Source organism: Notolepis coatsorum, assembly GCF_963971535.1.
Source record: "Notolepis coatsorum genome assembly, chromosome: 9".
NCBI classification, from domain to species: domain Eukaryota; kingdom Metazoa; phylum Chordata; class Actinopteri; order Aulopiformes; family Paralepididae; genus Notolepis; species Notolepis coatsorum.
In genome coordinates this window covers 90,355,467-90,427,555 of record NC_140173.1, presented here as the reverse complement: position 1 = coordinate 90,427,555, position 72,089 = coordinate 90,355,467, and positions in this window count along the sequence as shown.

Below are 72,089 nucleotides of genomic sequence, written 5' to 3'. Positions count from 1 at the left end.
TATTATTATTATTATTATTATTATTATTATTATTATTATTATTATTATTATTATTATTATTATTATTATTATTATTATTATTATTATTATTTAATATTTTTTTTTATATATATATTATTTTATTCCTTCCTGAGCGTTATACCGTCTCCTTGCATTTCCACCTCGTTCTATTCAGCCTATGGCCTTTGCAGACACAACCTTTTTTCACACTCCCTTTGAAAATGTCCCAACATTCCGCATGCCAGCATGTCTGTCTTCTGATGGACTCTTCCTGTCTGATGGACTCTTCCTGAGCCCGCCACCCTTTGCCACATGATCGGGCCAGGTGTCCCAGTTCACCACAACTTCAGCAGTCTTTCGGCTGGTATCCCACAGTCCTCGACAGGTCCACCCCTCTCCGGTCCCCTCCTGGCAGGTCCTGTTTTATGGAGGAGAGAGGCACATACCTGTTCTTTTCAGTCGCTGCCCGTCGGGCTTGTTGTTGGGAGGGGCCTGGAAACTTACCCCTCCTGCGGCTTTCATCACCATGCCCTCGCTGCTCAGCTCCCCGTTCAGGTAACGGAGCAAGTGACATCTCCTGTTCACTGAGCCCTTGTTCTGCAGTACGAAACATAACTTCCAAAATTACATCACTCATGATCTCAGTCTGCTCCGCCAGTTCTCGTTCTAGCATTTCCCTCTCGTGCGTGACTCGGTCAACCGCCAGCTGCTTCTCTACCAGTTTTCTACGGACTGTCTCATGTCTTTCGGACGCTTCCGTGAATGCTCTCTGTCTTTCTGGAGAGAGGCACGTCATCCTCTCTTCCTCCACCCTGGCCCTCGCTGGCTGGCTCCTTGTCACCGGCCCACGCCTCTCCTTCTGGCTCTGGTGTTGGGGGACGTCTGGACAAGGGAAACTGGTGGGCTGTGGAAACTGTTCACGTATATTCCCATACCTGCTGTTGGTCCCATCTACTGGCCACTCCGTCGCTGTGCCCAACCCCTGTCCAGCCTCTGTTCCAGCCGTACGGCCAGAGTGGACTTCCTGGGACCGCTGTAACCACGCTGCTCTCCTCCGTCGCTTTCTCTGTCCCTTGGTTAAATTGCAGTCACCTGCAATGAACACTCCAGCGTGGATCGGCTCTGGTTGGAGTAAAACAGTTGTCTCTGGTTCTCTCTCCTGAACGACTTCCTGTATTGGAATCAAAATCATTATTTCCAGTCCCTCTATCATACTGGTCACCTGAGGGAATTCCATCACATCCAACTCAATCAGATTAACTTCAGGTATCAATCTTTTACAGGGAGTGTCTGCAAAGGTTGTCAGCACGCTGCCACTACCGGCCTTATTTCTTTTCATCGCCCTTCGTGCTTTCTTTTTCTGTTTTTTGATTTGGCTATGCAGTCTATAACGACCTCCTTTTCTATACTTAAATACAAGGTTTTGTAAAGGCCTGAATATCTTTGGCCATCGCTTTTTCACTTTTATGGTGACATCTCCAGTTATTGAAATAGACAGATTGTCTACTTTTGCTATTGTTATTGCATCTAAACCTTCAGTTGTTTCTATCAATGTTTCACCAAGGTGAACCTGCTGTGTATTCGACATTCTCTCCACTTTCAAAACACTCCTGCAATTACCGTTTGGAAAAACAAGTTTCTCTGTGTCTAAAACTATTTTTATCAACTTGAGTTAAAAATCACTCACACTATCAGATTTTACCGGTGCAGACAGGGATTGATAAATCGCTTATCATTCATACTTATACCCAGTTCGTATTAAAATCGTCAGAGCCCCATCTGTCCTCACCGAGCCTGTGCAGAAAGAAAGAAAAAAATCACACACACTTAACCTCAGTGGCATTTTCCTTTTTCATTCCAACAATATTTTACCCATTGGAAATGTCGGGCGTCTCTATGCTAATATTTCTAGAGAGATTTGGTGTGGTTTATTTGAACATAACGACACAGCCTTAGCTTTGTCTTTGTCCGTCCGTCCAATTGGAAAACTGGATTTTCCAATCACTTGTGTGTTCCTCTCACACGATTCTCTGGGGAATACAAACATTAGTCCCACACAGCCTATCAATTGTCTAACAATTCTGGTAAACATGGTCATTCATCTGTTCCAAATTTCTTTTTGCCTTGATGACTTTGTCATTTTGATCTCATAATACTTTAAATGACAAACTCAGCGTAATGACTCTGTGTAAATGTAATATTACCCTCTCCTTCTTGCTTTCTCTGTTTGCTTCTCAAACTCTACTATGGAAATCAAAAATTACTTCTTCCTACATTATAATCAACATTTTCATCTTCACATTTCATCACATACTTCATACAACATCATTTTCATTATTCATTAACACATTTCCCCCTACAACACCAAACATCTTGGTGTTGACCTCTTCCTCCAGCTGCTACCAAGGGATACAATAAATTTTTAGTGATTTAGATCACCAAATCCTTGATCGTTGCACAGCGCAGCTGTCCATGTCATAAACTCATGGACACCCGTACCATACTACCGTAATATTCCCACAGACCCTTGATTACTCAACGACCTGCCATTTCTCAGCCCAAAGCATTTTCCCTTCAGTCGCGAACCCGAACGAAAACACCCCAGGCTCCTTATACAAAGAATATTACAACTCGTCCCACCATTACCGTACCTAGACAGGCCAGCGCCCATCCGGCACCTACTCCACATACATAATAACAACGCAGTTCAAACAAACATCCAACTAATAACACACACCGCCTGACGTAAAGCCAACCCTGTTCCCAAAGACTCTACCAGGCGGGGGAAATAGGGGACTAACACCTTGTCTAAATGAAAAAATACATACCCCATTCCTACTCCTTAACTAATCCCAAACAAAACCCCAACTTTTTGTAAAACCATTCCCTTCATAACGAACCCTTCCGGACTCCTTACCCCCAGCGAAACATACACGCCACACCCAAGGCCGGATATTACCCTCAGGGCCAGTCAGGGAGACGGAGGGACTTCTAAATGGAAGAAAACATCCTAAACCCAACTTAGCAGTCCACCACCTGAACTGGAAATAGTTAGCCGCGTACCCATAATCATTCGAAAAGCAAGCATTGGAGGGGGGGGACACACAGGGAGGGGGGGAGGAGGAGAGGGAGGGAGAGACACAGGGAGATACAGAGGGAGGGGGAGAGGGGGGGGAGAGACAGAGGGAGGGGGAGAGAGAGAGGGATAAGGAGAGATGGAGAGAGACACACGGGGAGGGGGGGGGGAGAGGGAGGAGGGGGGCCTCCCAAATGAACATTAATATTAACTTAACCCTATGCAATCTCAATTTAGAATTAACTAGCAGACCTTACCGTATCACCTGGTCCAGCCTACTAACAGGGCCCTAAACTACTAACAGCATTTGCTGCATAACTGTAACTTAAAGTAAACACTACATTAATATAACTCATGGTTTGCGCATGGGGTTTCTAAAATCTACCACTATACCCTAGAGACGGAGGGAGGGAGAGAGAGGAAGGGAGGGAGGGAGAGAGAGGAAGGGAAGCAGGGAGAGAGGGAGAGAGGGAGGGAGGCAGGGAGCGAGGGAGAGGGGGAGGGAGGCAGGGAGAGAGGGAATGGAAGGGAGGGAGGGAGGGAGGGAGGGAGGGAGGGAGGGAGGGAGGGAGGGAGGGAGGGAGGGAGGGAGGGAGGGAGGGAGGGAGGGAGGGACACGCAGGGAGGAAGGGAGGGGAAGGGACGCAGGGAGAGAGAGAGAGAGAGAGAGGAGAGAATGGAAGGGAGGGAGGGAGGGAGGAAGAGGGAATGGGGGAGGGAGGGATGGAGGGAGACACGCAGGGAGAGAAGGATATAGGGGGGGGGGGGTTCACGCAGCTTTCCTCCACAGCACGCGTCGCTGTCCAATCCACTCGCCCTGATCAACACCGCCCCCTATCATTCCTACTGGTCCTTAACAAAAGCCCAACTACCAATCTCATCAACCATCTCCCTTGTACTGACGGCCCTGTGGCGCGCATGCCTCTACACGTTCTAACCATACCCACCTCCTTCTTATTACTGCTTATCATTGGATTAAAACATCTAGTAAAGTCACAAACAAACCCACACATCCGTCTCGTTCCTACCCCACTATTGCCATCATACTGGGCCCACAACAGATATAGATTGATAACTAAATAAGTATATACATTCGTTCAACCGCCATCATTCAAAACGGAAAAAAAACGATAAAAAAAAACTACAATTATTTTTTAAATGGTCGCCACACAAAAACGAAAAAACTTTAAAAACTACACATTTTCTAAAATGGTCGCCACGGTGCCCTGACCAAAATGGACGCCACGGCGCCCTGACCAAGATGGATGCCACGGCGCCCTGACCAGTTCCACCATGCTACTTCGTTAGCACCGGTAGCTTAGCATATTAGCTTCGTTAGCTTAGCATCACTTAGCTCCGTTAGCTAAGCATCGCTAGCTCAATTAGCTTAGCCCAACCATGTTATTGTCCGCTAGCCTAGCGCGGCTAGTTAGCTTAGCTTAGCATCAACCATATCACCCTTATAACATCCCCTAAACGGCCTATCGCCCCTTTGTTTTGAGTGGCACAACACCCCGCGACGTTAGCGTAACACAGTTCTACCCCACAACAGAACTTTAATCTCATTAAGCGCTAGTTTACAGATCATATATAATTATCTTTACATTAGCCCGCTCGTCCGTTTGGCCCCGCCTGGCCGAAATACACAGTATTTTAAACCCAACGCTCCCAAAGTCCCCTCGACCAGACGTTTCCAGTGACGTCATCAGTTCCTAAAAGATCGCTTCATTTGATTCATATTTCATTTCACAACGACCTTAATACCACCGAATTAAAAAATTCAAACGTACACTACACATAATTTTTGCCCCATCACACTCGCCATTCACTCAATATACTTGATATCGCAATGCAGCGTCCACATTTAACCCCGCTCGTCCTTGCGGCTAACTAGCAAGCTAACCTTGCTGCGTTCCAACGGCCCTTGAAAAAACGAACAGTCTTTATACAACGGACACTCCTATATTGTTTCTCCGCGGCCGTTTTGGTCACTAGAGTTTCATAACGATACAAACATTTAACTACACACATTGGCATTCACTCATAACCCCTAGCAGATATTCATCAATCATATATATTTAGCAAAACACATTGTCCTAGTTATAACCATACCATTCACTTGGCCACAATCGTTCTCAGTGCATTTCCTAACCTAAACATCGCCCGTTTCACACAATTCTTCCCTATGTCCTAATCATAAGCACTGCTGATCAGTTAATTAAGTACTTATTATTATCCCTATACTAAACAGGCGTTTGAAAGTATCGCCCCGCCCTTGCGGGTATTTCACTCCGATTCAGCAGCATAATCGTACGGAGACTTGAGAGGAGAGGATTTCTAAAATCGGCGCTTGTAGTCTCTCTGTGCTCACAGCGAGGCTTCAATTCTCCCGATAGTCTCAGCCCATTCCCCCATCTACGATCATCCCCTCCCGTGATTTGATCATAACTCGCAAATTGCGGTCGAAACGTTTCGATGCTTTTGTATATATCTGAAGTAATTGCGTCGTCACACAAAACCCAAATGTCACGTTTCATCGATTTAAAGCTCCATCACTCCGTTTGGCGGACTGGCACGATCTAACCTCACGCCTGCGGCGCACGATCCCACCTAGAATAGCCTCATCTATACCGTCCTTACCGACTAGTCATCATATTGTTTAATAGAGGGTTTGCAATTCATCACACTGTTATGACCCTCTTCCCACCCCACTGGACGTACTCAGAGCGCGGGCCCGTTTGCCGTGGAGTAAGCCGAGTTTGTCATACTAGCACCCTACTTTCAAACAACACCATCTCTATCAGTCACGTTACCATTATCCTGACTGGCTTCCCTACCCACATGCTAGCTGCCCTGTTCCACGCAGAACGACCAGCAAATGTAGATTAACATCATCCCATTGCACTATCCTAGGTATTCTGACCGAACACACCTTAATATCCTAATCTATATCTGTGCCCCACAGTGATTGCGCGGCCGAGACCAGAGCCAAGGATGTGAATATTGGTCTCTGGCGTCTGCCGACACAAACACTTTTTTGGTCTAGCACGGCATTATTCATAGCAAACCCCATTCGGTGACTGCTCGTCCTCCACCGACATAGACGCTCCATCTCCCCAACTCACCCTTAACACTGCTGTCCTGGCTGATGAGATGGTGAAAACAGTCGTCGAGGCATCGAAGAGAGGGAGAGGACCTCTCGGTCCTTTTGCGAAGTAGCTTTCGTCGTCTTCAATCGGCTTCGTTCGAATCCAGCACGGGGCACGGCGCCATTTGACGTAATAATCATTAAATGTCTATCGTATCTCTTTGCATTTCAATTGAGTTCGGTTGCAGGAAGGAAGCAGGACGAGATGTTTTGAATGAAACAGAACTGTGTTTATTCCATTTCCAATAAACACAAACTAGGTGAATCAAACAGGCACTGAATTTTCTTTCTATCTCTAAAATCATCGTCTTTGGTCTGGCTGTTGGTCCATTTCGCCTGATCGGCTGCTGCCGAGCTCAGAGCGTCTTCTCCGGTGTTTGGTTGTCCCAGCAACACGAGGGCCTCTCTTTGTTTGTGCTGGTTGCCAAGGAAACTCTGGTCTTCCGTGATCTCAGCGCTCAGAGCCGGGAGCGCTCGTTTCGTCTTTCTCTCTGGATCCCCGCTGCGAGTCGCCTCTGTCTCCGTCTGTGTCTGTGGCTGTGTGTCTCCATCGGCTTCCACCTGCAGTTAAGAAGAGACAACTCCTCCCACTTTTCCTGCCCCGTTCTGTGACGTCAAACCAGGGACCTCGCTTCTCCTAGTTCCTCTATAAGATTACAATGGTACTTTTAACTTTTGTTTTATCACTGTTTTACTACTCATGTTTTATTAACCAATAGTCTAATGTGATTCTGTTTGACAGCTTACTTTTAACTCTGAATCGATCCATATCTTTTTATTTTAGTTCTAAACTAAAATGGTTTAGTCTTTAGTTTATTGGTTCTATTGGGCAGCATATTTCCTGATCATTCTGTCTTTATTATTTGTATTTAGATTTGTTATAACACTATTTTACCTCTGTTTTCAGCAGACAGAGTCTCTCCTGAGTTTTACTGTTGATCCAACTTTAGGCACTTCCTTAATGGAGAGAAGAGGATACAGTATGTGAATGAATGAATGAATGAATGAATGAATGAATGAATGAATGAATGAATGAATGAATGAATGAATGAATGAATGAATGAATGAATGAATGAATGAATGGATGAATGCATGAATGAATGAATGAATGAATGAATGAATGAATGAATGAATGAATGAATGAATGAATAATAATAATAATATTAATAATAATAATAATAATAATAATAATAATAATAATAATAATAATAATAATAATAATAATAATAATAATAATAATAATAATAACTTTATTTGTATAGCACTTTTCATACAGAGGTTGCAGTTCAAAGTGCTTCACAACAGTAAAAATACAGGCATGGGTGAGCATAGCAGGGTATGGTAAATCACAGTGTTTCACATTAGGATCTAGCATCCTAATAGGCTCTCTATTCAGTAATACAAATAATAAAGTAGTTTAAAATGATTAAGTTTAAAAATAGTCTAAAAATTATAAAATAGAACGGACATACAACAACAGTAAAAAATTTAAATAGCAAGGTTACAGTAAAAAGTGTGAGAAATAGTTTAAAATGATTCAGTTTAAAAATAGTCATATAACCGACACATGAATTTGATAGGCAGTGTAAAATAAGATAAAATTAGCATAGAAAAGTAGGCAGGGTAAGAATAGTGCAGGTAAGTCATTGAAATGCCTGAGCAAAGAGATAGGTTTTAAGCTGTCTTTTGAAGATGTCTAGCGAGTTGGCTTCCCTGATGTTTTGGGGTAGTTTGTTCCACAGTTTTGGGGCATAGTTGATAAAGGCTGCATTACCGATCCTCTTTTGACTGTTTCTGGGAGCCTCTAGTAGTCCAGCAGCTGATGATCGCAGTGTTCTTGCTGGCGTGTAATTTATTAGAGTGTTGGTGATGTAGCTAGGTCCCTGTGCATTTAGAGCTTTGTATGTAAGGAGAAGGACCTTAAAGTCAATTATAAATGTTACAGGAAGCCAGTGTAAAGCAGCTAAGACTGGACTAATGTGCTCTCTCCTTTTGGTTCTAGTTAGCAGTCGGGCTGCAGAGTTTTGGATTAGCTGAAGCCTCTCTGTGGTTTTCTTAGGGAGACCTGTGAAAAGTGCATTACAGTAGTCTAACTGGCTAGATATGAATGCATGAATTAGCTTCTCAGCATCGTTCTGATTAATAAATGGTCGTACTTTTGCTAAATTTCTGAGATGGAAGAACGATGTTTTCGTTACTTTGCTAATATGAGAATTGAAGTTCAGTTCTGAATCTATGATAACCCAGAGACTAGTGACCTCAGATTTGATCCAAGGGGTTAGTCCTCCTAGGTTCTTTATTAACGTTTCTTTTTTAGTTTTGGGGCCGATAATTAGAATTTCAGTTTTGTTCTCATTTAGTTTCAGGAAGTTCTTACTCATCCATTTATTTATTGCCAGTAAGCAGTCTGTAATGGAGCTAATCGCTGTATCATTTGGTTCAGCAGATATGTACAGTTGTGTATCATCCGCATAGCTATGGAAATCTACATTATGTTCTCTGATGATATCACCCAGCGGTAACATGTAAAGGGAGAAGAGTAAAGGACCTAAGCAACTCCCTTGTGCAACTCCATAGTTGTTGTCGTATATATCAGACATGTGCTCTCCTAGTCTAACATAGAATTTCCTCCCTCTGATGTATGTTTTGAACCAGCTTAGCACATGTTCTGAGAAACCGACAAGGTTTTCAAGACGATCGATTAGAATATTGTGATCGATTGTATCAAATGCTGCACTGAGATGTAGCAGGATAAGGATGGAGATCTTATTCTCATCAGAGTTTAGCCTGAGGTCACTGATTATTTTGGTGAGGGCAGTTTCAGTGCTATGATATTTTCTGAACCCCGACTGAAATTCCTCTAAGATGTTGTTTTCTTCAAGAAAGGAATTTATTTGAACTGAAACTATCTTTTCAAGTACTTTGCTAATGAATGGTAGGTTGGATATTGGACGATAATTTGCCATTTCATTACTATCCAAATTAGGTTTTTTTAGTAATGGCTTTACAACTGCTGTTTTAAAGGCATCTGGGAAAATACCAGTTCTAAGGGAAGTGTTTATGATATCTAGCACAGGGCTTGAAACACTATTAATGTGTTAACACTATAAATGAATGTTCGTTTGAAGAAAGCTGTAGGTATAGGCTCAATGTCTGAGGTGGAGGCGTTACATTCTGAGACAGTTTTGCAGAGTACATCTAATGTGATGCATGTGAAACTTCTCATGGTTACATTGCACGGTTTGCTGCAATCAGCTTTATTTCCATCATGAGTAATGCTGGCCCTGATCAAGGTTATTTTGTTGTTAAAGAATAGTGCAAGTTCTTCACACTTAACCGTTGATGACTGAGGAGGTGTAGGGGCAGTGTTGAGTAGTAGATTAATAGTGGAAAAAAGGATTCTGGAGTTTCCAGCATTTTCTGTAATGATTTTAGAGAAGTAGTCTTTCCTTGCTAAGCGGATGGTTTTATTATAAGCAGTTAAAGCATCTTTGTATATATCACAGCATAAATTATGGTGGTTTTTGTTTTTCTCCATTTTCGCTCTGCTGCACGACATTTATTTTTTTCTTTGTTGACAGCACTATAGTTCAGCCAGGGCGAGGCTCTGGTTTTTTTCTTTTTCATTTTTAGTGGGGCGACAGAATCTAATACAGATGATAGTGCATCATTGAGATTTTCTACCATTTCATTTAGAGAGCTGTCATGATTGTGTGGTTCATGTAATCTGATAAGATTAATGAACTTTGATTCAGCCTTGTCGTATAGGAGCCTCTTTTTAACTATGATTTCTTTTTTTGTTTTAGTAAGGGTTATTTGAGTATAAAAAAATATACAGTGATGGTCGGAGACAGGTAATTCAGTTATTGAGACTGTTACATTCAAGCCTAAAGTATGGCTCGTGTAGGCCTTGAATGCAAAGTGGTGGACACAGGACAAGACAGGAGTTTATCAAAAATAACACTATTTATTGGAACAGCTATTTACATGGACAAAAAGGGTGAGAGCTGGGTGCTCCAGACTCAAAAGGTCAATAACAAAACAAAGGCACATAGGCCAAAATAGAACAATAGCAAAAATAGCAGCAGTGAGAGCAGATGAGACTCTAGTGAGCTGACATCTCTTGTGAAGTGGGAGACACTGCAGCCTGCACTCTGCTCTCCTTTGTAGGGCGTGATGCCTCATCACCACACCTGTGTCAATTACAAAGGCGGCCATTTTAATAACAAAAACAGGAAGAAACAGTGTGTCAATCAAACCACCAATTAGTGACAACACACTACAACCACAATGTGAATATGCACCACAGACAGTAAGTATCCCTCCACCATGTGAAAGTAATACGTAACAGAGACATTTGTTATGCTTAGCCCAGTTCTGTATCGTAACGGCTCTCGCTCTGCGTCACTTCCGCACTGTACCTCGCTTGTGCACGCGCACTGAATAAAATTCCACAATGTACCTTCATATCCCAGTATTCGTCTGACCACACCCCCATCAGCTTACCTTCATAAGCAGGTGTGTGGCCACCTACTCGCCTCCTTCTTCGCTTTCACCACAAGGAAGTGCTTTTGGTAGATCCCCACTTGATGAGGTTGCTAAGTTGAAGACAGTTGAGACGTGTTTACATTGTGCTTATTTTTTTCTTCTCTCATAAATATTCAAAAAGAAAAATCTAAGTCATAATGTCTACCTCTGAGAGTAGACCCACTCTTCACCAGCGGTTCTCCATTCCCGCCTCCGTCGTGCATTCTGGTGCGGGGCTGTTGCCACTTTCGTGGTTGCCAGCCAAGCCCGGGAGACAGCCGATGGGTAGTTTGCCTCTCCGAGGAGCCGGTGCATCGGTGCCGTTGCTCCGGCGGTGGCCTGATCCCGACTCTGGTTCCTCTGGTTCCAGGGAATCGTCCGGTTCCTTGAGCGGCCGGTTCCTTTGGTTCCGGAGGATTTGCGACGAAAACTTTTCGCGTCTGCCCGTTCACGTCGCAAGATGGTGTCCTGCAGACGCGAACGGCCTGGGTTTGGGGAATTGCTGGAGACCAGCGAGGATGCGTCGGTCTCTGCATGCCCTATGGAAACTGAGGATTACATGGTATAGGCGGACGGATTATTGTTTGAAGGCCCAGTGGAGGCGAGTATCCCACCCGTCCAGGTAGCACTGGAGGGGGGTGAAATGTCTCCTTGGGGCGCCTTGTTCGAGGATGTCGGGGAACCACCTCGGCCTCATCAGCAGGATGCCCTGCTATCAGCCACATCAGACTGTGGCTCCTCAACCGGTCGAAGCCTGCTGCATGTGAGGGATGCGGGTTCGGTGGAGGGAAGTCAGCAGGGGGAACTGCAGGCTTTGTTCCCCCGAGCTCATGGCAGTAGCGACCACTGCAAACAGCGTGCCGCTGCCGCAGCCATTGCCTGCTCCTGCCCCCGATGATCTCATAGGTCATCTCTGGCAGCGTCGCCCGGTGAGAGGGGTGGACGTTGTCTACCCATTTTTCCCCTCAATGGGGGCCTATGTTCGTCGGGCCAGGTGGTGTCTCACATCATGGGCCTTACTCCCGCCTACGTACCAGTTACGCGGGTGGCGGGGTTGGTCGAAGGTATGAGAGAGGGTGTGCCATGGCTTGATAGGCCGATGGCCGCTCTCCTCTGTCCGGATATGGTGTGGGAACCATTATGCAAGCCGGTTCTCCAGGAAAATCGGCTAGGGCTAGGCGATTGGCATATTGGGGTGACCAGTCATTTGTCGCTGGTACACAGTCGCTGGCTGCTGCTTCTAACATCGCACAGCTGGCTAGATTTGTATCAGGGATAATGACGGGCGGCACGGAACTGACCGAGGTACAACACGATCAGATCACCCAGGCGGCAGGAGCTGTCCTGCATCTTACCCAGGTACAGGCCATAGCCGCTGGGAAAGTGCACGCCCTGGCTACCCTGAACCAGCATCACCTTTGGCTGGAACAGGCCCGTGTGCCAGAGAAGAAGAGAGCCCCTCTTCTGACGGCCAACCTCTCCGATGCTGGACTATTCGGGAAGGCCCTGCAGCTGATGGCCTCAACGTGCAGAGAGATGGCAGAGGAGAGATCCGTTCTCCAACCCCATTTTCCGCCTCCCGTCCTCGCCGGTGGAGTCAGAAGGCTTCCACGACGTCGAGCTACCTCCGCCGTGCCTACCACTGCCTCCGCCGTCACTGCTGGCCCATCCAAGAAGGCCAGGAGGAGAGACGGTGCTTCTGCTGCCGCCGGCCCATCTACGACCGGAGGAGATGGTAGAGATCGACGAGACCAGCAGCCGATTGTCTACCGTCCCTCCGGGGCTTCCCGGGGTGGCAAAACCCGAGCGGCTCAAGGCAGCAGACGCCGCTGAATTAGTGACTTTTTCCCCCTGTGGTCCCCTCTATACCCCTCCCCGGCCCTCTCATATTTTGTGCCTAAATAAAAAGTCCCCTTAAAGGGGGACTGTATTTTTTGGCCAAACAAACTGTGTGTTTCTTCACCAATACATATGATGAGGCTGCGAAATGTGAATCTGCATTGTTTACATTGAGGGATGAGTTACGTTCGTGTTATGAGATTAAGCAAGGTCTGCAAGCATACACTCAGTCATAGAAAGGTTCTATCTTAGCCTGACGCTCCACATGCAGGTAGAAGCTGGTTGTATGATCTGTTGCTTACACAAAGTAATGTTGATCCACAACACTGTTGTGTTAGTTGCAGTAATACTCGTATACACACGTTCCACGGCCTAGCCGTTATACTCTCTGTCAGTGTTTTTTCTATGTACAACATAGAATGCGGGTGTAGGATTCACACACACACACGACTTGGTTTTGTTATAAATCCTGTTCACAGTCTGTGGGTAGCGTGCATTGTATTAGCTTACGCTATGCATTAGCGTTCTACCAAAGGTCTCAAATGCTACAGTTGTTATTGTGTGTAGGGGTAAAGGGTTTTTTGTGAGGGGGTGCCAAATAAACCCCTCCTTCCCACTTGATTGGTCGAGGGGATTTTTTCTCATCTCCTGTTGAGCCAGTCAGGGCCAAGCCGTTCAGCGACTTGGCGGGGGAGGGGGGGGGAAGGGTTGTCCTGACGCGGCTCCTGTTACAAACAGGAGTTGTGTGCGGGGTTTCCCCCCGTCATAGCATATACGTTGCTATGATGACGGCTTCCGTGAGTTAGATCTTTACGTAAGGTCTGTGGTGTCAAAGTGTCGGGTTAGAGCGTAGGGCTTACGGGTCTGCTACGCTCGATTTTATGTGTAAACTTGAGTCAGTTGGTCACGTGACTCACAGTTGCCATGTCTTTTTCATACTACGACTCATGTGGGAAGGCTTTCTGGGGATTTTCGGTCTAAACCCTCTAAATAAGACTGGATGTAAAAATATAAACAGTTTTTACTCTCGGCTGTGCAGATTGGGTTTTATGCTGTTGATGCTTCCTTCTTTTTTATTAAAAGGAGTTGGGGTTAGGGAGCATCACACCCCTCTTGTCGTTCCCCTCGGCGCATTGGGGATTCAATGAAAGGTCTAAATAGCCTGTTTATTGATGTGGATATGCCCGATGCACACATAGTGCTAGCTCGGGGTGTTCTGTTGAACATCAGGCGACTGACTGGCGCGCCTTGGTTGCTTGGGGTTAAAACAGCGTTTTTATAAAGCAACTGGGATGGGTTTTTTTTTCCTCTTCCGACGACCTATGTTGGTTGTCGACGGATTCTCGTTCATATCTGGGGGATGATGACGGAATGGATCTGAACATATGTAGAGGGGTCTCACGCCCTGGGGGTGGGCCACCGGGCGCGGTTCGCACCGAACGGCTGGGTGGCGCCTTCTTTTCATGTTTTAAGGTCAAACACGCATATCTGCCCCTTCTCTTGGAGTAGGCATGTCGGCGTGGTTAGGGCACGTGACTGGTTCTGGTCACGCTGGTCCGGATCAGTTAAACCCGTTGTCCGCCAGGGATGCAGATCTGCTGTTCTGGTACCCTGAGGGACTTGGGCTTTTTCCAGGGGGAGAAATGCCAGGTCGGTCCGGGTGTCACAGGGTTAGGCGCTATGGAGACCCTTGTTGGGTACGTTGTACTCTGCACTGTCGTAATGGCTTACGGCCGTGCCAACCTGTACACGCCCGATCTCGTCAGATCTCGGCCGCTACGCAGGTTGGTCTTGGTTAGTACTTGGTTGGGAGACCTCCTGGGAATACCAAGTACGGGGTGCTTGGGGCTGGTTCTCCATTCTTTTCGCTCTTCTCTTACGCATGGCGAAGAGGGGCCTGTTGGGGTGGTCTTTGACCTCCTCGGGGGACCCTGTGCTCCCCGTATCGCCGGGCCCGGTCCGAAGTAATGTTTTGTCGACCCGTAGGCCTGGGATAACCCTGTTGGAAACTGAAACACTTGTACTGCAGTAGTTCCCGCAGGTACGTTTTGGAGTTTTTTCTTGAGGGGTTATGGGACCAACCACCGCATAGGGTAATGACTGGGTGGTTGGTTCTCTGGTGTGTTGGAGCAGAGTCAACTCCCGGGTTGCCCGGTTGAGTGTGCCCCTGCACGTTCATGACGTCTGCCAATCGTGTCAGCCTTCGCTGCCTCATTAAGGGAGGCTTTGTCATGGTGATCAACAACGCCAGCATACGCCCCTTCCGCCGGGGCGGCTGTTTTCAGCTGACATCTCTGGCGCCTGTCTCGTCCGCAGTGCTCCAGGCTCGGGTTACAGCCTGTTGCCTGGTTTCCCCGGTGCGCTGCCTGCTTCCGTGGTAAGCCTTTTTTGGTGCTTACGGCCATGCTGACTACCTGTGCTGCAGGGTCAGTGTGTCAGGCGGTGTGCTATTGGGGGGACAGGGCCCGCTCTTGTGAGGGGCCTTGTCCAAATACGCTGGCGATGTGGGGGGCGGTGTCACTAAGTGACCACCTGGTGGGGTCTTGATGCTGTGCATCATGGACCTCTCCGGGCCCCCGTTTTCCAGGGGATCCAGTCCCTTTGGTGGGTCTGGGTCTTCCTTTGCGCTCCGCTGCTACGGCCTTGCCACAGGGTTGGGTTTGCTCTTGACCCCGTGATTTCTGGGGGCAGTAACAAGGTTGTTCCTTCCGTTCCTTCCCGGGTGGCATGCGGGTTGTGCGTGTGTGTAGTCGTGGGGTCAGGCCACGGTCTGGGGGATGGAAATATATAAGCTTTGCTTCTTCCATCTCCTTTTCAAACAGTGTATAGTTTTTGGCTGTTTTATTTTTAAACCTTTGGGGGGGGGGTTCCTCTTTTCCCATTTCATTTATTTTCAAATGTTGTTTTGCCGGACACTGGTAAATGTAGCCAAACTAACACTGTGGTTTGAAATAAAACGATTGAATCTTGAATCTTGAATCATGTGCGTTGAGTTGCTTGAGTGCCTCTTCGCACGGTCGGGTCCGTTGCCCTCCCGTGATCCTCCAATAGGGGGGGTACCCTCCATTAGGGGGGGTCGGGGGGGCTCGGCCCTCCCTGATCTGATGGTTGTGGGGGGCCTCAGCGGGGTGTATTTGTCGGCCGATGGCTCTCGCTCTGCCTCCCTTTGTGCGGACGTGACGCCGAGCGAGAGCCGTTACGATACAGAACGATAGGTTATAACTATAACCAAGTTCTGTTAGTAATGGTGACGCTCGGCGTCCGACGCCGCTGCAGCCCTTGATCTCACCTTGTGGTGAAAGCTTGGGAAGGAGGCGAGTAGGTGGCCACACACCTGCTTATGAAGGTAAGCTGATGGGGGTGTGGTCAAACGAATACTGGGATATAAAGGTACACAGTGGAATTGTATTCAGTGCGCGTGCACAAGCGAGGTACAGTGCGGAAGTGACGCCGAGCGTCACCATTACTAACAGAACTTGGTTATAGTTATAACCTATCGTTGTTGTTATAACTAAGTCTAATGTATTTCCAAGCTTGTGAGTTGCATTTGTTATATGTTGTGTTAGGTCAAAGCTATCCAGTAGATTTTCTAGTTCTATAGTTTTGGAGTCTGTTTTCTTATTAAAATGGATGTTCAAGTCTCCATTTAGGATCACCTTATCATATCCGGTAACACATAATGAGATCAGTTCAGAGAGCTCCTGTATAAATATTGGTGAGTGTCTGGGCGGTCGGTATATTGTGACAATAATGGTTGATTCTGTTTTGAGCTCAATGGCAAGATATTCCATCGACATGAACTCGCCTAGTTCCGTGATTCTAAACAAGAGTTTTGAGGAAAAAATGCTGCAACTCCGCCACCCCTTCTATTTTTTCTGGGTATTTGATAAAAATTATAGTCTGGTGGAGAAGCCTCTATCATTATTGATGTAGCTGTGTCATTATTTAGCCATGTCTCTACTAGGCAAATGCAATCTAAGTTATTTTCTTTAATCAGATCATTTACTAATTTTTTTTTGTTATTCAGTGATCTGACATTTAGGAGGGCTAATTTTATTAGTTGTACTTCTTTAGAGGAGGTCTGCTTTGGCTTGACCTTGATGGCTTTGAGGTTAATAGCAGGTGAACGCATTGATGGTGTATGTCTGTTATAGCTTTTACCATGCCATTGGCTGGTTAAGATTACCGGTATGTTTTGAAAGATGGCATGGTGTTTGTACTATTCATTTAATACCCTTTTTGGTGCTAGCAGACTGTCCATCTCCTCTAGTGCATGATGAGCTGATTTGATTAGCTCTCTCTGGGACATTTGATCAAGCGGGTTGCTGGTGGCCATGATCGCCTTGTGCTTGTGCTTGTATCATGAGTTTGATGCCCTTGGAAGTCACTAAGGCATGACGTAGGTTTGCTGCTAGAAGCCTCGAACCAAGGCGGTTTGGGAAGAATCCATTCCTCTGAAAGCGTTCAGGATTATTCCAGAACACATTAAAATTGTCAATGAAATTCAGTCTGTGTGTAAGACAGGCAGATTCTAACCATGAATACAAATTTAGGAGTCGACTAAAGGCTTCTTGTCCTCTGCGATAGCATGCAATTGGTCCACTGATGGATACATCCTGATATTTGTCTAGTGTGTTCATTAAACAAGTGAAATCCTCTTTCAATGTCTCTGTGCCCGTTTTCATTTGCAGGATGTCAAACGATCCAGAGTGAATGACAATTTTTGTTATGTCTGGCCCGATGAGTGTTGGAAGTATTTTGGTCAGCTCCTTCACAGATGTGTTTTCTAGACATCGATTTTCTGTGTTTGCCATTTCCACGTACCTTGTTGTGGAATCTCCAATCAATATGCAGTCTGTTTTCTGTGTGAAGTTAGTATTTTTCTTTCCAACAGTTCTGGGGCTGTTTGTTTTTGGATTAGGCCGAGTCTGCCGGTTCTCACCACAGTCTTGTGGCCTTGGTGAAATAGCCTCGCTAGCTGTACCACTAGCCTTCTCAGTAGCCGTCATGTTAATGTTCGTCTCGTACCTTCGGCGTCGGCTACTGCGACGCTCTTGTGGCTCTGTTTTCCTCGTCGTCTCATCGTTAGCGTGTGCTCCGATGTGCCCGGCTGTTAGCTTCGCCAGCATTAGCGTGAGCTCCGGCATGCCAGCTGTTTGCTTCGCTAGTGTTAGCGTGAGCTCCGGTATTCCTGCTATTAGTGTCGTTAGCGTGAGCTCCGTTATGCTCGCTGTTTGCTTCGTTAGCGTCGTTAGCCACTGTTACATTCAAGCCTAACATATGGCTCGTCGAGGCTTGAATGCGACGTGGTGGACACAGGACACTGGACAAAAGTGTATCAAAAATAACTATTTATTCACAACTAACTAAATGGACAGAAATAGTGGGAGCTGGGTGTTCCAGACTCCAAAGTTAAATAACAAAACTATATGCAAAAAGAAGAACAAGCCGAATGTACAACAAAACAAAGAGAGAGCAGGTGAGACGCTGGAGAGCTGTGACATCTCCTGTGAAGTGGGGGAGACTTGACTGCTGCCTGCACTCTGCATTTGTAGGGCGTGGTGCCTCATCACCACACCTGTGATCAATTAAAAAGCGGCCATTTTAAACACAAGCAAAACAGGAAGAAACAGTGTGTCAATTAAACCACCAATTAGTGACAGCACACTTAACCACAATGTGAATATGCACCACAGACAGTAAGTATCCCTCCACCATGTGAAAGTAATACGTAACAGCCACGCTTCTAAGTCTCTTTGCTTTGGGTGTTGATATGCGTGTTTCCGAGAGTAGGTTGAAACTATTTCCTGGCGGTACGGGGGTTGAGGTCCTGGTTCGTTTATTTCTCCTTTTATCCTTGGCGGTGGTCCACTGAATGAATGAATGAATGAATGAATGAATGAATGAATGAATGAATGATTGTTTTTATTCCGGTCTTCTTTTACAAAGCATAGTAGTAGAACATAAAAATAAAACATAAACAAATTAAACGACAGAAAAGGTGTAGGCTGAAGCCGAGGCTTATAATTGCCTACCCTTTTTACATTACATTATTTACACACACACACAAAATACAAAAGATAAACATAATCCAGTACATCATTTAGCAAAGGTTACAACCGTTTCATAGTTTTATGTACAAAACGTATACACATTTATTCATGCTTAAAAAAAAGAATTCTATATATATGTGTTTTTTTCTTTAACTTTTTTCTTTTTCCCTTTGTCACTATTTGAATAGTTATGTTGTAGATAAAATCTAATTAGGATAATAATGAGGTTTTATATTTATGTATTACCTTTTATTTGAGTAATTTCTTAAAAGTATGTAGCGAACTACACATTTGTACTTCTTTGTCAAAGTTATTCCATAGTTTTGCCCCTTTAACAGATATACATTGACTTTTTATATTTGTCCTTGCCTTTGCTATATTGAATACACAAGTTCCCCTAAGTCTATCCTGGGTCTCTATAGTCTGGAACAACTCCTGAGTGCAACTTGGAAGTGAGTGCTTATGTGCTTTGTACATTATTATTGCAGTGCTAAGATCGACAAGATCTTCAAATTTTAAGGTATTTGATTTAAAGGGGACCTGCATTGCTATTCCTAGCACTATTTGGGCAACTTTACACAATTCCTGTGAGTCTATGGAAGACACCTGTAAGGTGTATTTAAAAAAAATCATTGTTTTATATTTCTAATGGAGTACTCAAAAGCATCATTTTCCAGCCTCAAGATTTCAGCCTGATATTGGCTGGGCTCCGCCCATAAGCACTTTCAGTGGCAGTCATCCACAGAGTCTGCGACTGGTAAACAGAGATAGAGAGAGAGAGAGAGAGAGAGAGAGAGAGAGAGAGAGAGAGAGAGAGAGAGGGGTGGGATAGAGAGAGAGCGGGGGGAGAGGGAAAGAGAGAGAGAGAGAGAGAGAGAGAGGGAGAGAGAGAGAGCGAGAGAGAGAGAGAGAGTGGGTGGGATAGAGAGAGAGAGGGGGGAGAGGGAAAGAGAGCGAGAGAGAGCAAGAGAGAGATAGAGAGGGAGAGAGAGAGAGGGAGAGAGAGAGAGAGAGAGAGAGAGAGCCCCGGACTCAGCAGGACTGAGAATGAAACGCTGTGTAAACAAGCACACGCAGACGCGGGCTCTCTCCTCTCTCTCTCTCTCTCCCTCCCTCCCTCTCTCTCTCTCCCTCTCTCTCTCTGTCTCTCCCTCTCTCTCCCTCTCTATCTCTCTCTCTCTCCCTCGCAGAGTGCAGTCTAGGTGTCGGGTTTCACTATCTGCCTCGCAGTTTGAGGAAGTGGTTTCCACTCGCTCTGCTATCGCTGTGTGGGCTGTCCGCTTACCCAGCGCCCACTGACGTCAGCATGCGCCTCAAATCAGAACGACCTAATTAAATCGAGCAGGAAATGGTCTGAGCTGAATGAGAGCAATCCGCCAATATGGTATTTAGACACAAAAAAACATTGATACTAACTCTTATTACTATAATACAATGCTAGAGACTGAAAAATTACATTTATAATACATGTCACCTTTAATAAAGAGTGCGTTTGTCGGTTCATAGTGTAGACATGTGAATGTGTCTAACTATAATTAATTTTGCTCTAACTGTATTCCTTGCGACCTAACTGTATTTATGATAACTGCTGTGTAATCTCTTGACCCGTTTTGCCCTGGGACTCAGTGGGACAGTGTGGATGACTATCGCCAGGGGGAGCTGGTGGGCGTTGGGCTGGCAATGGGCACAGGTGAAGGAGAGGCTCGTATGAAGGAGGAGCTGGATACACAGGACTCTCTCTTTGTCGTAGTCCTCAGCAGCAACCAGACGTGCCGACGGAGAGCTATCCACAACAAAGACACGCGGCATAAAGCTCCTGCGCGCGTGCTAACAAGTAATGTCGCTGACCCTAGTTTAGCATCCCAGTATAGGAACTAGGGCACGTTAATCCCAAGAAGAAGACGTTCAACCGCCGGACTGCACCGTTTACCCGCCACGGGCAGCGTTTTAGAACGTATAGTCGGGAGAATAGTTTGGTCACACTGACCAGAGCTTAGCTTTCAGTATAGGCCTGTTAGCCCAGTTAGCTCACACGCCGCTCCGCCGTCTTCCAGCCCTCGGAGCAGACACCGCAGCCAGACGTCTCCGGACATCACCTGCCTCTAGCATTCTCCTAGCCGACCGCCAGTCCAGCGAGTCGCCTGCCTAACGTCAGCCCAGCTAGCCCCTTGCTATCACAGGTGACAACCACGGGACCGCTCGACGGCCAACTCGCGTCACAGACATTCGTTACGAGAGCGGGCAGCACCGGGTTGGTACACTCACACTGTACTGTTAGTGCTCCTAGCGTTCTGGAACATTACCGGCGAACATTCTCTTTTTCGGTATCTTGCTTTCTAAGGGCGAAGAGGATACGGTACTCTGAGCTTGCACGTGCACCAGTAATTAACACTTTCAGAGCCCAAGCTTAATCTTGATTTACCTGTTGAATGCCCACCATCCACTTCAATGTTAGCGTTAATAACGCCTAATCTATGTTTTAAATTATGGCTATGTGTCTAATCTGCCCGTCGCTTATCAATGACTCGTTTTCCAGTCAACATTGTCGAAGCGGATTGTTTTTTTATCGGTTCATTTTTGTTTTATAGCATTTTGAAAAGCCCTCGTTTTCAAGGAAAATATAAATGTTCCATGATAAAAGACGTTTACTGGAATATTCTAGAATACACAAAAATGTTGTCATTTTTCGGCCTATTTATTAATCGTTTTCAAATAAACACTTGATTATCGATAGTATATGTGTACATATGCACGCTGGGGCCGCAAGCTGAAAATCGGTTCTCTGATTTCCTTAAAGCGATCGCGCGCGCACACACACACACACATAGGGCAAACACTGAGATCTCAGCGAATACAACTCTGATTATCCCAAGACTGGTAAAATACATTCCTTACCTCAGATCAGATGTTCTCCAAAAAGATCATTCCAATTCCTGATTGCCATTCCAAATATCGATCACTACTGTCTACTATCGATTGGCTACTGTGAATATATATTCCAGGCTGATTTCCGTCCCGTGATCACTTCCATGTTGAGCAGACGGCTTGCCAGCTCAGGGAGCCAGCTGGCCCCGCCTCTACATATCACTGATCCCAGGTCAGTCTAAGCGACTGACGTGCAGTTTTCAGGGATAGACGATAGGGGGGCGCTTTTTTCCATTCTGAGCTGCTGATGGGGCTGGTGTACCGGGAGACTCGGTTGATGAAATATGAATTCAGATTGCTAATAAAAAAATAAAACGATAATTGTCGTCGTGGGCATTCAGGGGGGGGGCTGATAAAACGTCATATCACGTCGTGGGCACTGAAAGTGTTAAGGGCGCCCCAACTTTCTTATTTTGGTAATGCCGGCATTTATAATGTATTTTGTTTCAAGTGTGGGCCCACCTAATTTCATGGTTAAGTGTTGTGTGGTTAAGTTGTGCAGACAGCACTAAGGTATATTGATAATTTTTCCCATTGAATAGTTCGCAGAGCTCGCCGCTACCCTCTCTCCCTACGGGTGAATGAAAAGAATATTAACCCTTACCGGGACCTGTTTCATTACCGTGGAGTGTAAGATCCAAGTGCCATGCATTGTGCCGTGTATTGAATGCATGCCTACTTTATATAAAAGGAGAGGCATAGAAATGGGATCCCTGTGTGCGTGTCAATTACTGTGAATGTGTATTACTGCTTAACCCTTTCCTATCCGGCCTATGTATAATTGGGGCAGGTGTTCTGGACAGGTCTCCGCTCGTCAACAAGGAAAGGTAGGCCTACTGCTTTGGGGAGAAATTATATCATCTATCACTACTGCCACCGGGTGTGAGAGGGTGTGGGACGTATTAGGGGAAGTGTGGGTGTTTGGGGAATTACTGCAGTCGCCCTGGAGGGCAAGAAGGACCAGTGTAGAACCCCTAGGTTAGTAAATCCTAGGCCCCATCCGCTCCCTCTGCTAAATCCCAATTCTAGTACCCCTACACTACAGTCAGGGACTCAGCCGGACCCAGATCTGCTGTGCTCCCACTACCTGGTGACAGTTCATATCCACTCTCATAAAGTAGGGATAATCCACCCTTCTACAATAGTAATCTGCTTGATTCACAATTCTTATGGCTTTCTTCTGCATTAGGAACATTTGGTTAGTGTTTGTTTTATATGTGTTTCCCCATACGTATGTATGGAACTATGAGGGAACAGTACAACAAATGGAGTGAGTTTAACCTCTTTAGCCCGCCGGCAGACCGCAAATGACATCACGTCATAAATCAAGCTCTACAGACTGTCTGACTTATCATTCATTTTTTTCAAACGTATTCAAGTATAAACATGATAACCATGTCACAACAGCAGTTATAATGTATATTATCATCAATACATTAGTTTATCAATAGGTTAAAGTGTTATTAGTTCGATTTTAGTTTTAGTTTTTCTGTTGTTGTGATCGCGAAAGTCGGCCATTTTGAAAAAGTGACCGTCGGTAATTGTAGTTATTTTGACTAGGACACCAAGTCTTTCAATGAGTGTTGGAATTTTTCAAAAATACACTTCCCGGGGGGGCAGGTGGCGCACGGAGATTACGTTCGTCACCAACACCGGGAGACACTAGGATTCGCCTGTTCGAATCCAGCTCCCGGCGTTGCTATCAGCTTGGCTGTCCTCTCACGCTGATACAATTGGCTGTATCAGGGGGTGGGAAGCTGAAGGGTGGGTCCTGGGCATTGTGGACAGTGACCCCTACAGTTCGGTCGGGGCGCCTGCTCAGCGAGGGTTGGATCTGAGGAGAGATAGTGTGGCCTCCCACACGCTACACTCTCCCCGGTGAGAACCTGCGCGGCCAGGTTGGCCTGCCCCAGGCTGCACATGCGTCGGAGGAAAGCATGTGACAGTCTCCGGTCTCCCGGACCAACAGTAGGGGAATGTACGCAACAACCAAATCGGGAAAAAGGGGAAGAAAGATATAAAAAAAATAAAAATAAAAAAAAATACACTTCCCAGAGGCCTCTAGGTCAAAAAAAGCAAATGACTTCTGTATGAATTTTTGTAATATCTCTTATTACTCAGGATAATAAACCACAAAACTTAACGTTATTGGTATATATTGAAGTGCAGTTAATTTCTCTTCCCTATTTTTAGCATGTAGCAACAACTCGATTTGAAATTTGTTTAAAAATGGTGCCACCCTGGCAAAAATAAAAGCTACTGTACATACAGTAGATTTCATTATCTGTTCTTTACTTCTTATGCACGCCTGGTGATACTAAATCCAAATTGAACTCTGGCATGAAATATAAGATTTGGCACAATCCATAAATGTGCGAATTGGCTATAATAAGGTAATTTATAAGCCTGCTATTCTATATTCTATAATAATATTTCAAATTGCATTGGTTCGGATGGGAGAATTCAGTACTTATACAGAACCTTTTCTTTAATCATCTCCCCTTTATTCATTTCCTTCGATTTTTTGTACACATGATCTCAAGAAGGGACTGAACGAGATCAGTGGCAGTTTTTCATGTCTGGTCATTTTTAGCATGGTGTTATTCACTGTCAAATATGCAAAGAAAAAATCATAATTCATATTCTCCTTTGTTTCATCACAATTTAAGCAAGCCTACACTCTTAAAAAAAAATTATTTTTACGGGACTTTCAATGTATTATTTTACAGATTACTTTTGTTTTTCTACTTTAAGTGTAAATCCCATAAAAATACAGGAAATTCCATAAAAATACAGTAAATAACCTTTAATACAAATATTAACCATTAAATAAAGGTTGTAATCTGTAGATTGATTTAATAAGAAATTATCTTTTTTTTTACAGGATTATTCCATTGCTTAATTGTCTTGAATGTTAAATTACATGTAAAACACCTAGAATATACATCATTTTACTGTATGTGAAAATAAGGCAACTTTCTGTTTTTTTGCTGTTAAACTTTAAATGTAATGTTAAATAATGTTAAAAAAGAGAATAATATAATAAAAAAACAGTAAAAACCTTCAGTTATTCTACAGGTAATTCTTTTTAAATACATGTATTTGCTTAATTGTGTTGAATGTTAAATTACATTGAATTGTATGTAAAAACACATAAGATACTCATCATTTTACTGAATGTGAAAATAAGGCAACTTTCAGTATTTAAAAAAAATACGATCAAACTCCTTCAATAAAGTGACAGAACTTAAAGTTCAGCAGTGAAACACTGTTATTTCACAGATTTTTCCTACATTTATGATGAAACACCTTCAATTAAGTGACATAACTAAAAGTTCAGCAGTGAAATACTGTCATTTGACAGTATTTTCCTAAATTATTACGATCAAACTCCTTCAATTAAGTGACAGAACTTAAAGTTCAGCAGTGTTATTTCACAGGTTTTTCCTACATTTACGATGAAACACCTTCAATTAAGTGACATAACTTAAGTTCAGCAGTGAAACACTGTTATTTTACAGGTTTCCCCATAATTATTACAATCAAACTCCTTCAATTAAGTGACAGAACTTCGTTCAGCAGTGAAACGCTGTTATTTGGCAGGTTTTTCCTACATTTATGATGAAACACCTTCAATTAAGTGACAGAACTTAAAGTTCAGCAGTGAAATACTGTCATTTGACAGTATTTTCCTAAATTATTACGATCAAACTCCTTCAATTAAGTGACAGAACTTAAAGTTCAGCAGTGAAACACTGTTATTTCACAGGTTTTTCCTACATTTACGATGAAACACCTTCAATTAAGTGACATAACTTAAGTTCAGCAGTGAAACACTGTTATTTTACAGGTTTCCCCATAATTATTACAATCAAACTCATTCAATTAAGTGACAGAACTTCGTTCAGCAGTGAAACGCTGTTATTTGGCAGGTTTTTCCTACATTTATGATGAAACACCTTCAATTAAGTGACAGAACTTAAAGTTCAGCAGTGAAATACTGTCATTTGACAGTATTTTCCTAAATTATTACGATCAAACTCCTTCAATTAAGTGACAGAACTTAAAGTTCAGCAGTGAAACACTGTTATTTCACAGGTTTTTCCTACATTTACGATGAAACACCTTCAATTAAGTGACATAACTTAAGTTCAGCAGTGAAACACTGTTATTTTACAGGTTTCCCCATAATTATTACAATCAAACTCATTCAATTAAGTGACAGAACTTCGTTCAGCAGTGAAACACTGTTATTCTACAGGTTTTTCCAAAATGATTACAATCAAACTCTGCAGTGAATTTTTTTTTACAGATATTTGCTATATATTCTCTGTATTTTTACAGCCCAACTGCTGTATACAAATTCAAAATTACATTCAAATTACCTATTATTTGAAATCCCTTTAAAAGTATCTGGACAAGACATTTTTCTTTTTTAAATGTCAATGCACATTAGGGAAAATGAATGATGTTCAAATAAAAGCCCAAGTTCTAATCTATCGGTTTTCATTTCATGTTTCAATCTGCTCCAGAGGCTGATATAAAAGGTTTTATTAACTGACAATTCTGAAAATCTTTCCAAAAAACCCTAATTGCATAGGTTTTAATAGGAGTTTTTAGCAGGCGTTTTATGTCTAAATGGGTTAAGTATTCATTTTGCATGGTCTCAGCTGCACTCCAGTTCAACAACCCACAAGCAAGCACTCTTCTCAGTATATTTGGAGTACATACAGTTGATATATACAGTTGATATACCTTGTAAAAGTCAGTACAGTTAATGTGTCAAAAGTAGAAATAAGCATTTAAAAGCTCTATTCTCCAATGTGGATGATAATCTGCCAATGGTGAAAAGGAAACGACTATATCTAGCATAATATTGTATAGTGCTGAGAGATGAGTCGGTGGTGGTGTCTCGAAGGAGAGCGGTATTTATTAGCACAACATTTTATATGGAAATCACAACATTTATATGGAATGTCACTGTAAACCAGTGTTCATTTTGGCAGCTATTTTCATTTTAGTTTTAGTCTTAGTAATGTGTCAAGTGCTCCTTTTTCATTTAACATATTTAGTCATTTTCATTTATTTTTTTCGTTTAGTCAGTTTTAGTCAACTAAAATGTCTGAGCATTTTAGTAAACGGATGACATTTTTGTCTATTTTTAGTCAATGGAAAAAAACTTGGCAGAAGTCAGAAATAGTCAACATGGAACATATTCTGATTAAAATTGCGTATTTATTTTTTAACCTAGGGGAATCTGAGTCGGCGGCACAAGTAATAAACAGGAAGGGTGCAGCACTCACTGTCGATCTGTGAATGGAGAAATAACTTAATAAGACAGTCACATTATGTCTGGCCTTGCTCACCTGGCAGCGATTTATTTGAAAATATTAAATAACAGTAACAGCAGCCAGTGTAACAGTGTCAACAACACTAACAGGATACTGTGTTTTGTAAACAAACAAACACAGTAGTAGTTGAACTTGAGTAGATAATAGTACAGTACAATAGTGTATAGTACACACAGTAGCAATCTGATTGCAATCTGCTTGCATAAACATAAAATGATAAATCACATTTTGAGGTTGTTGTGTAAAGTGCCACATGGTGATGGAAGGTCTGGTTAGGGGTTAGATTTAGAGGTGGTCTAGGTTTGGTTAGGGGTTAGAGTTAGAGATGGTCTAGAGGTCTGGTTATGGCCTCTATTAACCAGACCTAGACCACCTCTGACTCTAACCCCTAACCAGACCAAGACCACCTCTCTGACTCGAACCCCTAACCAGACCTAGACCACCTAGGCTCTTACTCTAACCCCTAAGTTAAGTTTGGTGATGGTCATTGGTCAGTGCTGGGCTGCTGCTGGCAGCGGTTTATTCTATAACAACATGATACTGTAAACTAAACACAGTAGTACACACTGATTGTAATCTGCTTGCATAAAAACATACATTCTGAGGTCAGTGTACTGTTAAAGTGCCACATGGAAGAGGTCTGGTTAGTGGTTAGAGTTAGATGTGGTCTAGGTCTGGTTAGGGGTTAGAGTTAGAGGTGGTCTAGGTCTGGTTATGGCCTCTATTAACCAGACCTAGACCACCTCTGACTCTAACCCCTAACCAGACCTAGACCACCTAGGCTCTGACTCTAACACCTAAGTTAAGTTTGGTGATGGTCATTGGTCAGTGCTGGGCTGTTGCTGGCAGCGGTTTATTCTATAACAACATGATACTGTAAACTAAATACAGTAGTACTAGTAGTACACACTGATTGCAATCTGCTTGCATAAAAATATACATTCTGAGGTCAGTGTACTGTTAAAGTGCCACATGGAAGAGGTCTGGTTAGTGGTTAGAGTTAGAGGTGGTCTAGGTCTGGTTAGGGGTTAGAGTTAGAGGTGGTCTAGGTCTGGTTATGGCCTCTATTAACCAGACCTAGACCACCTCTGACTCTAACCCCTAACCAGACCTAGACCACCTAGGCTCTGACTCTAACACCTAAGTTAAGTTTGGTGATGGTCATTGGTCAGTGCTGGGCTGCTGCTGGCAGCGGTTTATTCTATAACAACATGATACTGTAAACTAAATACAGTAGTACTAGTTATTGCAATCTGCTTGCATAAAAATATACATTCTGAGGTCAGTGTACTGTTAAAGTGCCACATGGAAGAGGTCTGGTTAGGGGTTAGAGTTAGAGGTGGTCTAGGTCTGGTTATGGCCTCTATTAACCAGACCTAGACCACCTCTGACTCTAACCCCTAACCAGACCTAGACCACCTCTAACTCTAACCCCTAAGTTACGGTTGGTGATGGTCAGTGCTGTATTCTATAACAGTGTAAACGTCCGTGCGGAACCAAAGTGCTCAACCATAATATACTATAATGTGTATATGTACTGTATATCACTTTATATACATGCCAACACTAATTTATTAATCATATTGTAAATAAGCTGTGTATACCAACTATGGGGTGCTCTTTGCCATGTGTGTATGGATATATATATATATATATATATATATATATATATATATATATATATATATATATATATATATATATATATATATATATATATATATATATACATACACACACATACATATCCATGGCAAAGAGCACCCCAGTTGGTGTACAGCTTATTATTTATAATATGATACAGTATTTATGGGATAAATATATATGCGTGTGTGTATATGTGTATGTATACAGTATATACAGAACAATGCTATAAACATCATGTATGAATATGTATCATGTATGAATATGTGCAGGTATATATGTGTATAAAAAATGGGAGTCTTCAGGCGTAGGCCCGGCAAGCTATATAGTGCTTCTCCCTAGCCCTTTTCGGACAATGCTGCAACAGCAGCTGGTAAAACTTGCGATTTATGACCATTGTCATGTGTCCAATATAAAAATTAACTGAACTGAAAACAAGAATGTTATTCATCCTCTTTCTTCCAGTGCTGCTGTATCTTGTTTCGCTTCATTTTAGTCCTGATGGCTCTGGATTCTCTGTAATACACACAAACAGAAATACTATTTCAATCAACCTCATGGAGAAATAAAGAAGAAATTGCATCAGATTGATGTCCAAATCTTCAGAATTTGGACATGAGACCATTCTGATCTTGTGAGCTCACGTTTCACTGCCCACATCATTCTGGCAAATCTCCATAGAGAGAAGTTTGTAATCTACGAGAAGAGGTGGTTTAGGTGTGACAACAGTGAGAAGCAACTGTTCATTTCAAAACACCAATGGCGGAGGTTAGCGTAGATGCTGCTATTAACATTAGTTATATCTGAAATGAAATGAGTTTCTTAATTGGAAGAGCAAAGAACAGCACTGAAGGTTTTTTTTCCTGTGGAAACTGTATTCGCTTTACTCCCGACCTTGTGGTGGAAAGAATTAGATTTACCTGAATAGAGGTTGATCCGATCACCTGCCAAATAGTTTTGAAAAAAGGGACATGAAATAAATCACAAGTAATCAAATTAATTAACAGCAAACTCACCAGTCATTACAGCCAGTCATGCTCTGATATCTTCGATATGAGTGACAGGACCTTGGGATTGACTGCGAGACACTTCTTATTGCCTTGTTTGTGGACTTTTGATCCCTTGTCCGGATTTATCTTGAACATGCATCTGTAGAGGAGTGGTACATAAAAGGATTGACATCGTTATCAAATGGTGTACATTTACACAATTCCGTTCATTCTCACATTGGTGGGCCTTGGCTGCATACCGTGATACTGCTATAGCCTATGTGTGTGCTGCTCTCAATGAATGTTTGAAAGAATGGGCTCTGTCACTCATGCCCTGCCTTCTGCACTGCATTGATTCACTCTCAAACTGCTACAAGGACTTTATGATTAAAAGTTCATTATGCTGCGGTTAGGTGGCCGAGCGGAGATTGCGTTCGTCACCAACCCCGGAGCTGTGAGCTGGATTCGCCTGTTCGAATCCAGCTCACAGCTCCGGGGTTGTCACCAGCTTGGCTGGCCATCTGCACTAATACAATTGGCTGTATTAGAGGGTGGGAGAAGCTGGCGGGGTGGGTCCGGGTCGTTGTAAACAGCGACTCCTACAGTTCGGTCGGGGCGCCTGCTAAGCGCGGATAGGACTTGAGGGGGATAGTGTGATCCTCCCACACGCTACGCCCTCTCGATGAGAATCCGCGCTGCCAGGTGAAAAGAAGCGGTGATTGGCTGGACGTGTGTCGGAGGAAGCACGTGGTAGCCTCCACTCTCCCAGATGATCTGACTGTGGGGGGTAAGTGCGCAGCGACCAGGAAGGGACTGGGAATTGGCATACGACTAACATTGGGATGGGAGAAAATCGGAGGAAAATGGAGGGGGAAAAAGATCAAAAAAAAAAAAAAAAAAAAAGTTCAGTATGCTGGTAAATGAATAAAAAGATGAAAAAAGATATACAATTACCTTTGAAGAAACTCCATTGTTGCACCCAGCTCTACAGGATGGTCGATGTTGAGGGCATAATAGATCATGAACATGGCATTGACTGCTTCAGTGAACGTTGAGACTCCATCATTGACCACCACCTGGTCCACTGCTACCATGAAGACAGATGCAGTCAGTGGGCTTTGTCCTGTGAAGGTATGACAGACACACGCGCACACACACACACACACAGAAAAATAGACAAAACTGAGCTGACAAGTTTTAACATTAGCCAAAATGCGGGCGGCTAGGTGGCGCAGTGGGCAAGGCGTTCGCCACCAATGCAGGAGATGCTGGGTTCGAGCCCAGCTCTCGGCGTTGCTACCAGCTTGGCTGGTTGTTCATACTAATACAATTGGCAGTATTAGGGGGTGGGAAGCTGGTGGGTGGGGATTGGACGTTGTGGACAGCGACTCCTACAGGTCGGTTGGTGCGCCTGCGCAGTAGAATCAGGAAGCAACGAGGGCGGCGTGTCTCTCCCACGCAGACCCTCGCCGCTGAGAGATCACGCTGTGCAGGTGAAAAGATGCGACGGCTGCCTCCTTGAGTACCGGAGGGGACACATTGCAGCCGGCTTGTGGGAGGCATGGCCTAACAGCGTTCGAGACAGGGGAGGGTAGGGGGAAGGGTAGGGTAATTGGACAATATGAAATTGGGGACAGGAGAAAAATAGAAAAATGGGGAGAAAAAGTAGATAAAAAAAAACATTTATTTTTCGATAATTCACCGCTGTCATGGGCAACGCGCAATAATGACCGCTGTCAGGGGCAACAGAGCGCTATTGACCAATCACAATCAAGCATTTTGATCGCAGTCACGAAAGCTAAGCATTACCATTATGCACAACTGCACTACATCAGTGCAATCAAGTCCACACAGATGCCGGGTGCCGGCGATGACAGAGGAGCCACAGAACAACTGAGTCTGCATTTGATCTCATCTTGTCGATGGTGTAAAATGAATTAGGTATATTGTTAGTAAGTTAGCCATGTAATAAGCGGGATAATGTATAGCTATACTCTGTCAATGTCGCAAAATAATTGACCTTCACTGGGTTTAGAACACCTCGGCTGTGCCTCGGTGTTCCAGAACGCAGTGTCTGTCAATTATTTTGCGACAATGACAGAGTATAGCTATACATTATCCTTTACTTAACTTACCACACAGCAATATGCATGGGGTTGTGGGAAGATCCTGAGAGTTCACATCTGCTGCAAGACAGGTATCGTCAACATTTATGAGCATCTTGTTTTGGTCTTCTTTGAAGTGAGCTAAAAGCAGTAACACAGTCCCAACGGAGTCATCACAACCCGCAGCCTGGATTTGAGGTTGGAGTTTTCCTGCAACACTATCTCTTTCTGGGCGCAGACACTTGAAAAATCCCAGGACTCTTTTGTATTTTACATTCATGGCCTCTTGGAATTCTTCATTTATCTGGACCCCAGTCAGTTCATTGAAATGAGCCTTCAAGCCAGTTGTGTTGAAAAGATAGGGCCATTCTTTTTTCAAAGTCCGTGTGTCTTTCTCATCTAGGACATCTCTTCTCTGGGAGGCAAACGTGTTAGTCATCAATGCTTCTATTTTCTTCTCATCTTTCTCATTTTCCTCAAACATTTTTTGTAGGTCCTCTTTCATCTTCCTCTGTGATTTGTCATTTGCAGCACGCAGTTGAGGTTCTGGGTTCACACATCCATAAGACATTTTCCTTCGTGTCTTTCCCTTGTCAACACTGCTGGGCTGAGTCATCGTTGGTGGACCTATCCTTTTGTGGTTGTCCACTCTGCATTGTAGTTGTTTTGCTAGATAATCGTAGCCACTACCTATGACTTGATCCTCAATCACATCCTTGAATGACTTAGGATAATCTTGTACCATCTTGCAGGCAATTTCATTCAAATGTTTCTTTTGAGGATGTTTGCAGACAACCAGGATTTCTGCGGAAATCAACCTGACTATTTCTCTTCTATCCCTCGCCGTTGGCCGCTCTTTATTCTCCAATATTTTTTGTATATTCGACGGCATGATGTTCCACTGTATCTTGAAACTGAAGTGCCAGTTATTGTCCAGTGCTGCTGTTCCCTTCTCACGGCTGATGGAGCACTCATTGGTGGAGGACAATGAGGACATCGGCAGACCTGGAATACAGTAAGCCATAATTAGCACAGATATGAGAGATTGGTTGTTTTGCCTCTGAGACAATATCATTTATATTTTAAATGAAACAATGAACTATGAGGTAAAAGTTCAGAATGTCTGCTTTCAATTCATGTGTTATTTTTTAACATACATTGAACCATTTTAGAATAGTGCCATTCTGTATGACAGGTGTTTATTTTTTTTTAAACACATTTACATAGTCAGTAAGAACAGTTTTGGGCCGACCATTTACCAATTGAATTCAACATCCCCAACAGTATACATGGTAAATGTACGCACGTTTATTTGTGATGGGGCATAGTCTTGGCGTGAACGGAGGTGACAAGGAGCTTGTAGGCGAGCAGGAGTCAAACAGCGCATCCGCATCTCTGTCTGGAGTGTTGTTGGGAAAGTCTGTAGAGGGGTCCAAAATGGTAGTGAATGATAACGTTATTTTCAAAACAGGCACAGAGGAGTATTATCATATTGTTTGGACCACCACCTCTGCAAGTACACTACTCAGTGCGACCATGGTTGGATGTTAACAGTGAAGACGGCAACAAATTGAGCCCACAATATGAAACTCAAATTTGAAGCTTAAATCAGTGTATTTAAGGGGGGTAGGCTCCCAGATTTCTATGTACTTTTTATTATAATCTCTGCATTTGTCATAATGTCTCGATGGTAATCAATAGATTATGATGATAGGTGCATTCTGGTTCGGCTTCTGACGCACAACTAGGCCGTCCAATTAAACCTGCTGGTTTGAGTTTTGATTGGGTGGAGGTAAATCTTCCCCTGACCCCTTATCCATTCTGGATTTTGATTTGACATCATAATTTATTGATTACCATCGAGACATGACAAATGCAAAGGTTATAACCAAAAAAAAGTACACAGTACATTTCACAGAGTAAATTCTACTCAAACTGAGTACATTTGACTCAAACTGAGTAAGATTGTACCGTACTTTTCGCACTATAAGCCGCACCTGAATATAAGCCGCAGCAGCTAAATTGAATGATGTGTACATATATAAGCCGCACTGGACTATAAGCCGCAGCTGTTTTAATGTTTAATTACCATATGTAATTAGCATTGGGACACAATACTGTCGGACAAATAACAAGAATGAACTCATTTACAAGTTGTATTAAGTTTAGAAAATAAGGGAACAGATAAATAACATTTCAATGCAGTCAAAAAAGCAATATTGCCGCAGGGTCAAAAAATGGGGGGAAAAGGCACGGCTTATAGTCAGAAAATTATGGTATTCGTCTGTAGCTGTTGGCTTTGTTTGTGCATTAACTGCACTGATTCAGTGGGATTTAATCTCCAATAAATGTAATGTTCAATACGTTTAAGAAATTTGAAAAAGAAAACAGATATATATAAATATATATTCAAATATTGATATGCCTTCAAATGCCCATCCCTATTCCATACTAAATCCACTCGCACCCCCCGCAAAAAGGTCTCGTCGAGTTGTCTACCTGGCTGAGGTATCTTCTCCTGGTTCTCCAGGTTCCGACTCATTGTTAGGTCCAGAGGGGCATCTGGGTCGGCAGCATCTGAGGTAAATCTTCCCCTGACCCCTTAACCATTATGGATTTTGATTTGACATCATAATTTATTGATTACCATCGAGACATGACAAATGCAGAGGTTATAACAAAAAAAAGTACACAGTACATTTCACAGAGTAAATTCTACTCAAACTGAGTACATTTGACTCAAACTGAGTAAGATTTTACCCAAACCAGTTTGAGTAAAATGTACTCAGTTTGAGTACAATTTACTCAGTTTGAGTAAAATTTACTCTGTGAAATGTACTGTGTATATCTGGGAGCCTACCCCCCCCCCCCCCTTAATAGGAGAACCCATTAGAACCCTAATACTTGAACTCATTCCATGTGTACCTCATTAAGGCAGCAGCTAATTATGTAATGAGCACAGTGCAATCTCCTTTCTGGTCGTAACAGACCTCTCAAGTATTGTCATTTGAAAGGAAAGTGTGCACAATGGTTTTACTTACTGCTGCTAGAAGAAAAAATGCCTGAACTGGCAGGAAAGGCTGTAGACGGGCTACTGGAATCTTCTTCCGATTCTCTGCGGTTGTAACCTAAAGATAGATACTTTATTAATCCCATTTTGTTAAACAAAAGTCAGTTTGACATACACTCTACTATATAAAAATGAAGACATGCTCAAATAGAGTGACAGTCAATGTTTCACTTACGCTTGGCATGAGCAAGTAACTTTCTGGATTCCACCGGCTTCAGTACACCTTCAAGTTCATGCGGTTGCAAAAACTGTAGATCGTCCACACTAGTCACTCCGAGGCCGTCAAGTAAATCCAGTAGTAAAGGTTGTAGTCCAGAGCCTGGAAGCACTGCATTTATGTAACTGCCCAGGTCACCCATGACTACAAAGAAAGATAAACACAGCTTGAGCCCAGATTTAGCTAAAAGCTAGCAGGTGAAAAGATGCGACAGGCTGCCTCCACATGTATCAGAGGTGCAAGGCTTCGATCCTCCCTACAACCGACCAGTGGGGGGCATATGCGAGCAACAATCAGGACAGGGGAGGGAGAATTGGCACAAGAGGTAAATTGGGATGGGGAGAAAAATCACAGAAAAGGCAGAAAAAGTAGATTTAAAAAAAAAAAATAAAAAAAAACAGTAATGAAAGCTGTTTAGGATGGTAGTTCAATGCTAAATAAATACGGCTGTTTTTATTGGCTCACCTGGGGTGGCATTGGCTGAGGGGCACAGCTGTTTGATGCCAGCTCCTCCTTGCAGTGTGTGGAAGTGTGTGAAGACACTGAACGCCCAACTGCTGACACCTATCCTGCCACTTTGCCTGAGTCTGTCCTCAGTGTGTGTGTGTGTGTGTGTGTGTGTGTGTGTGTGTGTGTGTGTGTGTGTGTATGAGAATGATTTGGATGCCTATACTACATGTTATATATGCCTCGTGCAGCAATTTAGAATTTAGAATGTATGTACCCAATCAATTATGAATCGAATCATTACTCCCAAGAATCAAGATCAAATATAACTGAGATTCCCATCCCCTCCCCAACTAATCAGCCACCCCATATATCGTCAGTAGCGAATTCAGTAAGCTACTGATCCAGAACACTGTGTTTAAGGGACAGGACTGTCATTCCACATAGACTATATGCAGCTAGTGGATAAAAGTCCAAACACTGTTCAGCATTGATGCAAACCATTTGTCTAGCTGCTTCTCCAAGGTTATAGAGGCCATACTCTGCCAGATAGGATGACGAGTGTGGTATCAGAATGAGCTCAATTTGTCCAAATTCCACTGACTCTTCATTCTTAATGCATAGAAAATAGCCTTTCCTATACAGGGTACCCTTCCACTGCACTTCTGTGGACACCAACTCAGGATGTGGGAGCGAGCTTGCTTTAACCGCATCACGCACTTGGTCACTGTACAAGTCAGTGTGGTAAGGAAACATGTTTTTTACTTGCAAAGTTGCAGGAAAGAAAGAGCTGGAGTTCAGATATGACTGAAGCAGCTGATGATTGTTTGCAAGTGTCTTATACACATTTTTGAAGTTCTGTGTCCTCCTTATGCATCTTTTGAAGTATGAGTGTTTGCTCTCAAACCTCATCGTCCACAACCGTATGAGTGGACCAAGTTTCATGATCAAAGAGGGATAGTGGACGAGGTAGTGATGTTTTGGTTTGAGTTTCTCTGTGGGAAATAGTTGTTTCCTTGTTTCAAGATAATCTTGAATCTGAACATTGAGGAAACAGATTTGAGGTACAGATATCTTGGGCGCACAGACCAACTCACAAAGCTCTTTCAGCAAGATCAGTAACTGCCACACTGGATCCTTAGTATCCGACATCTTATCCCCAATAATCACTGGTAGAAGTCTCAAAAGACACCAATTCTCAGCCGCCTGACCACCAATCTTCATACCACTTATACTTACTTCACAAGGAGCAGAACCAGCATCAGAACCCACATATTTGAACTGTGCGATTCGTCGGTTCAGCTGTGTGTATGTGAACCATTTCTTCACCTTTACAAAATACCTCAAGTAAAGGGTAAGGTCATAGGCTACTACGCCTTCAAACAAGTCATGGCCTATGCATGGTGGGAGCCCTGGCTGGCATACATGGAAATACTTAAGAGAGTTGAAAACAGAGTCAAACTTGAGTCCCTTTACATGTGTTGCCTCAGAGTCCTGTAGTTGTCGCAGTGCTTCCTTGTAGGTCTCAACTGTTCTTACCGGAAACCGGTCTGTCGGGTTGTCCATTTTATTTGTAGGCACTAAGCAATACCTGCAGCAGTGACTAGCAGTACTGAAATTCTCAGTAAAGCCACCGATCGAGTGAGAGCCTAAATTGTCCCCCAGAATACATACGACTGTTGCCCGCACCACCTGGCCAGATGAAGTGACCAGTCCATGCCTCTCAAGTTCTCTAATATCTGACAGCATCCGTGCAAACAACTTTTCATGTGCAAAGTACTTAAAGTACCTCTCAGGACACAGAAGCAAAAGCTGCAAGTTGTCAACACTAGAACGATAGATTGCCTCGAAGTTGGCAAGTGTAAAGTAAACTCCTACAATTTTGTGCTTCTTCTTTGATGATCCAAGAGGGTTCACTACCTCAAATGCATCCTGGTACAAGATAAGCTTTAAGCTTATACCTGGCTCCATGAATAAGTCATTGGACTTGAAAACGGATCCATCGCAAATATCAGTGAACACATTAGTAGAAGCAGCATTATTTTGTGGCTTCACACACTGTTGCCACACAACTGGGTCTTTTAACATGGATCGTAAAGTATCCTGAAGTGGGATATATTGTGCATAGCACTCCCTTCTATTCTCGTCTGTGCCAAGATAAATAGCCTGTGGGTGCACATATGAAAAGTTATTTTGGAAGAACATCTTTCTTCTGTGCCCAGTGGAAAGGTGAGAGCTGCACAGCGAATGCAAATCTGCTTCTCCCAAAATACTCAAAACACTGTCAATATCAGTCTCAGACAAGTTTGTTTTAGCTCCCATTAACTTTTTGAATTCCTTCTTAGTGTACCGATGACACGTATCATTCAAACTGTCAATTTCTTCAACAATAATCTGTATTGTTGATGATGGAATGAGGCATTTAGCCTGCAGACGCATGTAAAAAAGGCATAGATTTTTTTGATACAGGGCTCTCATTTCAGTGTCATCTGGCATGTCGTCAGATGAACTTGCTACATGACTTTCATCTAAATTGCTTTGCACCTCAGCGGAATCCTGAGTAGACTGCGATTGTGTAGGGCCAGGGGTTACAAACAACTCTGTTTGATTCATATGCAACCGTGCGATATGGCTAGTGAATGATGATTTTACTTTATAGGTTTTGTCACAATTTGCAAATGGACATTTTACTGTCTCTTTTTTCAATATATGCAATTTCAGATGTGCAATGACATCCCTGAGATTAGTATATTGCTCCTGACAACTTGCGGCCTCGCATTTGAATGAACATCCTATATAATTTCTTTGTGAAGCAGAGATGGTCCTGTGGTCACGGTACATATGTTTTTTCAAAGCAGTATACTTCAGAAACTGATGTTTGCAGTCAGCCACACCACAAGGGAATTGCTTGTTTGCTTCATGTCTATGAAGTAACTGATGGTCAACATAACGTTTAAGCGATTTGAATGACAGGCCACAGGACTTACATTTACATGTATGACCAGGCATTTTTCAGAAGTTAAGTATTCCCTCAAATCTCATGTTACATCTAACAATTCCAGGAAGTTCTGTGTGTGTGCATGTGTATATAACCTGTCCTAAATCTGCAGATAGGCTAAATGTTGCAACTGATGAAGCAGAACTGCAATCCAAACTGTTGAGACAAAATAAGTGGAAGTGAAGCACAAATAAACTTCAAAAAAGGTTATTTCTAGTGCCGTCAGGCAATTAAAAAAATTAATCTAATTAATCGCATTTTAACCGCATAACCATTTTAGGCCTGATATTTTATATTCTATAATCATATTTCAAATTGCATGCGTCCGGATGGCAGAATTCAGTACTGTATCTACAAAACCTTCTGTTGTATTTTTGTTCAATAAACAATGTGGACTAGGCCAACAGTGACTTTCATGAAGAATGGGGAAAAAAAGTATTGAAATTGACCCAGTTTTAGCGTTTTTATCAAACATTTTGTCTGCCCAACACAATCACTGCACGTGCATATTTTAATCAATGGTTCATATGTAATCGAAATGATCGTCACAACAGGTGCAGGGCACCAGGGGGCGCTGAGAGTCACACACAGCTAGTGGCAGGCACTGATATATGCTTGCTACTACTAGCCGAATGAAAATGTATCTGTTTCACCTAACACTATTGCTCCGTGATTATAGCCACCCATCTCTAAAGCCACAACCACGTTACCATATTTGTAATAATGTAAATCATTGTGTCGTTGTACACATATTGTGTTTATAACGTTAGTAGCTAACATAGCTTAGCTTGGTAGCTATTGTGCTAACAAAATATCCCGACATCCGGCTCGCTGGCCGGCATTAACGGCCGACCCAAAATGGTTCTCTCCTCTCTGTACACCCCGTCCCCACGGGTACCCTGCCGGGGGGCCATGGACGCGACAACGGCGACAATGGTGGCAGCCTGTAGGGCATAGATATCTATAATAGAATATAGATGTCTATGCTGTAGGGTGCTCGAGCCCGTAAAGGCTAGTGGTTCACGATAGCTATGAGCTAACAACGGCCGCCGCTGTTGTCGCGTCCACAAGCTCCTCCGCAGGACACCCGCGAGGACGGGGGCACACAAAGAGGAGAGAACCATAGGCTAACGTCAGTGTAGTGGTCCTGACTGTAGGCAGCAGGGACGGCGGAGCTATATACTATATAGGCTAACTGTGATGCACCTAGTGGGCCACCATTGAACTAGTACTATGACCCGGACGGGCAAGGCATTTCCTGAAGTGACGTCACGGCCGTGCTAGCTTTTAGATTCGGCTCATTAATATGCACCTGGCTGTAGTGACGTCGGCGTTTGATAAGCTTTTTTGATTCGCACGTGCATGTTATTCGTGCGTGGACCTTTTTAACTCTTTCAGAGTGGCATTTCCGGTGTCAAATGGAAAAAAATAAATAATGAAATTATATACCAATGATGTAAACTACCCATAATTGATCAGTAGGGTTTAACCTGGAGGTTGGGCTTTAATCATCTTTAGGATAGAGGGGGGTATCATGCACCCCCCGGAAATATACTTCTAACCAGTGTTTCTAGATTTGAAAAAAATTATAGGCTCATGTTAACAAGTTGTCAGAGTGTCCCATGTATCATTTATATGCAAATTAAGGACATGATTATCAAAAAACCGCAAACAAATCTGTTTAATATATCTCAGCCAATATTGCAGATAATTGAACCAATTTGGACAAGTCAATCAGGGCAAGCTTATTTGACGCATATCTCGCCTAGAAAGGCTTTCGAAATAGTGAAATGCCATTTGATGGTAGAAATTCGTTTGTTTTCACTCATAAGATGGCGGCGGTCATAAGATGGCGGCGGTCTCGTAACAATAACCTGCAAACCATCCACGTGGTACATACATGTACATAGGCTATACTATAGGTGGCAGTGAGATCCTGCTGTAACAACCTCTGTGGAAATATTATCACATTTAAAAAAAGATAAAATCTCCTAACACTTGGTTATAAGTTTAACCTTAACCTAAACAAACGTATTGCTGAAAATATACACTCTATGACTGCTGTCATATACTGCAGATAACTCTTTCATGGCAAATAAGTAATCTGGTCTTTCCAAAGACATGCGGGACACGTGTGCACGAATACACCTTAAATGATTTTCGAATATAATGTAGCGTTTTGTTCATATTGATTCTACCAAGTGTATACTTTTTATTTCTGAATTTCCCATTCTTAATTCTTACATGTGTGCATGAACACATTCATTGCTTTAGCTGCTTTGCACGAACAAACATGTACGCTAGCATATTGTTACGGTAAAATACGTGGAAATGTACATTTTAAGACAAGACGACAGTCGCAGATTTCTATTATATAATGACTATTTGAAAACAATGACTTAATATAAATGTCTTACTGGGTCTTGCTGCTGTTCCTGTTTTTCAGGGCGGAAAAAGTTTTTTTTTTTGTGTGATGAGGATTTATATAGAACCTCCCATGCGCAGAACAGCTTGCATAGGTATCTGTGTCTTTTGCCAGTAGCTAAATGACAATGTAATTATAATGTGATTGATTGATTGATTGATTGATTGATTGATTGATTGATTGATTGATTTAAAAGTTTATTAACAGATTGCAGAATGGGTACAGTGCAGTACAGCTCAATACATACAATTGTTAAGGGGATGCAGACCAGAGAAAGACTTCCCCCATTTTCAATTCATCATATGTACACGACTTACAGATAGACAGTACTGCTACATCTATACATTTATGACATACCAGATTTGCAAATACAGTACTGTTTGTGATACAAAAAGTGTCCAGAAAAAGAGTGTATATGTGACCCGCCGTGACCAAACCCGATTTGATCCGCAAAGGGGGAGGTGCTCTGAAATGAAGAAAATGTCTTGCTGTTTAGAAAATCCTAAAAATCGAAATCTAGATTTTTTTTACATATTTGAATTGTCATTAATGTGTTCCATTATTTGCCCTTAGTTGCAAACTTAAATACAACTTGTAAATGAGGTAATTATTGTTATAATAGTTCCACAAATTTTCTTCCAAGTGAGGAGAAAAAACTACACGCGCGGGCTGTGGGCCTGTCCACAGGGGCCAAGTACTGTACTTAATAGGTGTTAACACACAGACATCATTAGCTTTAGAATAACACACTATTAATACACTATCTTAATGTTATAAGTTCAGATGATTTATAAGCAACGTAACGCAGTGTCTAAAAAAAAGATTAAAAAAAAAAGGCCTTGACGGCCTTTATAAAACGTGTGTTTTAACTTAATTAAAAACCATTAAAACACAGTTCGAATTTTATGAGCGAACGAATTTCGGTAGGGTGCATTTTTTCCAACCTAATGGCTAAAAGTAAATTAATTTAATACGGAAACGGAGTGATAAAAAATGGCTTTTTCATCTGCTTTTTCATTATTGTGGGGGCCCTGATGTAAACTGCGCTGGGGCGCGATGAGGGCGCGTTAACCCTTTCACTGCCACACTACAGAAGCGCTTAGTAATGCTTCGCCTCAACTCCGTTTCTGGTAGAACTAGTGAGCGAATCTTTAATATTTTTTTTGATTCATATTCAGAGGTAATTCGTCGAGATATTTATAATTGGTATTTAGCAAAAATAAATATTAGAAATATGGTAAAAAAACCTTTTTATCCGTCACTACCACACTACAGAAGGTTACCCTTTCACTGCCACACTACAGAAGCGCTTACTAATGCTTCGCCTCAACTCCGTTTCTGGTAGAACTAGTGAGCGAATCTTTAATATTTTTTTTGATTCATATTCAGAGGTAATTCGTCGAGATATTTATAATTGGTATTTAGCAAAAATAAATATTAGAAATATGGTAAAAAAACCTTTTTATCCGTCACTACCACACTACAGAAGGTTACCCTTTCACTGCCACACTACAGAAGCGCTTAGTAATGCTTCGCCTCAACTCCGTTTCTGGTAGAACTAGTGAGCGAATCTTTAATATTTTTTTTGATTCATATTCAGAGGTAATTCGTCGAGATATTTATAATTGGTATTTAGCAAAAATAAATATTAGAAATATGGTAAAAATAACTATTTATCCGTTTTTTTATCCGTCACTACCACACTACAGAAGGTTAACCTTTCACTACCACACTACAGAAGGTTAACCTAGTTGTTGTGTCTTTCACTACCACACTACATGTATTTACATCTAAATGCTTCTGGAGAGGCCATCAGAACATTGAACATTGACTTTAGCATGTCTATTTTTATCTCGTGTTATTTTAAATGCTAATAAAATCTTGAAACTTGATTAAGTTTCTTGTTTATTATCAGGGTCCCTTTCACTACCACTACCAGTCACCAGACTCATTTTAATAACAAAGAGCCTCAGACTGGAAAGCTGCCAGGTGTTAATTGCCCTAGAGAGAGGGGGGCCATGGATTACAATGACTTCTGGGTAGTGTTGTAGTTGTTTCACTATTGTCACTGAATAGCCTGCTCGTCTCTTGAAGGCTATTATCTCTGAATACGTTTTGTGATAATCACCATGAATCATAGGAAGTAGTTTGCAAAGTATCCCACCAAAATGTTCAAGTGATGGCTTATTTTGAAGGTATGAATCTGTACTTTCATAATATGTAAAAAAAAAAAAATGAAGATCCCTCAACATGACCCTGAAGTCCATACCTGGTCACATATACATTTGACGTCGAAACTGTATACATTGGAGGAGGTTGGGTAGGTGGGGTGGGGTTGGGTGGGGTGGGGGGGGGGGGCTGTACATTGGAGGTGGGGGGGGGGGGGTTGGGCAGGGGGGGGGGGGGACAACTGGGTTAGGAAATGTTTCAACTCATTCAGAACGCAGCGGCCCGCCTGATCTCAAACCTACCGAAGTCGGCCCATGTCACCCCACTTCTTAGGGACCTGCACTGGCTCCCCATTGCTGCACGAATCCGCTTCAAGGCCCTCGACCTAGCATACCGTGCGGCAAAGGGAACCGCTCCCGCCTACCTCCGGTCAATGGTTTCTAACTACACACCCTCAAGACCCCTACGCTCTGCATCTTCTGGCCGCCTCAGACCTACTCCTATCCAAGCTCCGGGAGGGTCATCAAAGAGAAGTCGCCTATTCTCAGTCCTTGCCCCACAATGGTGGAATGAACTATACCCACCCCAGTTAGGACAGCCGAAACACGTCCAATCTTTCGCCGTCGACTAAAGACGCACTTCTTCAACCATTATCTGAATTAAAAAAAAAAATCTAACCGTAACTAACCGTACTGTCATGCACTTGTCCTAATAAACTAACCAGTACTCAACACTTTGATGAACATTGTTGCTCAGCTTGTGCCCTTCCTGATGGCTTGTCGTACAGAACATGTAAGTCGCTTTGGATAAAAGCGTCAGCTAAATGACTAAATGTAAATGTAAATGTAAATTTGTAGGGGCCATGTTTCGAATTGCAGTATCCCGTATAGGTGTTCTTTGAGGGTGTTTTTGAAAGTGGGTAGTGATTCACATTCCTTTACAGCTTTGGGTAGGGCGTTCCACATTGATGTGGCATAATTGCGAAACGTGTTTAGTTCATTGTTTGAGCCGAATCTGGGTTTAACATGATTTGTTGAGCTTCCTCTATAGTGGTTGTGGTATTCACTGACCTTTGGGAAGTATTTTGACATGTACATGGGTACCTTAGTCGTATAGTGTATCTTGTAGACCAGGCCCATTGCAAGTTGCTGTACTCTGTCGTCTACTCTAAGCCATCCTAGGTTGTCAAAGTGGGCAGGGGTGAGGTGGGTTCTGGGGGTAAGGTCAAGTAGTAGTCTGACCAGTTTGTTTTGTGATGTTTGTAATTTAGATTTAAGCGCCTATGAGGTGCTTTGGTACCATGAGGTGCACGCATAGTCGTAGTATATTGAATGAGGGCTCCTGCCAGAGTCTTCAGGGTATTCTTGTTTCTTGAGAGGAGATCCGGTACAAGAATCTATTTCGTTGGTTGACTTTTTTTATTACATTGGATGCCATTTTGTCACAGGAAAGATTTGCCTCTAGGATGGAACCCAGGTAGGTAATTTCGTCTTTCCTTGTGACAATATTGTCACCCATGCACTGCAACTGAGAAGCCGTCGGTCTTGCTGAGTTTGTTATTTGAACCGAAGAGAATGGACTCTGTTTTGCCCATGTGTAATGATAGTTTGTTATCAGCGAGCCATATGCAGATTTTGCCTATATAGTTCCGAGCTGAGGGTTTTTTCAACCTGCAACTTGTTCTTGTCAGAGACCAGCATGGCTGAGTCGTCCGCAAACAGGAACAAGTTGCAGTCACAGGCTGACGACATGTCATTTGCATAAATTAGGAAGAGTAGCGGTCCTAGTATGCTTCCTTGTGGAACACCACAGCTCACTGTGAGGGGAGGGGATAGAGTATACCTTTTACCTCTACCATCTGTTCTCTCCCCTCCAGGTAGGATTGCATCCAGCTCACTGATAAGCTATCAAAATCAATTGCTTTTAGCTTGTCAATCAGAATGGAGTGATTGACAGTATCGAAGGCCTTTTGTAGGTCCAGCATGACCATGCCGCAGTATTAGCCCGCGTCCACCTCTTGTTTGATGTGGTCGTTCAAATAGAGGAGGCATGTGTCAGGGAGCAGCTAGCTATATAGCTTAGCACAAGGGCTGGAAGCAGTAGGGAGCAGCTAGCTATATAGCTTAGCACAAGGGCTGGAAGCAGTATAGGGACCAGCTAGCCTATAGCTTAGCACAAGGGCTGGAAGCAGTAGGGAGCAGCTAGCTATAGCTTAGCACAAGGGCTGGAAGCAGTATAGGGACCAGCTAGCCTAAAGCTTAGCATACGGGCTGGAAGCAGTAGGGAGCAGCTAGCTATAGCTTAGCACAAGGGCTGGAAGCAGTATAGGGACCAGCTAGCCTATAGCTTAGCACAAGGGCTGGAAGCAGTAGGGAGCAGCTAGCTATATAGCTTAGCACAAGGGCTGGAAGCAGTAGGGAGCAGCTAGCTATAGCTTAGCACAAGGGCTGGAAGCAGTATAGGGACCAGCTAGCCTATAGCTTAGCATAAGGGCTGGAAGCAGTAGGGAGCAGCTAGCTATATAGCTTAGCACAAGGGCTGGAAGCAGTATGGAGCAGCTAGCTATATAGCTTAGCACAAGGGCTGGAAGCAGTAGGGAGCAGCTAGCTATAGCTTAGCACAAGGGCTGGAAGCAGTATAGGGACCAGCTAGCCTATAGCTTAGCACAAGGGCTGGAAGCAGTAGGGAGCAGCTAGCTATAGCTTAGCACAAGGGCTGGAAGCAGTATAGGGACCAGCTAGCTATAGCTTAGCACAAGGGCTGGAAGCAGTATAGGGACCAGCTAGCCTATAGCTTAGCACAAGGGCTGTAAGCAGTAGGGAGCAGCTAGCTATAGCTTAGCACAAGGGCTGGAAGCAGTATAGGGACCAGCTAGCCTATAGCTTAGCACAAGGGCTGGAAGCAGTAGGGAGCAGCTAGCTATATAGCTTAGCACAAGGGCTGGAAGCAGTAGGGAGCAGCTAGCTATAGCTTAGCACAAGGGCTGGAAGCAGTATAGGGACCAGCTAGCCTATAGCTTAGCACAAGGGCTGGAAGCAGTAGGGAGCAGCTAGCTATATAGCTTAGCACAAGGGCTGGAAGCAGTAGGGAGCAGCTAGCTATAGCTTAGCACAAGGGCTGGAAGCAAGCAACTAGCCTATAGTTTAGCACAAGGACTGGAAGTAGGGAGCAGCTAGCGCTCTGTAAAAAAATTAACTCTGACGCACAGAGATGAAATTGATGAAATTGAATTGGGTGATGGTGTTGGAGGTCTGACCCCCCACCCTGACCGCCTGGGGTCTTTCACTCAGAAAGTCCAGTACCCAGGCGCTCAGGGCGGAGCTCAGACCCAGCTCGATCAGCTTGTCCACCAGTCTGGTGGGGACTATGGTGTTGAACGCTGAGCTGTATGAACAACAGTCTCACATAGCCCCCCTTCTGACGGTCAAGGTGAGAGAGGGTGCTGTGCAGTACCTGGGAGACCGCGTCGTCAGTGGACCTGTTTGTCCTGTATGCAAATTGCATAGGGTCCATATCACTGGGGAGGGAGGCACAAATGTGGTCCTTGACCAGCCTCTCGAAACATTTCATGACCACAGAGGTGAGTGCCACCGGTCTGTAGTAATAACTGTGAATTGAACTTGCATTGCTGCACTATAGTCCATCCGTTGCAAGTCAACGCCCCCCCCCCCCCTCCCTCCATCCATTAACTCAACTGGACTGTCACTGTAATATTTATGTACAGTTGTACAGTGTCCCCCACCCACCCCTCCTACCCAACCCCCCCACCCACCCAACCACCTCCAATGTACAGTCAGATTGGTTATTTTTGGTTGAGGTTGAAAAAGCTATGTTGATTCAATATTTAATTACAGATACCATTTCAACATTTGAAAAACTGTCGTTGAATCAATTTAGTAGATATTATGTATTATGCCATTCACATACCATAATCTTGCTGTCATCGTTTGACTACATGCTACTTTGTGAATTATTACCGTGGTGGCAACTAGTAGGCTAGAACGAAGCTTGTTAGCATTATTAGCTAACATGCTAGATGGTATACTTAACTGGTAAGTGAGTTCTTATGGGAATAGTATGATTCCGTTCAGATACCATCACCGGGCTGTTATCGTTTGACTAAATGTTATCTCTGTGCCGTGGCAAATAGTTTGGAGCTTGTTTGAGCAAATAGTGATGCATATTATTATAGCTACTAACGTTAGCTAGCTAGCATGCTAGCTAACGTTAGTCTGCCATTTTGTTTCGTGATTAAAATGTACGTTTTTAATAGTTACATAAGCATTGTTGTAACTAGTGTTAACAAATACTTTATTATAGTTCAATTGTGTTAAACTTGGGACACAGCCATGGCTCTATTTTATTTCGTTTTGTATGTGAGGCATTTTAGCTTGCAGTTGTTGTGTTGCATTGTGGGTCTTCAGCACAAAGTAATCCCTTGCTGAGGGTAAGATGGTTTTCTGTCTGCTCAGACTCAGAATACTTAATTAACATGATCTGTGCTTCATAAAAAACAGATATTATTTATCTGGTTTTGGTTATTTTGCACAGTAAATACTTATTCAGGCCTACCTGCAATTCAGAATTTAATCCAGCAGGGCGGCAGTGATGTTCATTCTGCCTTTTGTTATATATAAAAAATGGGGCTTTGAAAGACTGACATATTTGAACTTCTAGTTCCTGCTACTCTAAACATATATATATATATATAATATACACAGTCTTGATAAATTGCATACAAGGTTTTTTGAATATTTTGATCGTCTTCTTTTTAGAATTCGCTGGCAATCATCGCCGCTATCAAGGTGAGTTAACTAACACATTCTCAAATCATGTTTTGTTTTTACCACCAGACATGCGCTAGGTATATGGAGCTAGGTACACTTGCTACTGTAGGTTATATGGTGCTCATTGATAACTACTTTGATGGTGCTTATTTTTTCCTTATTTTGTTAATTATGTTGCTCTTTCTCTAGGAATGCCAATGTATAACTCCAGCCCCTATTACCACACTGCCATTGATTCAGCTCAGTAAGTATTATCTTTCAATTCAATATTGTCTGTCTCTCTCACCCCACTTCAAACTTCACACCTTTATCTGTGTTTTCATCTCTGTCTTTCTGTCTCTCTCACCTCGACCCCCTCCACTTCACACAACACCTACATTGCCAAAGCCTTTGTCATTTGATGACACAGCAGTGCTATGTCTGTCTCTCCCTCTATCTCCGTCTCCCTCTCTCACTGGCATAACATTTTTATTGTCGTATTCAATATTTCAGAGATTCTTCGCCAGAGGAACTTGAAGCCATTCCTGAATTACCACCAGAGACCAGCAGTTGCACGCAGGCAGAGACTGCCTGTAGCGTGAGTTGAATTTTATACACAAGTTCACTGGTGTTTATTCTTATATAAAACGTCTCTAAAGACGTATGTTTACCTTTGCATTGATTGGCGGATTTTTGACTGAAGACATTGGATCTTTCCTGCTCTCCCATCCAAGTCCCAGGTTGTAATGACGTAATCATGACACTTAGTTGATTTTGAGTAGACAATTACTCGTTGCATCTGGGCTCATAGTCATAGCCATATAGGAATGACCGCTACACCGTCGCGCCAATAGCGGCCGAGGGAGGGAGAGTTAAGCGATTTCTTTGTCATTCAGACAGATTCTCCTATCTGCACCTATCTGACACGTATAGCCACTGATGGTGGAGAATTGCTGTCCAATTAGCCATTTTGGGGAAATTCAGGCATAAAATAATATTCTGTTGTGTGTCACTGTCAAACAATCCAATATTTCAGAGATTCTTCGCCAGTTGCGGGAAGTATGTCACCACCTGAAGACGCAGACCACCACCTGAAGCCCATGTAGAATTGTGAGTTGAATTGTATACATGATAGATCAGTGGTTCTCAAACTTTTTACACCAAGTACCACCTGAGAATGTAGCTGGCTCTCCAAGTACCACCATATGACCGGTGTTAAAATACAGTCTATTCAGCTATGCACAGTTCACGCAGGAGGCAAATGTATTCCTAATACCATTATTTATTGTTAACTTTTGTCAGACACAGCCACAATGTACAAAGGGATAGCACTAGAACTAGCAAACGCTTCCACACAACTCATACAATGCAAGGGGCATTGAGAACATAATAACTAACATTCTCACATAGCAAGTGAGAAAATTAAGAACAACTGTATTTCAGCAAATGTACTTAATCTCTATCTCTCTCTCTCTATCTCTCTCTCTCACACAGCAAGCAATTGTCCATCATTCTCTCTCTCTCTCTCACACACACACACACGCACACGCACGCACACACACACACACACACACACACACACACACACACACACACACACACACACACACACACACACACACACACACACACACACAATTATTTTGTTACAAAAACTTAATTTCCTGCATTCTGGTGCAGGACTTTTTGAAATTTTACCCTTTAAATGCCAGTTTGTGTGATGGCATCACAAATTATTGTTAAAATAAACACACAAAGTAAAATATGTTCAATAGGATAGGAGCCCCGCATTTAGTGATCTAGGAGGCAAGTATTTTGTAATAAGATCAGATAGATAGAGCAATCAGGTCAAAGGCCTTTTGTAGGTCCAGCATGATCTGTTAATACAATTTTCAATCAATCAATCAATCAATCAATCAATCAATCAATCAATCAATCAATCAATCAAGACCCGCATCGCAGGCACTGCATTCCGTTCTCAGAATGGATTTGAGAGAGATCATCAGCAGGCTATATATGATATTCAGACTCTAGATCTATTTGCAGAGCCAGATGAGATGAGGCAACCTGTGCGATTGGCTCTTGACAACTAATTTTGCACGTACTGTATAGGCTACAGACAGTATGTGTGTATGCGCGCACTGCGGGAGGTGGCCAGAAGCGCGCAACTAGCCAACTACTATTATTACTACTATATTAATACAGTTTTATCCATCGCAAAACGCTCCAGCGCTTGAATACGGCTGGGGGATCTGCTCTATACAATGCAGACCCACGGCTCTCGTATTATAATGAGCCCGCGAGGCGTGTTATTATTAGAGTTAATAATATTGTATATTGTTTCCACTGCCTTTTTATTCTATTTTTACTTCTCCACTGTACTATAACTATGTCTTCTACTACCTGTACCTCCCCTCCCCCCGGCCCTCCCCATGCTGCTGAATTTATATTATTTTATGAATACAACGTTTAATGTTCGCTAACGTAGAGAAACGTCAGACGTAATTCGAGATACGTCAGACGTACTTCGAGATACTTCCGTACTTTCCGCCAATCAGCGCATTGCCCTGTCACAGGAGTAATAGTCCTGTGGCAGGGCGGAAGTTCCAATCTGGACCGAGGCTCCGAGTCTGCAGCTGGACCCTATTGGATCTCGCTGTACAGCGTTATTGAGATCAATATTGAATTTTTTCGCCATGGCATTCAAAATTCATATATACACCCATGGCCGCCTAGTTATAGTTGAAAGTGGGGGTGCAAGATTCTTTTTTATTCTTTTTTTTTTATTTTATTTTTTTTACATTTAATGAACACCTGTATGTGCAATTTCCTGCAATATAGAGCCTTCAATATTGATCAAAATAAAGCTGCTCTTTTCACTATAAAACTCAGTTTATATTGCAGTATGATAGCTATAATAATAATAACTTCACTGCGAGGGCTCTTTTAGCTAACGCTAGCTAGGCACGTATGATAGCCAATTACTATTATAATAATAATAATAATAATAACTTTCCCATCCTCCCAAAGCCCCTCCGGCCCCGTTCACATCCGCAGCGGCAGTACCAACAACAACAACAATTAATTGACGCTATCAATAGCCCCAGTGAGCGCGGCGGCTGGCTGAATGAATGAATGAAAACTTTATTTAACAGATTGCAGAATGGGTACAATACAGTACGGCTCAATACACACAATTGTTAAGGTGATGCAGACCAGAGAAAGACGTTTGTCTTGTTTACATCAGGGTCCATACTAGCCCCTTTCGTGACTGTGCTGCACCGAGTGAATCCACAGTCACTTGCTCCTCAATGGGAAACCAACCTAGATTTACCCTGAAGGACTGGTTCTGGCCGAACCGTTCGTTATACAAGTATCACAGAGACATTACAAATGTGCTCACAGTTGCACAAGGGTTTCGGACAGAGATACGGGATGGTGCGCAGGCGCTGTGATCACCCAACGGCGGAAATAATGCCGCTTTGAGCAGTTTATAAAAAAATATTAAAAATATTTATTAGCAACGCCGAGCTTTCAAACCATCCCGTATCTCTGTCCGAACATATACAGAAATAAATACAGTAAAAACATACATGACATCATGACATTTATGGCATAGGGACATACATGACATACAGGTATATACTGTAGTACTGTTACATTTGTGACATATATGATATGCAAATAATATACAGTACTGTTACCCAGAGATCCTAACAGAAAATATTATATATATATATGATGGGGATGAGACTGTACATTAGGAGGAGGGGGGGGGGGGTGGACATTTACGGTGGCCAGTTTCGAATTGCAGTCTCCCGTAGGTGCTCTTTAAGAGCGGTTTTGAATGTGGGCAGGGGTAAAGTGGGTTTTAGGAGTGAGGTTAAGCAGTAGTCTGGCCAGTTTGTTTTGTGATGTTTGTAATCTTGTTTTTAGTGCCTTTGAGGTGCTTTGGTACCATGAGGTGCAGGCATAGTCGTAGTACCCTTGAATGAGTACTGAGAGTACCCATGATTTTTGCCATTTTGTTATCGTGAAATTGGTATTAAATTTAATTCTGATTGGCATTAAAACGTCTTAAAGCCTTAAATCTGACTGGGCTAAACCCTGGTTATTTTCAGCCCAATTTATTCATTTCACTGCAAACCATCTGATCAATATATCACCCATACTACATAAAGCATTTACTGACGATCACGTAATTATAAACGCCGCCCCCCCCCCCTTTCCTCCGTGCATGATGACGCATAACGTATACGATCATATACAGTTGAATTTTTTAATATAGCGTGTCTAGGGAATAAACGGCAATCGATGCATTTAGGTCTATAACTCACGTTCTAGGAATTACTACAGAAAATGATAAAACATACTTATATTCTAGAAGGTATTTTTGTATTTTTGTATGAATGAAAAAGTATAACGTTCCTACATCCTGAACAATAGATAATCGATGTTGAATGCAGGCATTAAAGTGTTCCGTCTCAAGACGGATTTCCGTCAATTTGATTGGGGAGATCCGTCAATTTGATTCGCAGTCTAACGGAATTGACTACCTGGTATAATATGATTTGTAGATGCATACAGATTGAAACAAAATTGAGCCAATCAGAGGCGCCAAATATCATGAAAAGGGAATTTTTTCTACCGAGGCGGCGCCAAGCAGTCATCACTCAGGGACTCGAGTGGTTGCAGCTGGAGGCTATTGGGCGAGTGACATTTGCGAGGTCTGTCCGCCACATGGCAGGGTAACAAAATAGTTGTGTCCCCTGCTGTGGTTGTGAGTATAGTATACGTTTATTAGCTTAACTCCGTAGCAACATCACACAGGTGTATCTGTAGACAGTCTCCTCCACACCGTATATATCTTTTTTCCTACCACCCACCCCCTCCTAATGTACAGTCCCGGACTTTCCAGTGAATCATAGTGTCCTTTTTTTTCATTTTCCCAGATGCACCATGCACCAAGGATCCAGCTGATTACTGCCAATCTGGAGGATTGTTCCTTATCTGCTCTTCACTTGTGCCACTGATTCATTGACCTTTTGTGGTGTGGTATGTTTTGATTTTTACTTAGTAATACACTGTATAGTTGGGATTCTGAATTAAACAGTATAATGTTCACATATATTATGGAGCCCCCAGGGGTCGGGAGAATATTGTGGAAAACAATATAAAACTGAAATGGTAAAGCTAACAAACTGTAGACCTGACCACAACCCCCTCGGTTCAACAGCACAATATGTTGCTTTCTCCGCTTTTAAAAGTTGAAATCATCTGATGACATTGAAGGGATAGTTCAGAATTGTGGACATAAAGTTTAATTTACTACTTGGCCATTATGTTATGTTCAATGGACTGCACTTATATAGCAATAGCGCTTTTATCCAAAGCGCGTATGGCCTCTCATTCACCTATTCACACACATTCACACACCAATGGTGGCAGCTGCCATGCATATTGATCCATAAATAGTGTTTAGATTGTACTTCTATAGGTTTTTAACTTTACATACTGTATTTAAACATTATATTTGAACAAACACTGCAAGCTAAAGTTTTAAATCATTTGAATCTGTTTTATACAGCACACTTGATTGTAATAATTGAGGAAAAACCTGTGAAATAACAGTGTTTCACTGCTGAACTTTGAGTTCTGTCACTTAATTGAAGGAGTTTGATTGTAATAATTATGGGAAAACCTGTAAAATAACAGTGTTTCACTGCTGAACTTTAAGTTCTGTCACTTTATTGAAGGAGTTTGATCGTAATAATTTAGGAAAAACCTGTGAAATAACAGTCTTTCACTGCTGAACTTTGAGTTCTGTCACTTAATTGAAGGAGTTTGATTGTAATAATTATGGGAAAACCTGTAAAATAACAGTGTTTCACTGCTGAACTTTAAGTTCTGTCACTTTATTGAAGGAGTTTGATCGTAATAATTGAGGAAAAACCTGTGAAATAACAGTGTTTCACTGCTGAACTTTGAGTTCTGTCACTTAATTGAAGGAGTTTGATTGTAATAATTATGGGAAAACATGTAAAATAACAGTGTTTCACTGCTGAACTTTGAGTTCTGTCACTTAATTGAAGGAGCTTGATTGTAATAATTATGGGAAAACATGTAAAATAACAGTGTTTCACTGCTGAACTTTGAGTTCTGTCACTTAATTGAAGGAGTTTGATTGTAATAATTCTGGGAAAACATGTAAAATAACAGTGTTTCACTGCTGAACTTTAAGTTCTGTCACTTTATTGAAGGAGTTTGATCATAATAATTTAGGAAAAACCTGTGAAATAACAGTGTTTCACTGCTGAACTTTAAGTTCTGTCACTTTATTGAAGGAGTTTGATCGTAATAATTCAAGTTCAAGTTCAAGTTCAAGTTCTTTAATAGTTGTCATACAGAAGTACAGAATACTTTCATACAAAATGCTTCTTACTGTTACGCTCCAGAGACTGTGCTAGACAAGATAGGAAAGACCTGTGAAATAACAGTGTTTCACTGCTGAACTTTGAGTTATGTCACTTAATTGAAGGAGTTTCATCGTAAATGTAGGGAAAACTTGTGAAATAACAGTGTTTCACTGCTGAACTTTAAGTTCTGTCACTTTATTGAAGGTGTTTGATCATAATAATGTAGGAAAAAACCTGTAAAATAACAGTGTTTCACTGCTGAACCTAACCTGTCAATTAACAGTGATTCTCTGTTCTCTGGTTCTCAAATAATAAACAGAATTATCTGTAAATTTATTGCTTTTCCACTTTATTTTAATTAGGGTATTTCAATGTAAATTTTACACTAAATCTCTGTCCCCAAGCTGCCAGACTTTTACCGTTTTTTTACCGATTTTATTTTTTACAGTGTAGTAATAGACACAATGTTTCTGACACTGGGAATACATTCACTGAGGTCCATAGATGTCCCTAGATACCAAGAATATGCTAATGGACTTGTAGAAGTGGAGCAATATTCCATTTACTTAGGTATGTATTTTAGGCGGATTTTCAGAAAATAGGGCTCCGGGCTTAAGAGGTTAATCATCTTCCCTTTATTCGTTTCCTTAGATTTTTTGTACATGTGAGCTCAAGAAGGTGCTGAATGAGCTCAGTGGCAGTTTTTCATGTCTGGTAAATTTTTGCATGGTGTTATTCACTGTCAAAGATGCAAAGAAAAATCATAATTTATATTCTCCTTTGTTTCATCACAATTTACTCAAGCCAAGTAACAGACACAATATTTCTGACACTTTCTGACAACCTGTTAAAGGGGAACTCCACTTTTTTTGGAAATTAGCTTATTTAACATCTTCCCTGGAGTTAGACAAGAAGATGCATACCTTTTTTGTCTCTGTGCGTGCATTTTAGCTTTGGGAATAGACGCTCCGTTAGCATAGCTTAGCTTCATCACTGGAAGTGAGGCAGGACAGTAGCCTTACAGTGCCTTACAGTGTATTGCAAGGTCTGACATTGACCAAACTTGATATGCATGACCTTGGTGGGCTCTAGGTCAACTCCTGAAAAGGGGGTCAATGTCAGACTTTGCAATCAAAAGTTAGGGGGCTAATAACCCTTGCCATAATTTCAGTGCGCCCCCTAACTTTTGATTGCAAGGTCTGACATTGACCCCCTTTTCAGGAGTTGACCTAGAGCCCACCAAGGTCATGCATATCAAGTTTGGTCAATGTCAGACCTTGCAATACACTGTAAGGCACTGTAAGGCTACTGTCCTGCCTCACTTCCAGTGATGAAGCTAAGCTATGCTAACGGAGCGTCTATTCCCAAAGCTAAAATGCACGCACAGAGACAAAAAAGGTATGCATCTTCTTGTCTAACTCCAGGGAAGATGTTAAATAAGCTAATTTCCAAAAAAAGTGGAGTTCCCCTTTAAGCCCTATTTTGTGAATATCCACCTAAAAGTACATACCAAAATAAATGCAAGATGGATCTACTTCTACAAGGTCCATTTGCATGTTTTGGGTATCTAGGGACATCTATGGACCTCAGGGAATGTATTTCCAGTGTCAGAAATATTGTGTCTGTTACTAGGCTTGATTAACACTTTCCGTGGCGCGGGTCCGGTTGCATGCCAACGCCCACTTCAATGATAGAGCTCTCATATTTGCGAACGCATAAACTATATCTTAAATTATGGCTATGTGTATAATATGGCCGTCGCTTATCAATGACTTGTTTGCAGTCAACATTGTCGAAACGGATTGTTTTTTAATCGGTTCATTTCCGTTTTATACCATTTTGAAAAACTCTAGTTTTTTTAAAGTTTCAGGAAAATATAAAGATTCTGTGATAAACGCCCTTTACTGGAATATTCTGGAATACACAAAAAACATTGTAATTTTTCGGCCTATTTATGAATCGTTTTCAAATGAACGCTAGATTATCGATAGTATATGTGTACTTATGCACGCTATAGAAGCGGGCTGAAAAATCGATTATCCATTTCCTGATCAGCACACACACACACACCCACACACTCACACACACACATAGGGCCCACGTTGATATCTCTGTGAAAAAAGCTCTGATTATCCTAAGACTGGTAAAATAGATTCCTTACCTCAGATCAGATGTTCTCCAAAAAGATTATTCCAATTCCTGATCGCCATTCCAAATATCGATCGCGTTTATTGATCCAACGCTGGGTGGTCGAAACACCGATTCCACGCTGTTCTGATGGTCCACAATGAATCCGATTGGCTCGAGTTACATGCCTGAGTAGTAAAATGTGGAAGCAGGATTTTTTTTTTCATGTGTTTCATTCAATCCAATCCAAAGGGGTGCAGTACCACAGGGAGAGACGATAGGCGGCAGTATTTTCCCAATGGAGCTCAGAGAGAGTTTGCAGTGGTAACGTGAGGCTAGATTGATGAAATATGAATGGAAATCGCTAATAAAAAAAAAAAATAGATCTCTCGTTGTTGGCACTCAACGGTCGGCATGAACTAACGAGAAATCTCATCACTGGCACTCAAAGTGTTAAACCAAAGGAGAATATCAATTATTATTATTATTATTATTATTATTATTATTATTATTATTATTATTATTATTATTATTATTATTATTATTATTATTATTATTATTATTATTATTATTATTATTATTATTATTATTATTATTATTATTATTATTATTATTATTATTATTATTATTATTATTATTATTATTATTATTATTATTATTATTATTATTATTATTATTATTATTATTATTATTTTGTATCTTTAACGGTGAATAACACCATGCTAACATTAACCAGACGTGAAACATTTTAAAAATCACTAACACTTTTCCCAAGAACGTGAACATCTTTTTGGTTTGTGACCAGGATTAAAACGTATTCGGCATATGTAGATCAAATATGTGCTTTTTGAAACACCTGCACATTGTATATTACTATTGCTCTTTACTGTTACATTTGTACTCTGGTTAAATGCACCTTTTGTTGTGCTGTACGATGACAATACATTTGAATCTAATCTAATTTATTTTCCTGATCTGATCTGCACCAATTCCTGATCCGATCAGCACCATTTCCTGATCTGATCAGCACCATTTCCTCAACATTATGTCTCATTATGCCTCCACATTATCGATGCAGCAATACACTCCGCCTAGCGCCTAAGTAGAAACCTCAGTCATCTGCATCTGAGCTCCTCCCACCCGCTGCATCACGAGAGGGACACATCTGCTGCACATCTGCACATCTTTTAGACCCTGTAACACATACAGATCCAGCTTTCCTCTGATTAGCAGGAAGAGAGTTGTGAAAACAGTATTCCTCTCAGTCTTGGACTGGTGATGTAATCTACAGACATGCTGTGGCCTCAACTCTTAAATCTTTGGACGCTGTCTCTTAGAACAATTACTGGTGATAGAAACAACACTCATCATTGTGACCTCCATAGAGAAATAGTTTTACATTTACGGTTAGAAAAAAGCTAATCTCACAACTCACACTACCCATAATGGACTATGCTGATATAGTCTATATGATTGCAGCGAAAACTACCCTTGTTCCGCTTAACACCATCTATAATCGTATGCAGATTTGTTCTTGGCTGTTCATATAACACTCATCATTATTATGTATGAAAATCTCAACTTCCCTTCTCCCACAATAAGAAGACAACAACATTGGTTCCAGTTTATTTTTAAATGCATTTATTTTAATTATCCTCAATACCTTAAACAGTGGTATGGTACCGTACCTTTCACTTCTAATTACCAACTTCGTCATTGTACTCAACACTTTTTTTCTGTTCCAAAAACCCATAAATCAGCTGGTAAAAAATATTTTATGTTTAAAGCTCCATCCGACTGGAATAATCTACCTGTCCACATCCGTTCAACATCATCTTTTAAGGGGAGACACTGCAGGTGAATAGGGTAAAAAAATTAACTAATAGATATCACAATGAAACTTCCCCAGTTGATTACTTATATTAAGACAAGACTTTTTTGTATTACAAGTTTTCTGAAATTGTATGTTTAAATATGCTAATGAGGCATGATCTACTTAAATATGCACTAATTTGCATATAATTCCAGGACAGAAATCTGAACATTGGATAAAGCCATTTTCAAAATTATAGTTTCATTTTGTTGACATATTAGAGCCAAAGGTTATTACAGAGGGGATTTTGGATATCTCTTTTTATCACTCCATAAATCAGAAAATACTCCATTCAGTCCATTTTTATGGTAAAATTACATATTTCGCCATGTTTTTAGGAATAAAATGTGATATAAATCAGGGTATGAATGCGATATCAACAAACCCTTCTGTAAATACCTTCAGGACATAGATATGAATAGAACTGGAAGGTTTGGTGTATGTGAGTGCTACAGAAGTGGAGATTTCTGGCTCAGAGTATGAGGAAAAACTCTTAAAACTCATTTTTGGGAAAACGCCTTCAAAGTTCTGTATTGTAAAATGCCATACTTTTTTTTTAAACAGATATTTACAAACACAATACCTAATCAAACCATTAGTAATAGACAACCTAAACACATGCCTGATAACTGAATAATAATAATAATAATGATGTTATTGAACTGAACAGAACTACACACAGGCTACAAACAGTGTAGTACAGTGTAGTACCCCCTAATAGGCAAAAAATATTTGAATAGATATCACTATGAAACTTTCCCAATGTGTTATGTACATATAAACTAAGAAAAAATATATTGCAAGTTTTCTGAAATTTATGTTTATATATGCAAATGAGGCACTTCCCCATTAAATATGTGCAAATTTATGGATGCAATAAGGCAAAATGATGTAAAATAAACAACTAAATGTGTGTTATTGACGTTTTATTGTCACTAGTTTCATAGAAGACATGTTTAGGAAGCAAAATATAACAAAATCTCAAAATCAACAAAAAAAGTATATTTGACTATTCACCTGCAGTGTCTCGCCATTGTTTAAAACTGTTGCAGTTCATGTTCTTGTCGTTGTGTTGTTGTTGTTGACATGTTACTGTTGTATGTTTTTTAATTTTTTTATTATTTTCTTGGCTGGCGTTGCTTACTCTGTTGTTTTGTTGTTTTTTGTTTCTGTTTTGTTTTGTCTTTTTTGTTTGTTATTTGTTGACTGTTGTTTGTTGTTTTTGTTATAAGATTGTCAAATTACTCTGTATTTTGTCTTTGCGGACCCCCTTGACAACGAGATGGTTTCATCTCAAGGGGTTATTCCCAATAAAGAAATTTCAACTATGAGAAGGTTGGTTGGCCCTCTCTGACGGAGTGGCGCAACAAACACAGTACACCCACATACATTATAACATGAAACTGCTCACAACTGTGGATTAACAACCTTGAGTATTTCTGAAAAGAGACATTGCTATTGATTGTGGTGCTTTGAGCAACTCAAACCCAGCGCCATTCAGCTTCATTGTACAGGAGTGAGCAGGAGCAGTTGGCTCTATGGCAGATATCTCCAAAACTACGGGTACACGGGGTACACGTACACGGGTACATATCGGTGTGGGGCACCTTTTCCATAATCGAAAACGTTGGGAAAAGGCCGGGGCGCGACGCGGAAAGTTTTGCGTGATTGTGCTTAAACTATCCGTTACGTTTTGTCTTCTTTTGGTGAACTGCCCCTTTAAGTGAGTATTATTATTTTTTTTATTATTTACTCAGAGGAATGTCCTCATCACGACACACTCTGACATATGGAGTCTGAAGAGGTGAACGACAGCCTCGGTTGTAAAAAGGAGCCCCTTTCCTTTTCAGAGCAGCTGTGTGAATATCTAAATATCTAAATGAGTTCAAGTAGATGTCATGGTTAGCCAGCCAGCTACTTCACCTCCTTCTCTCTCTCTATCTCTCTCTCTCCCTCTCACTCCCTTTCCATTATTTTCTCCTTCAACTCCAATTCACCTCCCCTCACTCCCTCCCTCCCTTCTACCTCTCCTCTCTTCTTCATTCCCTGCCTTCATTTCCAATTTCCATATATCCTTCTCTCTCCTCTTCTACCGTTTTTTCTCTCTCTCTCTCTCTCTCTCTCTCTCTCTCTCTCTCTCTCTCTCTCTCTCTCTCTCTCTCTCTCTCTCTCTCTCTCTCTCAGTCTATGGACATTCCATAGGTCTCTGTCTCCACCTTATCTCCTTTCACTCACTCCTTTAGTCCCTCTTTCCTTGTCTCTGATTCACCTTCATCTGTCTCTCTGTCTCCCCCTTTCTTTTACTTTTCATTTTCTCAGTATCTCCTTTTCTACTTTCTTCTGCTACCTCCCCTTGTCACTTAGCTCATCCATTTCCCTTCTCTATCCCCCTCTCTCTCTCTCTCTCTCTGTCTCTCTCTCTCTCTCTCTCTCTCTCTCTCTCTCTCTCTCTCTCTCTCTCTCTCTCTCTCTCTCTCTCTCTCTCTCAGTCTATGGACATTCCATAGGTATCTGTCTCCACCTCCACCTTATCTCCTTTCACTCACTCCTTTACTCCCTCTTTCCTTGTCTCTGATTCACCTTCATCTGTCTCTCTGTCTCCCCCTTTCTTTTACTTTTCATTTTCTCAGTCTCTCATTTTCTACTTTCCTCTGCTACAGTACCTCCCCTCGTCCATTTCCTCTCTCTCTCTCTCTCTCTCTCTCTCTCTCTCTCTCTCTCTCTCTCTCTCTCTCTCTCTCTCTCTCTCTCTCTCTCTCTCTCTCTCCCTATCTCTCCTCTCTCTCTCTTTCTTCTCCGTCCACCAGTGTGTTTTCTCTGGCATGGCTCCATGTAGGATGACATTCCTCCTCTGAACTCCTCCCTTGCCTTGCCTGTATGTGAGGGACCTCCTATTCGTTAACTACTAGTCAAAGTAGTTATCCATCCATCTCCCCCTCGTCTGCTCTCTTCTGTCTTCTCCATCCAGCTCTCCCCCTCTTCTGCCCTCTCTCGTCTCTCCTTTTCCTCCAACTTCACGTATCCTCTCCTCTCCTCTTCTCCCTCTCCCTACTCCTCTCCTCCCTCTCCCTACTCCTCTCCTCTTCTCCCTCTCCCTACTCCTCTCCTCCCTCTCCCTACTCCTCTCCTCTTCTCCCTCTCCCTAATCCTCTCCTCCCTCTCCCTACTCCTCTCCTCTTCTCCCTCTCCCTACTCCTCTCCTCCCTCTCCCTACTACTCTCCTCTTCTCCCTCTCCCTACTCCTCTCCTCCCTCTCCCTACTCTTCTCCCTCTCCCTACTCCTCTCCTCCCTCTCCCTACTACTCTCCTCTTCTCCCTCTCCCTACTCCTCTCCTCCCTCTCCCTACTCCTCTTCTCCCTCTCCCTACTCCTCTCCTCTCTCTCCCTACTCCTCTCCTCCCTTTCCCTACTCCTCTCCTCCCTCTCCCTACTCCTCTCCTCTGCTCCCTCTCCCTACTCCTCTCCTCTTCTCCCTCTCCCTACTCCACTCCTCCCTCTCCCTACTCCTCTCCTCTGCTCCCTCTCCCTACTCCTTTCCTCTCCTCCCTTTCGCTACTCCACTCCTCCCTCTCCCTACTCCTCTGCTCCCTATCCCTACTCCTCTCCTCTCCTCCCTCTCCCTACTCCTCTTCTCCCTCTCCCTACTCCTCTCCTCTGCTCCCTCTCCTGACTCCTCTCCTCTCCTCCCTCTCCCTACTCCTCTCCTCCTCTCCTCCTTGCTTCCTTCTCCCTACTCCTATCCACCTCCCCCTCTCCTCTACACCTCCCCTTCCTTTCTCTCCTCCTCTCTTCTCCATCTCTCCTCCCTCTCTACGATTCTCCTCTTCTCTCTCTCCTCTCTCTACTCCTCTCCATCTCTCTACCTCCCACCCCTGTTTTTCTTCTCCATTTCTCCCCCACACCACCTCCTCATCCCCCCTCTTCTTCCTCTCTGTCTGTCAGTCTGTTTTATTTGGACGGCGTCCCGGTGGGACAACATTCCTGTGCGTTCCCGACAGGAAAAGCCCGCCAGCTGACTTCCATTAGGGAAAACTGGGAACAAACACAATCCTGCATTGTCAGGTAGAATTACACACTCGATATACCCAAAAGCCCTGCTTCTCAGAGGGTTCTGCCAATAACAAGCTGAAGCAAACTTGCTGGGTTGGAAGGAGTTATGTCATTAAAAACCACTTAAGAGCCCAGAGGTTCATCCATTATAATGACTTATACCATGGGTGGATACTCTTTCCTGATTGGCCGGGCAGATGTGCGTTAAAACCATTTAATGCACACGCAGTTCGGCTCAAGTTGAATCACTGTTCTAAATCCAATGCGTTATCCAGCCTGGATCCATAGCAACATTAAAGAGCACAGGTATCAACACTTTTACAACTGCGGCAGCAACAGCTGACTTTATCAACTTGATAAACTAACGGCCGCATAGGAACGAGGAAAACACACCGATGGCTGATTTGATTGAATTTCTTTCAGTTACCCGGATAAAACAATAGTTCTGAAGAGCGGGAGGCAGCAGAGGAAAAATAAATGAAGAAAAGCCAACAAGCCGCACAAAGATCTGAGACCAGAAGATCTGGAAACAATAGAAGCTGCAACTCAATTAACTAAATCAAGCTTCACTTTAAAATGTATTAATTTATATTGCAACTTACTGGCTCGGTTGTAAGAAGGAATAGAGTTATTAGGAACCATATAACTCCCTTTTATGTTTTCAGAGATTATACTATGGAAAAACTTACATATCAGCTTACAGTGAGAGAAAATATTTTTGTTTGTAAATGGAAGAAATGGATGACGTATATTACAGTGGGAAGTGCTTATGGACTAATTAATATGTAGATATCTTGTATACGCCCGTCTTGGACAATGGACAATTTATATATATTATTTTCTGATTTATCATTATTTTTGTAATTTGTATTGCTTCATCATAATGATGGTCCACCCTCAATAACTTCTACAACTAAATAAAGTTTGAATTAATGAACGTTCTCTAGTCAGGATGGTCTAGACCAGGGGTGGCCAACCAGTCAGAGACTAAGAGCCACAAAACCTCTTTGTGGTACCACAAAGAGCCACACCATATACCAGCGTTTCTCAACCTTTTTTTTCAATCACGGCACCCTTCATGTGTTTATAGGTCTCACCCTCTGGCCTCTGAAGTTGCTAATGTCTTTTTTATTTGGGCCTCACAGGGTTAAAAGTACCATGTGAGACCCACAGTTGCAAAATTACAAAATCACTTTTAGCCATTTAAAAAAATAATGTTTATTTAAAAAATGTTAAAGGGGAACTATTTTACTATTTCTTTCACTATTTGGGCACTTTTACACAATTCCTGTGAGTCTATGGAACACCTAGGTTTTTTTCAAAAAAAATGCATTGTTTTGTATTTCTAATCAAGTACTAAAAACCGCATTTTTCTACCTCAAGATCTTAAGCCGTTTTGAGGCTGGGCTCCAACCACTGTGTGGCCTGGTGCCAACTGCCACATCAACTGCCACATTATTATGCAGCTGAGAAATCTCTGACATCACAGATATGCACATTTTCAGATGACTCAGTTCAGTGAGGGTGAATATTGTGAGAGGAGAATTGGAAGAATTCGCCAATATGAGAATTAGAGACATATATCCGATTAATATAAGTCCACATAGCTAAGAAACAATGGTAAACACTGAAAAAAGCCATTTATAAGATAGTTCCCCTTTAAGCACATGTATAGTCAATTGGTCCTGTTGTTCAGCCTCACAATGCTATTTGATAGTAAATGTGTTTATACGTCCCACCCTCTGGCCTCTGAAGTTGCTAATTTCTTTTTAATTTGGGCCTCACAGGGTTAACCTCTTAAGCCCGAGATATACAGTAAAAGTGTATATTTTCAGCATTACGTTTGTTTACCAATTATTTTAACTGTTATTAGTGAAATATAAGATTATAGAAATCTCAGGGCATTGAGTCGGAAACCGGCGCATATTGACAGGAGGAAGTGGCACAACCAAAAGTGAGTGTAGTCTTTTGAAGGAAGAGACTCAGGGCTTTCAAATTTCGAAAAACTACCCTACCCAGCTCACACCAGCCCCTGTCAATCATCTGACTTCTGGATTTACTTTTTAATTTCTCTTATTTTTTGGGATTATCTCCCACAAACCTGAACGTTATTGCCATAAAACAGAACGCAGTTAGTTTCTCTACCTTTCTGTGAACGTCTTGCAAAAAACGGTGTTGCAATATGATGAAAAATGGTGGAGAAATTTACATTATAAAAAAGATGGCAGAATTCAGTACTGTATCTACAAAACCTTCTGTTTAATCATCTTCCCTTTATTCATTTGCTTGGATTTTTCAGGTCTGGTCAATTTTAGCATGGTGTTATTTACAGTCAAAGATTTTTAAATAGAATTGATATTCTCCTTTGGTTCATTACAATTTACTCAAGCCTAGTAACAGACACACTATTTCTGACACTGATCCATATATGTCCCTAGATTCAGATACCAAGAACATACAAATGGACCATTAAAAAAAATATTGTAAATGTTTATTCTACGTCCTTATGGAATGAGTGCCATAAAAAAAAAAAAAGGAAAAAAAAAAAAAAAAAAAAAAAATTTAATTTTTTTTTATGGATGGAAGAGCCGCACATTGACGGGCAAAGAGCCGCATGCGGCTCGCGAGCCGCGGGTTGGCCACCCCTGGTCTAGACTATAGGTAGAAGACAACAACCTGTAACCACTGGTTCAAGCCCTGGTACCGTGCTTGATGCCCATTGAGTACAGCCTGGTGTATTAACCTCCAGTTGATGCCCATTGAGTATAGCCTGGTGTATTAACCTCCAGTTGATGCCCATTGAGTATAGCCTGGTGTATTAACTTCTAGTTGATGCCCATTGAGTATAGCCTGGTGTATTAACTTCCAGTTGATGCCCATTGAATATAGCCTGGTGTATTAACTTCTAGTTGATGCCCATTGAGTATAGCCTGGTGTATTAACTTCTAGTTGATGCCCATTGAGTATAGCCTGGTGTATTAACTTCCAGTTGATGCCTGTTGAGTGCAGTCTGGTGTATTAAGCTCCAGTTGATGCTCATTGAGTATAGCCTGGTGTATTAACTTCCAGTTGATGCCCATTGAGTATAGCCTAGTGTATTAACTTCCAGTTGATGCCCATTGAGTATAACCTGGTGTATTAACTTCTAGTTGATGCCCATTGAGTATAGCCTGGTGTATTAACTTCCAGTTGATGCCTGTTGAGTGCAGTATGGTGTATTAAGCTCCAGTTGATGCTCATTGAGTATAGTCTGGTGTATTAACTTCTAGTTGATGCCAATTGAGTATAGCCTGGTGTATTAACCTCCAGTTGATGCCCATTGAGTATAGCCTGGTGTATTAACATCCAGTTGATGCCCATTGAGTATAGCCTGGTGTATTAACTTCTAGTTGATGCCCATTGAGTATAGCCTGGTGTATTAACCTCCAGTTGATGCCCATTGAGTATAGCCTGGTGTATTAACCTCCAGTTGATGCCCATTGAGTATAGCCTGGTGTATTAACGATAGGTTATGTATATAACCTAGTTATATGAGTACTGGCTGAACGTCCCGCTCTTAAGCCTATCGAGATACCTCATCTCATGTACCTATTGTACCTCCATCAACGGATAAAAAACAAATACACCCACACCTGCCGGGTCCCGCCCCTATGGAGGCGCAGCCTACAAGACAGCGGGCCTGGTCACCAAACACTCTTCCTCGCCAAAAAATCCCGTTCCCAGTAAAAGATCCCTCAAAAGGGAACTCAGGGCCGCTTAAGAGCGGGACGCTCAGCCAGTACTCATATAACTAGGTTATATACATAACCTATTGTTATATATCGTACTTGGCTTATCGCGTCCCGCTCTTAAGCCTATCGAGATATGGGTTAGAGCGGACGCGAGGCCAGACAAATGTACCCCCTGAGGACCCGTAAGCCCACATCAAGGGGTTTGGGGAGTCCCGTCACCCCATAATGAAGGGGGGGCGCAGTCAACTCCACCGGAGTGCGAGCAAGGAGAAACTAGAACCCCTTGAACACACAGCACAGGCGGAACCACGTGTGACAGGAAAGGCCACAGACCCCAGAACCGCCTGGGAGACAGAACCCCCGGTCATGTCCATGAGGTAAAACCTTACAAAGGGGCCCGGGGAGGATCATGAAGCTGCAGCACAGATGTCCTCCACCGAGGCCCTACCCAGCAGAGCGGCAGAGGCAGCCACCCCACGAGTGTAGTGCGCCCTGACGCCCCCAGGGGGATCCAGCCCGGCCAACGTGTAGCCGAGAGCAATGCCCTCGCACAACCAATGGGACAGGCGTTGTTCGATAGTGCCTTACCGGCCTGAGAACCACCGTGACAGACAAAAAGCTGATCGGTGCCCCCGAGGTCCTGAGTACGGCTGAGGTAATTCCCAAGCACGGACCGGACATGACAGGTGAAGGCCCGCATCTAACTCACTAGCGTGAGGAGGCGGATGAAACGCCTGAACCACAATATCCCTGGAGCGGAAGAACTCCGAATATTTACAGGCACGAAGGCAGGATTAGGCCGCAGAGTGGCACCGCAATCGGAACGAAAGACAGGCACTCTGGTCGAACCGAGAGAGCACAAAGCACACCCACGCGTTCAGCGGAGGTGACGGCCAGCAAGAACGCAGTCTTGAACGACATCTGTTTCAACGGTGCTTGCTCAAGAGGCTCAAACGGTGCCAAGGACAACCGACCGAGGACCAATTGAAGATCCCAACTCGGAGCCAAAGAGCGTTGCACCGGCTTAACGCGTCGAGCGCCAAGCAGGAAACGCTTCACAAGAGGGTGGCTGAACAAGACATCCCCCTCAAATCCCTCATGATAGGAGGATATAGCTGCTGCATATACCCTCACTGTCGAAGCCAACAGTCTATCAAGGAGAGACTGGAGGTAACTAAGGACAGCATCCAGGGGGCAGGAGACCTTTTAGGGTCCCGGCCCCCCGCCTTACACCACACTTGGAACATACGCCATCTGCCCGCGTAAAGCACGACAGTGGAGGGAGCATGCGCATTCCGGATGGTATCAACCACAGAAGGGTCCATCCTCTCCAGACTACAAGTAGCCGGATCATGACCGGGAACCACACAGCTGCGCCCCGGTCCGGTGCCATCAGGATCAAGAACCTGCGCTCCTCAACGTACCCGTCACAACAACTGACCTAACAGATGTATGGGGAAGAATTCCAAGCGGCACGGCATCGGTCCCAGACCTGCCTGGCTATGTCCGGACGTAATCTCCACCCGTCAGGATGAGGACCGCCCCGCGACAGTACACCTGTACCCACATTCACCCTGCCGGGGATGTGGGGAGCCCTCAGGCCGCGCAGATGGAGGACGCCCATAGCCAGCCGCCCGCCGCCTGGTGCAGACGGGGGGAGCGTACTCCTCCCTGTCTGTCGATATACGACACTGACATCGTATTGTCCGTCCTGATCAACACCGTTTGAGGACCAGAAGGACCGCTTTCAATACCAACACATTGAACGTAGCGCAGACCGGGCAGCATGGTTTGCCAGCTGCCCCCTACTGCGTTGGCCCGACGCATCACCAGCGAGGGAGGCGACGGTGAAAAACGTGACGTGAGACAGCGCCGTAACCGTCCTAGGACGGAACCTCCCGAGCGTGTTGACAACACGCTCTGAGAGGGATGCCCATAGCCCTCCAACCGTTGACTGGGAAGAGGAGTACTCTACTTCCAGTCTACAGCAAACCCCAGGCTGGTAGGGACCTGCCTGGTACGAGACCTGACGATCCACCTCGACCGCGAAGGACCAGAACGTCGTCAGGGCAGAATACACGCATCCTACAGGTCTATGGAGGACCCCCACCTGACAGTGTTCAACAGGTAGGAGATGATCGAAAAAATGCTGAACATTCCCATGGGACAGGTCCAGCCTGGGTCTGACACCCCCCCCTCCCGATTTCTCAGGCACCAGAGAACACCGGGAGGAGAACGCCATGACGATGGCTTGCTTCGTCCACAGAGATTGGATCTCGTTGACCAGAGCTGTCACTGCTGGAGACCCTGACAATAGGGTCTGTACCAAACTCGAAAACGGGTGGGGTTGTGTAAACATAAGTCCCCGCCTCAGCGTTCTCTCCATCCACCTCGACATATGGTACTGCCGTAGTCATATGTGATGACACTCCCAACGCACCCGCCGCCATGTGGCGCAGGTCCGCCAGGAACTGTAGATAGTTGGCCCGGTCCCACCCGCTGTGCGTAGCCAACCCTGGACCTGTGCGAGCAGAGCGTTCCGTGACGGGACATCTGACCCTGACACTACCCACGAGGCAATCGCACCCACGGGGGGACCCCGACAGAAAGGGCCGGTTTGATACGGGCGGCTTTCTAGGTGAAAAAAGCCCCCCCACTGAACACCCCTCCAGAACATGCTGAGGAGTTGTTCTGCAGCCGGACATGCAAGGTGTGAGGACTAGTGCACTGCAACCTTGCCCAGGCCCGACGGGGCCCGGCCCGGGCCGGCGGGTTCGGGCTGGGTAGGGCTTTTTTTTTTATAAATAATGCGGGCTCGGCCGGGCCCGGGCACCGCCGTTTTTTTTTTAAATTTTATTTCTTGCGTTTTTTTTTTTTTTTTTTTTATATATATAACTAGGGTTATAGGATAACCTTCGTTTTAAGATTCGCTTTCTCTTTTGCGCCAGAGAAACATTTGGATGTAATTACTGCAGCACGCAGGGAGAAGTCAGCTAGGGGACAAGTTCAACTCGATTGGTTGTGTTGGAATATAGCCAGTTGGCGAACGTTTTAATTTGTCCTTGGGATGTATGTAGCCGGTTTTGTTAACGGTGTTCAACGCGTTGCTGACGTCTGGTGAGTGATGTTATTATTTGCTGGGTCTCGACTCGCTACCTGTTTTGTTGTGATTTTCATTACGTTGCTCTGCTAGAAATCTGATTTCTGTTTTCTGTTTGTTTGTTTGACTGAGTAGGCTATTGTGTGTCGTGTGTGTGTGTGTGTGTGTGTGTGTCAAAGAAGATTCTATAGCCTTCAATACGTTTTGAGGCTGATGTGTGAGTCAGAGATATAAGCGAGCACTGGGAGAGACGGCATTGCGAAACAGGCTATGTAAATGCTTCTTAGTTTTGTTTATTTATTACGTTCATATAAAACCGTGTTTCGAATATTTAAAACAAATACAACATTTTTTATATTTCAATAATAATAATAATAATAATTTTTTTCGGGTTTTCAGCGGGCTAGGGCTTAAAATATTATTTACAGTCGGGCTTATTTTCGGGCAGGGCCTCAAGTTCAAGGGCTCGGGCAGGGCTCGGGCTTTATTTCAAGGCCCTTGCAGACCACTAGTGAGGACCCCATGGATTCCTACACACCGTAGCCCTGCAGTGATATTACTACCACCCAAATCACGCGTGCCTGCGAGACCACTGCCAATCTTTCAGGAGTGGGAGGCACCAACATGATACCTGGCCTGGCAAAGGCGAGGCCGGGGAAGCCCGCACTGTGTGCCTCAAAAGGTTTCGAGCCCCCCTGCTGACAACACTTATAGTTGACAGACGTAACACCAGGCTCAACCAACACAGCTTATGGTGTGGGAGCCGCTTGACAGCACAACATTCTCACGGACAGACCCAGGCTCAGCCATCAACTGGTGTCAGCCCCTGTCCCCATGAGAAGCGAAAAGGTGGGCCGCCCGCGCTTCAACGAAGGCACGCGGCCCGCAGCCAAAGGAAACAATCAGAGCCCACTTTTTCCGCTGGTGTTGGGGGAGGGAGTGATCGGAGAGCGGGCTGCTCGCGGCAGGACGGTGACGGCTTGTTGTTCAAGCCGACCCCATCCAACATGGCCGATCCCTCTGCCGCCAAGGCTGTCGGCCTTGTGGACACCTGTCGATTCAACGCCCAGGATACCTCTGGCGGGGGAAAAACATGGCCGCCTGTCGAGGGCCTCGTCATCGCCGCTGACGAGGCCGTGCTCTCTCTTCTTCTGGCTGCGCGGTGTGAGGAGGTATGGGACCTAGGACAATACCGCCCGCGCTCCAGCAGAAGACCAAAATCCCCTCCGGAGAGGGGAACCCTGAGCGGTTATAGCTTGCGGCTAGGTCAAAGCTAATAACGTCAACAACCTTGCGCGATGTGTCGACGTCGGCTGGCCCTCAAGGCCCCCCACCAGACACCATTTATTTGATAGAAAAAACAGCAATTCGAACACAGTTCTAATCGCTGCCAATTCCATACCGTGGCGGTACAGGCTTTAGCAGCCCACCAGCCACTCGCCAGGCCGACCCACCCATGGCGTCGGCCGGGCGGGGCACTGTTTCAATATGTCAAAAGCAAAGGACTGATGTTAACACGGAGCACCATTGGTGGCACCATGAAGGGGTTAAATGAATAAAATAACTAAACCACAAAATACTGTAGAATGAGCAAGCCCATATACACAACGTTAAGGGGAGGCGGACCAGAGCGAACCAGTCCTGCATTCATTCAAAATATTCACAACAGCACACCAGCCCTGGCTTAGCCCATTTACCAAAAAAAGGTAAACAAAGCCCCCCCCGCACTACTCCCCCAGTAGACACCGATTGACCGTCAGCATGAAATGGTTGAGAGGAGAGAAAGCTGTAGCAAAGACAGACCTTCTCATAGCAGAGCGACAGAACAAAACAGTAGCCCACTACACTACTATAGCATATAGCGTTCAATGCTACTATGGACAGAAAACAGTCAGCTGAGCCACAACACGGGCTGCCGTTAAGTCCCATCCTGCAGTAGTATAGCTCTACTGCTACCCGCCGAGCTTCAAGCATCGGCTCCCAGGTGGGAACACCGTTCAACAACCCCGCCGGGACACAGGGGTAACGCTACCTGGCTAGGCTACCTAGCCAAGGCCTACCCTGTTGTCAACCCATTTACCCGTAAAAAAGGTAAATAGGACTCAGCAAAACCCCCACATCAGCTACCGACTGACCTTCATTGACGGGCAAGAGGAGGGAAAGCGACAACATCCCACGGTGGAGACATTCGAACAGCGTAGCAGTAGTGTTAGCATGTAGCATTAGCATCAGCATGTAGCATTAGCATTAGGTGTTTAACAGCACGCTTCCAGGATCGTTTGGAACCCGTTCACTGCAGTGAAACGTTCACCAAACCATCCCGCCCCTGGCGCCGACACACAACATGGTCGTGTAACAAAACAACCCAGCATTACTAACACTAATACCCATGCCTGATGACACAGGGCCTACCTGTGTACAAGCTGGCCCGATAGCCAACCTTGCACAGCTGATCCTTGGTCTGCTGCCATCAGACGAGGAACATCAACACAGGCCCGACGTGTTGCTGAAAACATGCCTCGAAGATGCCAGGGGTAAGCAAACCTCCGGTAACTTTCAACATTACGCAATTCCTCATAATCTTTTCATAACAACTAGTTAACATAAGGTGCACTGCATCCGTTATGATGGGAACGAAAATAGAGGAAGAGTGTTTGGTGACCAGGCCCGCTGTCTTGTGAGGTACAATAGGTACATGAGATGAGGTATCTCGATAGGCTTAAGAGCGGGACGCGATAAACCAAGTACGATATAATAACTTCTAGTTTATGCCCATTGAGTATAGCCTGGTGTATTAACCTCCAGTTGATGCCCATTGAGTATAGCCTGGTGTATTAACTTCTAGTTGATGCCCATTGAGTAGTCAAGTCAAGTCAAGAGTCAAGAGTTTTATTTGTCACGGCATACAAGTATACAATGAAATGCGGGTGGTCTTGCCCGCAACGATAATAATAACTTTATTTGTATAGCACTTTTCATACAGAGGTTGCAGTTCAAAGTGCTTCACAACAGTAAAAATACAGGCATGGGTGAGCATAGCAGG